This window comes from Leucoraja erinacea, chromosome 17, assembly GCF_028641065.1.
Source record: "Leucoraja erinacea ecotype New England chromosome 17, Leri_hhj_1, whole genome shotgun sequence".
NCBI lineage: Eukaryota > Metazoa > Chordata > Chondrichthyes > Rajiformes > Rajidae > Leucoraja > Leucoraja erinaceus.
The window spans coordinates 2,571,757-2,622,279 of NC_073393.1; the positions used below are offsets into that span (position 1 = coordinate 2,571,757).

At 45.9% G+C, this 50,523-nt stretch overlaps 1 protein-coding gene across 2 annotated transcripts; it reads right to left on the minus strand.

Annotated features, from left to right (window-relative positions):
• Positions 1–19,920: 19,920 nt before the first annotated feature.
• Positions 19,921–37,671, minus strand: c17h16orf87 (chromosome 17 C16orf87 homolog). Of its 2 annotated transcripts, XM_055648378.1 has the most exons (4): positions 37,423–37,671; positions 36,184–36,283; positions 23,736–23,918; positions 19,921–20,726 (listed from the first exon to the last, which is right to left on the minus strand). In XM_055648378.1, exons 1-4 carry the CDS (start codon positions 37,489–37,491, stop codon positions 20,608–20,610), a joined length of 471 nt encoding a protein of 156 aa, XP_055504353.1. In that variant the 5' UTR covers positions 37,492–37,671; the 3' UTR covers positions 19,921–20,607. The 2 variants fall into 2 exon arrangements, with proteins under 2 accessions (XP_055504353.1, XP_055504354.1); XM_055648379.1 differs by lacking the exon at positions 23,736–23,918.
• Between the last annotated feature and the right edge of the window lie 12,852 nt (positions 37,672–50,523).

Below are 50,523 nucleotides of genomic sequence, written 5' to 3' on the forward strand. Positions count from 1 at the left end.
GGTGGTAATCCGTGGGAGGACCAGTCTGGGGTCCGTGGGAGGACTAGTCTGGGGTCCGTGGGAGGACCAGTCTGGGGTCCGTGGGAGGACCAGTCTGGGATCCGTGGGAGGACCAGTCTGGGATCCATGGGAGGACCAGTCTGGGATCCATGGGAGGACCAGTCTGGGGTCCATGGGAGGACCAGTCTGGGGTCCATGGGAGGACCAGTCTGGGGTCCATGGGAGGACCAGTCTGTGGTCCGTGGGAGGACCAGTCTGGGGTCCGTGGGAGGACCAGTGTGGGGTCCATGGGAGGACCAGTCTGGGGTCCGTGGGAGGACCAGTCTGTGGTCCGTGGTCCGTGGGAGGACCAGTGTGGGGTCCGTGGGAGGACCAGTCTGGGGTCCGTGGGAGGACCAGTCTGGGGTCCATGGGAGGACCAGTCTGGGGGAAGATCTGAGAATTGCAAATTTCATAAAGTGCTCTTTGACAATAGACAATAGACAACAGGTGCAGGAGTAGGCCATTCTGCCCTTCGAGCCAGCACCGCCATTCAATGTGATCATGGCTGATCATCCCCAATCAGTACCCCGTTCCTGCCTTCTCCCCAAAACCCCTGACTCCACCATCTTTAAGAGCCCTATCTAGCTCTCTCTTTAAAGTATCCAGAGAACCTGCCTCCACTGAGGTAGAGAATTCCACAGACTTGGTTGGTTGGAGGGTACTAATGTTAATATTTAAAATCAATGGTGAGTTTCCTTAAGACCCATTTAATATTGAGTCTGGTAAACATAGAAACAATAGTTGAAGGAGTAGAGGCCATTCGGCACTTCGGGCCAGTACCGCCATTCAATATGGTCATGGCTGATCATCCTAAACCAACACCCTGCTTTCTCCCCATATCCCTTGATTCCATTAGCCCAAAGAACTAAATCTAACTCTCTCTTGAAAATATCTCAAGATGTTTTGATCAGACCCGGGTTTCGATCTAAACATACAAATCATGCCCTCCCAAGTAAATATGTAACTTAGTCATAGAGTATTAAAGACATACAGCACATAAACAGGCCCTTCAGCCCACCAAGCCAAGATGTACCATCAAAGCTTGCCCTATTTGCCCGCATTTGGCCCATATCCCTCTACACCTGACCGATCCATGTACCTGTCCAAGGTAGACATAAAAAGCTTGTTGAAATTCAGCCGTTGAGGCAGCATCTTTGGAGAGAAGGAATAGGCGACGTTTCAGGTTGAGACCCTTCTTCAGAAGATGCTGCCTCACCCGCTGAGTTTCTCCAGCATTTTTGTCCACCTTCGATTTTTCCAGCATCTGCAGTTCTTTCTTAAACGTGTATCTGTCCAAGTATCTTTTAGACATTGTGATAGTACCTGCCTTTAACTACCTCCCCTGGCAGCTCGTTCCATACACCCACCACCCTCTATGAATGAGTTTATTGCGATTTACTTCAAGTTTCATTGACTGAAGGCAAACAAATGCTTGATTTTGCATTTTTGTTCATTTGTACTGAAGTCAAAACAGTGACATCACGTTATTGACGATGGAAGCGTGGCCCAGTGCCACAGATAATCCTCAATCAACCCTTCACATTACAAAGCAGACGGTCTCATAATAAAACATAAAACAATAAATGTTTAACAAATCTTGCAATTATCTTGCTCTAAGACTACTATCTTGAACTAGTAGCGACCTCATTGGGGACCCTCCGACTATCCTTGATCGGACTTTGCTGGCTTTACCTTGCACTAAACGTTATTCCCTTATCATGTATCTGTACACTGTAAATGGCTCGATTGTAATCATGTACTGTCTTTCCGCTGACTGGTTAGCGCGCAACAAAAGCTTTTCATTGTACCTCGATAAACATAGAAACATAGACAATAGGTGCAGGAGGAGGCCATTCGGCCCTTCGAGCCAGCACCGCCATTCATTGTGATCATGGGTGATCGTCCCTGATCAATTACTCGTGCCTGCCTTCTCCCCACTCCACTAGCCCCTAGAGCTCTATCTAACTCTGTTTTAAATCCATCCAGTGACTTGGCCACCACTGCTGTCTGTGGCAGGGAATTCCACAAATTCACAACTCTCTGGGGGGAAATGTGTTTTCTCAACTCAGTCTTAAATGACCTCCCCTTTATTCTAAGACTGTGGCCCCTGGTTCTGGACTCGCCCAACATTGGGAACATTTTCCCTACATCTAGCTTGTCCAGTCCTTTTATAATTTTATATGTTTCTATAAGATACCCCCTCATCCTTCTAAACTCCAGTGAATACAAGCCTAGTCTTTTCAATCAAGATTCAAGATTCAATTTAATTGTCATTTGGACCCCTTGAGGTCCAAACGAAATGCCGTTTCTGCAGCCATACATTACAAACAAATAGACCCAAGACACAACATAATTTACATTTTACATAAACATCCATCACATCGCTGTGATGGAAGGCCAAAAAAAAACTTATCTCTCCACTGCACTCTCCCCCCCCCCCCCGATTTCAGAGTCAAAGTCAAAGCCCCCGGCTGGCGATGGCGATTGTCCCGCGACCAATCTCTCCTCATATGACAGTCCCGCCATCGTTGTGAACCTACGCTGCACTGCCTCAATCACAAGGGTGGCCTTCCTCAAATTAGGAGACCAAAACTGTACACAATACCCCAGATGTGGTCTCACCAGAGCCCTATACAACTGCAGAAGAAACACGTAACAATAAACTAAACTGAACTAAATGATGTGAATATATCGCAAAAATACCAAATTATCTTAAGCAAGCAAATTCTGTTATGCTTCCTTCTCTAAACAAGTGTAAACTTGGAGCACCTTACCGCAAATCTCTTTATATAGTCGGACACGTTGAACCCTCCGGTGCTGAGGCGGAGAGACCTGTGCAAGTGCGATTCTTTGTACAGCATTTCCATTATTCCCCTTGTAATCATAAATCTCTGTGGAAACAAAGGGCTCGTGACAATAACGTTGGTGGCGGCGAGCAAGCGAGCTCATGATGGATGTTTGCTTGATAGGTGGTGATGTGAAGTGCCAACTATTTCTTCTTATCAGCCACTTGTTTCAGCATTTCAAATATTCCACTTCCATATCAGGGGTGGGGGGAGGGGGGGGTTTAAGTGAGCCGACCTGCATCTTCAGCTCTGATATTTCCTTCCTGCGAGAGTGATATCTTCGGAAGGCACATTGGGAAATATAAACACTAGATAATATACGTGGGTTTATTTGCGACATTTCAATGATTCTCTCTCTCTCTCTCTCACTGATCAGAATGGAGAGATTAACGTATAATGAGTAGTGTATGATTACACAATGTTATTAAGCAGGGTCCTGCTAAGAATAGGCCCTTGCTATTTGATGGATATAATGGCAATGGAGATGTATTATAGTCGCCCCAGCTTGCTGGTGAAGAGACGAAAAATCGTTTTGTTGTTTATCAAAGGGGCGGCACGGTGGCGCAGCGGTAGAGTTGCTGCCTTACAGCGCCAGAGACCCAGGTTCGATCCCGACTATGGGTGCTGTCTGTACGGAGTTTGCATGTTCTCCCTGTGACCTGTGTCTGTGTGTGTGTGTCTGTCTGTCTGTCTGTCTGTCTGTCTGTCTGTCTGTCTCTGTCTGTCTCTGTCTGTCTGTCTGTCTGTCTCTGTCTGTCTGTCTCTGTCTGTCTGTCTGTCTGTCTGTCTGTCTGTCTGTCTGTCTCTGTCTGTCTGTCTGTCTTTCTGTGTGTGTGTGATCTCATTGAAACATATAAGATTGTTAAGGGCTTGGACACGCTAGAGGCAGGAAACATGTTCCCGATGTTGGGGGAGTCCAGAACCAGGGGCCAAAGTTTAAGAATAAGGGGTAAGCCATTTAGAACGGAGACGAGGAAACACTTTTTCTCACAGAGAGTGGTGAGTCTGTGGAATTCTCTGCCTCAGAGGACGGTGGAGGCCGGTTTTCTGGATACTTTCAAGAGAGAGCTAGATAGGGCTCTTAAAGATAGCGGAGTCAGGGGATATGGGGAGAAGGCGGGAATGGGGTACTGATTGTGGATGATCAGCCATGATCACATTGAATGACGGTGCTGGCTCGAAGGGCTGAATGGCCTCCTCCTGCACCTATTGTCTATTGTCTATAGTGCCACACTCCAATGGCGTGCAGGTTTGTAGGTTAGTTGGTTCGGTATAAATGTTTTAATAAATTGTTCCTAGTGTAGGATAGTGTTAATGTGCGGGTGATCGCTGGTTGATGCGGACTCGATGGGCTGAAGGGCCTGTTTCTGGGCAGTATCTCTGAACTGGACTAAGACAATACATGATTACAATCGTGCCATCCACAGTGTATAGATACAGGATAAGGGGAATAACGTGTGGTGCAAGATAAAGTCGAGTAAAGTCCGAGGGTCTCCATTTTTCACTGCCACATGTACCCAGGTACAGTCAAATGTTGTTTCACATCCAACCTGGTAAATTCACGCCGCGCCCCTCACCTGGACCGTAGGCACGTGTCACCACCCTGGAGAGGGGGAAAGTAACGGTGACTTAAACATTGACTTCTCTAACTTCTACATTTCCCTTGATCCACATTCCCCTTTTTCCTGTTTTCACACCTTACACTTCCTTATCTATGTATCTCCCTCTCCCCTGACACCCGGAACGTCTCCCATTCCTTCTCTCCACAGATGCTGCCCGTCCCGCTGAGTTACTCCAGCATTTTGCGTCTGTCTTTTTGTGTATTAATAATGTGTGTACAAGGGTTGTCCACGTGAATCTAAGGAGCAGGAAGATAACAAGAGGAGACATTGTGTGCCGTCTATTCATGCTGCGCTCGCTCACTACAGGAGAAATGAAACAGGTGGCCCCTTGACAGAGGAAGAAGGCTGAAAATAGTGGCCTGAAGAATACCATCTGAGGCCTTCCAGACTTCCGTCTGCCGAGATAATTAAAGCCGCAGCAAAGGCAATTAAACTCAAGAGCTGACTGGAGAACATCAAGAGTGGCCCACACAGGCCAAACCCCAGAGCAGAAGATCAGACATTAATATTACAAATCAGACATGAATGATTCCTGCAGCTGCAACTCGAAGCAAGTTTACATATTTACATATTATAGTTCATTGTAAACCGGACAGATAGGTATTGGCAGTAGGACATGAGGTGGAGACTAGGTCACACAGCACCCGTGATCAGGATCGAACCCGGGTCTCTGGCGCTGTCCCACAGGGCAACGACAGGTCATGTGGCCGGATTATCAGCCATGATCATATTGAATGGCGGTGCAGGCTCGAAGGGCCGAATGGCCTCTACTCCTGCACCTAATTTCTATGTTTCTATGTTTCTATTATATGAAAATAAAATGGGCAATAATTAGAAAAAGGAACTGCAGATGTTGATTTACAACACAAAAAAAGGACAGAGTGCTGGAGTAACCCAGGGGGTCAGGCAGCATCTGTGGAGATCATGGATAGGTGACGTTTTGGGTCAGGATCCTTCTTCACGAACTTCTTCAAAGTCGGCATTACCCGACCCGAAACATCACCTATCCATGTTCTCCACAAATGCTGCCTGACCCACTGAGTTACTCCAGCACTCTGTGAAACGTCACCTATCCATGTTCTCCACAGATGCTGCCTGACCCGCTGAGTTACTCCAGCACTCGGTGTCTTTTTAAAGCAACACTTAATGTTGGGACACAGTGTGGAAACAGGCCCTTCGGCCCATCGATCCATGCTGGCCATTACCTGTTCACATGAGTGCCACGTTATCCCACTTTGTCACCCACTCCCTCCACACTAGGGACAATTTACGGAAAACCAATTAACCCACAACCCCGCACGTCCTTGGGATGTGTGATGAAACCGGAGCACCTGGAGAAAACCCACGCAGGTCCTTCTGCAGTTGCACAGGGCCCTAGTGAGACCACACCTGGAGTATTTTGTGCAGTTTTGGTCCCCTAATTTGAGGAAGGACATTCTTGCTATTGAGGGAGTGCAGCGTAGGTTCACCAGGTTAATTCCCGAGATGGCGGGACTGTTATATGCTGAGAGAATGGAGCTGCTGGGCTTGTACACTGTGGAGTTTAGAAGAATGAGAGGGGATCTTATTGAAACATATAAGATTCTTAAGGGTTTGGACACGCTAGAGGCAGGAAATATGTTCCCAATGTTGGGGGAGTCCAGAACCAGGGGCCACAGTTTAAGAATAAGGGGTAAGCCATTTAGAATGGAGACGAGGAAACACTTTTTCTTACAGAGAGTTGTGAGTCTATGGAATTGTCTGCCTCAGAGGGCGGTGGAGGCCGACTCTCTGGATGCTTTCAAGAGAGAGCTAGATAGGCCTCTTAAAGATAGCGGAGTCAGGGGATATGGGGGAGAAGGCAGGAACGGGGTACTGATTGGGGATGATCAGCCATGATCACATTGAATGGCGGTGCTGGCTCGAAGGGCCGAATGGCCTCTACTCCTGCACCTATTGTCTATTGTCACAGGGAGAACGTACGAACTATGTACAGACAGAACAGACAGATAATCAGCGTTGAACCCGGGTCTATGTGGCCGTGAGGCAGCAACTCTACTGCTGCTCCACCTTGCCACCCTGTGCAAACTATATTCCCGTTATATAATGCAACCCAGGCCCATTGATCAGTCCTGTGCCTAGTCTGCTGTGCCGGTGTATAGGCAATTGGTTCAGTGTGAAGTGGCATCTTCTAAAGTACCAGCAGATTTATCTACATTCACACAACTTATTTATAAATGCTCCTTTCGTGATTTACCCTGTTGGAAACGTCAGCGACAACCTTTTGCTTTATTTTCCAACACAGCATCTTAAAATAGACAGAATGGAATATGTCCTTAATACTTGACCTTAAATACAGTGCTTCGCCACTGCACAATGTCAGTTCAAACCATCTGGTGCGTGCCCAGTGGATGATCTGAACAACATTACTGCCTTAAATCACAATGAAGGCAAACCATCGAATGATAAGTAACTGTGCAAAGATTTCAATGTGGCCCGCTTGCTGCTTTACACACAAGGTTTAGGCTCATTATTCAAGTCAAGTCAAGTTTATTTGTCACATACACATACGAGATGTGCAGTGAAATGAAAGTGGCAATGCTCGCGGACTTTTGTGCAAAAGACAAACAACAAAACAACCAAACAAATTATAAACACAATCATAACACACATATTCTTTTTCATAATAAATAATGGAAAGAAAAACGTTCTGTAGAGTTAGTCCCTGGTGAGATAGGCGTTTACAGTCCGAATTGCCTCTGGGAAGAAACTCCTTCTCAACCTCTCCGTTCTCACCGCATGGCAACGGAGGCGTTTGCCTGACCGTAGCAGCTGGAACAGTCCGTTGCAGGGGTGGAAGGGGTCTCCCATGATTTTATTTGCTCTGGAGTTGCACCTCCTGTTGTATAGTTCCTGCAGGGGGGTGAGTGAAGTTCCCATAGTGCGTTCGGCCGAACGCACTACTCTCTGCAGAGCCTTCTTGTCCTTGGCAGAGCAATTCCCAAACCAGATGGTAATGTTCCCGGACAAGATGCTTTCCACCGCCGCTGCGTAGAAGCACTGGAGGATCCTCGGAGACACTCTGAATTTCCTCAATTGCCTGAGGTGGTACTTGTCACCTGTACAGAGGTACAGTGAAAAGCTTTGCTTTTGCAGGCCATCCAATCAGTTCAGATAATACTACACCTACATACAAAACAAGAGGGGAAGATTTAATAGGAATCTGAGGGGTAACTTTTTCACACAAAGGGCGCTGGGTGTTCGGAATGAGCTGCCGGAGGAGGTAGTTGAGGCAGGTACCATCGCAACGTTTAAGAAACAGACAGACAGGTACTAGGATAGGACAGGTTTGGAGGGATATGGCCAAACTTACAAAATTCTTAAGGGGTTGGACAGGCTAGATGCAGGAAGATTGCTCCCGATGTTGGGGAAGTCCAGGTCAAGGGGTCACAGCTTAAGGATAAGGGGGAAATCCTTTAAAACTGAGATGAGAAGAACTTTTTTCACACAGAGAGTGGTGAATCTCTGGAACTCTCTGCCACAGAGGGTAGTCGAGGCCAGTTCATTGGCTATATTTAAGAGGGAGTTAGATGTGGCCCTTGTGGCTAAGGGGATCAGAGGGTATGGAGAGAAGGCAGGTACGGCAGATCATATTGAATGGCGGTGCAGGCTCGAAGGGCCGAATGGCCTACTCCTGCACCTAATTTCTATGTTTCTAAACGCAGGCAGGTGGGACATGTTGGACGGTGTGGGCAAGTTCCTCTTTAACATGAACATTTGACGGGCGGACAAAGTGATGGACGTGGAGATGTCGCCGTTTCAGCACCAGCGTTCCGCACGCCACTAGCCCCTCTTTGCAAACAATTGGAATCTAAAATATCAATTTGGAAAAAAAATATTCATAGCAACAGTGATTAGAACATAGAACCGTACAGTACAGCAACAGGCCATTCGGCCCACAGTGTGCGTGCCAAACATGATGCCAAGTTATCTGTACACTGTGGATGTTTAAGGAAGGAACTGCAGATGCTGGAAAAATCGAAGGTAGACAAAAATGCTGGAGAAACTCAGCGGGTGAGGCAGCATCTATGGAGAGAAGGAATAGGTGGCGTTTCGGGTCGAGACCCTTCTTCAGACTGATGAAGGGATAGGTGACGTTTCGGGTCGAGACCCGGAAGGGTCTCGACCCGAAACGTCACCTATTCCTTCTCTCCATAGATGCTGCCTCACCCGCTGAGTTTCTCCAGCATTTTTGTCTACCTTTTGTGTTACTGAATGATCCGAAACGTCACCTATTCCTTCGCTCCATAGATGCTGGAGAAACTCAGCGGGTGAGGCAGCATCTATGGAGTGAAGGAATAGGTGACGTTTCGGGTCGAGACCCTTCGTCAGAGTGAATCTCTCCAGAGATGCTGTCAGTCCTGCTGAATTACTCCAGCATTTTGTGTCTATCAAAGTGAAACTTCTCTCGACTGCCTGCCGAAAGGTCAGCCATTCCTTCTCTCCAGAGATGCTGCCTGTCAATAGACAATAGGTGCAGGAGTAGAGGCCATTCGGCCCTTCGAGCCAGCACCGCCATTCAATGTGATCATGGCTGATCATCTCCAATCAGTACCCCGTTCCTGCCTTCTCCCCATATCCCCTGACTCCGTTATCTTTAAGAGCCCAATCTAACTCTCTCTTGAAAGCATCCAGAGAACCGGCCTCCACTGCCCTCTGAGGCAGAGAATTCCACAGACTCACCACTCTCTGTGAGAAAAAGTGTTTCCTCGTCTCCGTTTTAAATGGCTTACTCCTTATTCTTAAACTGTGTGGCCCCTGGTTCTGGACTCTCCCAACATCCCCAATCTCCAAATTTAAAAATCGTAAATTAACACAAACATAAATATTTCTTTGAAAATACAGTTTACGTTTTAACGTTCTTCCTCAGAGCGGTTAAATCTAAACTGTTTACTGTATAAATATAAATAGATGCATAGTTTTAAAGTCAGAGGGACAAAGTTGTGCAGGACAAGTGTTGTTTACACAGAGGGTGGCGGGTGCCTGGAACGCACTGCCAGGGGTGGGGGTGGAGGCAGATACGATAGTGGTGTTTAAGAGGCTTTTGGACGGGCACGTGGATATGCGGGGAATGGAGGGATATGGATCACGTGCAGGCATGTAAGAGTTGGTCTTGGCATCATGCTCTGCACAGACATTGTGGGCCGAATGGCCTGGTCCTGTGCTGTACTGTTCTATGTTCTATGAGATAGAAACATAGAAATTAGGTGCAGGAGTAGGCCATTCGGCCCTTCGAGCCTGCACCGCCATTCAATATGATCATGGCTGATCATCCAACTCAGTATCCCGTACCTGCCTTCTCTCCATACCCCCTGATCCCCTTAGCCACAAGGGCCACATCTAACTCCCTCTTAAATATAGCCAATGAACTGGCCTCAACATATATGATGATCCAGCAACATTGTACTTTGGAAAGTGGTTCCTTGCAGTTGGCAGCTTGGGATGGCTCGAAGCCAATTAAGGAACTAAGCAAATGGAAGTCGTACATTTAATTTGGTGTTACGTTCCTGTTTCATGGTAAAATCCTGACAAACATTTCTCAGAATTAGTTCACCAGAGTCGGAGAATTCCTTTTGACTGATTTCCACAACTGAACACAAATCACCCAGCCATGTTCCACAGCATTGTGTCTTAAACGTTCAGCTTTAAAAACGGAATAGGGAGAGAGAGAGAGAGAGAGAGAGAGAGACAAGCGGAGAGAGCGCGAGAGAGGAGGAGAAGAGGGAGAGGGAGGGAGGGCGGGAGAGAGGGAGAGGGAGGAGGGGAGAGGTGAGAGAGGGAGGGAGAGAGAGAGGGAGAGAGAGAGAGAGAGAGAGAGAGAGAGAGAGAGAGAGAGAGAGAGAGAGAGAGAGAGGGAGAGAGAGGGAGAGAGAGAGAGGGGGAAGGGGAGAGAGACAGAGAGAGAGAGTGAGAGAGAGAGAGAGAGCGAGGAGAGGGAGGGGAGGGAGAGAGAGAGAGACACAAGAGATTCCGGCAACTGAGAGGAGACAGAAGAGAGAGAGCGAGAGAGAGAGAGAGAGGAGAGGAGAGGGGAGGGAGAGAGGGAGAGAGAGCGAGAGAGAGAGAGGGAGAGGGAGAGGGGGAGAGAGGGAGAGGGAGAGGGAGAGGGAGAGAGGGAGAGAGGGAGAGAGAGAGGCCTTGGAAGGGGAATGTGGAAGAGAAGCATGAATATATGTACCATGCCTTATAGTCTGAAGCTTGTGTCTCTGACGTAAAAAAATAATCAAAGATCAATTTAGATTGCAACATGCGTTTATGAAGAAATCTTAACCCAACTCTGCTCTTTTCCCAGCCTCCTCCAAGTAAAGATGAATATGAGCCACAATGCTTTTTATTAAATCTGGTATGCTACGGAAACTAGCCGAGAATAATGTGTAGGAAGGAACTGCAGATGCCGGTAAAACTGAAGATAGACACAAAATGCTGGAGTAACTCAGCGGGACAGGCAGCATCTCTGGAGTGAAGGGATGGGTGACGTTTTGGATCTAGATAAAGGGTCTCGACCAGAAACGTCATCTATCCATGTTCTCCACAGATGCTGCCTGACCCACCGAGTTATGGTGCAGCAGCATCTATGGAGCTAAGGAAATAGGCAACGTTTCGGGCCGAAATCCTTCTGGAAATAGGCAATGTTTCGGGTCGAAACCCTTACGGGTTTCGGCCCGAAACGTTGCCTATTTCCTTACCTCCATAGATGCTGCCTGACCCGCTGAGTTACTCCAGCACTCTGTGAAACGTCACCTATCCATGTTCTCCACAGATGCTGCCTGACCCGCTGAGTTACTCCAGCACTCTGTGTATATCTCATGAATAATAGTTGGTGTTTTAAAAAGGCGAAATGAGAAAATGAGAAATTATGTTTTATTATTCCTCATTATACTTGTCAGAGCGGCACAGTGAATTCTGTAAACATTGCCCCTAGCTAAGAAAATGGGAAAACATCGAACTGGAGTGGACAGGTGATCGATGGGCTGAAGGGCCTGTTTCAATGCTGGATATTTCAATTGCTTTCATAGAAACATAGAAACATAGAAATTAGGTGCAGGAGTAGGCCATTCGGCCCTTCGAGCCTGCACCGCCATTTAATATGATCATGGCTGATCATCCAACTCAGTATCCCGTACCTGCCTTCTCTCCATACCCTCTGATCCCCTTAGCCACAAGGGCCACATCTAACTCCCTCTTAAATATAGCCAATGAACTGGCCTCGACTACCCTCTGTGGCAGAGAGTTCCAGATATTCACCACTCTCTGTGTGAAAAAAGTTCTTCTCATCTCGGTTTTAAAGGATTTCCCCCTTATCCTTAAGCTGTGACCCCTTGTCCTGGACTTCCCCAACATCGGGAACAATCTTCCTGCATCTAGCCTGTCCAACCCCTTAAGAATTTTGTAAGTTTCAAAACCTTCCAGCAGCTTTTTCCATTGAATTTGTGATTTCCAGAACCAATTGCTGTTTTTGTTTTTGCTCCAGTTTGCCTGAGTTTATCGGCTATTTTGCAGAAGCCGGCACATTGGAAAGTGAAATAGATGTTCACAGCCCTGAGGTATTTGTCATGGCAGCATTACCACTGTCTCAGCTCTGCCCCCTGCTGGGGGACCTGCAGACTGCTCATCCTCAAACTCAGATTAACATGTCAGCACGGTGGCACAGCGGTACAGTTGCTGCCTCTCAGCGCTGAACCTGGTTCGATCCCGACCACGGGCGCTGTCTGTACGGAGTTTGTACGTTCTCCCCGTGACCTGCGTGGGTTTTCTTTGAGATCTTCGGTTTCCTCCCGCACTTCAAAGACGTGCAGGTTTGTGGGTTAATTGGCCTGTGTGCTGTGGGGAGGGGCTCCAGAGAGGCTGTGAAGCCCCTACCCACTCCCCACCATCCCACCCTATTAATTTCCTTCTCTGCGCTTTAGTTGTCCACCGCATAGAACCACTTATTTGAGGCCTTTGCCAAATTCATCTAACTCCCCGAGCTTCGTCCCACAGCCCACAGCCACCTCAGTATGGTCATGACTGTTCTTCAAAGGGCAGCAATCTCTGGACTTGTGTCACCCAGGTAACACCTTCATAATAAAATGTAACATGCACAAAACTGCACATGCCGATTTATACCAAAGATAGACAGACACAAAGTGCTGGAGAAACTCAGCGGGTCAGGCAGCATCTGTGGAGAACATGGATAGGTGACGTTTTGGGTCTGGAACCATCTTCAGACAGAAAACTTAGTTTAGTTTTGTTTAATTTAGTTCTAGGAGCAGAATGAGGCCATTCAGCCCGTCAAGTCTACTCCACCATTCAATCACGGCTGATCTATCTCTCCCTCTCAACCCCATTCTCCTGCCTTCTCCCCATAACCCATGACACCCGTACTGACAATTTAGTTTAGTTTAATTCAGTTTAGTTTAGAGAAACAACATGGAAACAGCCCACTGAGTCCACGTCGACCATCGATCACCCGTACACCAGCTCTATGTCCTCTATATATTTTACAGAAGGCAATTAACCTATAAATCCACACAACTTTGTTAAACTAGTTCATATCTTCACTTTAAAGTGTAGGAAGGAACTGCAGATGCTGGTTTAAATTGAAGATAAGACACAAAATGCTGGAGTAACTCAGCGGGTCGGGCAGCATCTGTGGAGAACATGGACAGGTGACGTTTCACAGAGTGCTGGAGTAACTCAGCGGGTGCAGCAGCATCTATGGAGCTAAGGAAATAGGCAACGTTTTGGGCCGAAACCCGGAAAGGTTTCGGCCCGAAACGTTGCCTATTTCCAGAAGGATTTTGGCCCGAAACGTTGCCTATTTCCTTCGCTCCATAGATGCTGCTGCACCATAACTCAGCGGGTCAGGCAGCATCTGTGGAGAACATGGATAGGTGACGTTTCCGTCTGAAGAAGGGTCTCAACCCGAAACATCACCCATTCCTTCTCTCCAGAGATGCTGCCTGTCCCGCTGAGTTACTCCAGCATTTTGTGTCTGTCTTCAGTGTGTTCCAATCCGACATGGTTTTAATTCTTTACCATTTTTTACATGTGGGATTTTTTAAGGCATCAGTGTTATAATGCTTTGCAACTCGCTGTCTGGTTTCAAGTTCGTGATGTGTCGAGGCCTGCAACAAGTTCGCTGTTTATATATGTGCTGATTGGTGCTACCATAATTGCAACGTCACTAAATCTCATTCCCAGGCAGGCCGGCAACGTGGTTGTTCACAGGTCCACGCTTGCAGCCTGCGAGACATTTCACACTCATCCTCCAGTTAATGCACTTTGCTTAAACAAAAAAACAGATGAGGACCCAGGTCCAAGTTCCCATTTTATTTCTCTGCAGCCGAATTAATCTTTGATACATTTGCTGCAAACGTCTGGAGTTGTGAGCTGAAACGATGCTCGCAATCATGGACAAAAACTAGAAACATTTCAATATGTTGTACACACTGACTGTTGTAGCAGCCAGTCCCTTTTTATTACATTTTGTCTGCTCCAATACAGATCTGAAGAAGGGTTCCAACATATCCGCGTTCTCCACAGATGCTGCCTGACCCGCTGAGTCACTCCAGCACTCTGTGAAACGTCACCTATCCATGTTCCCCACAGATGCTGCCTGACCCGCTGAGTTACTCCAGCACTCTGTGAAACGTCACCTATCCATGTTCTCCACAGATGCTGCCTGACCCGCTGAGTTACTCCAGCACTCTGAGAAACGTCACTTATCCATGTTCTCCACAGATGCTGCCTGACCCGCTGAGTTACTCCAGCACTCTGTGAAACGTCACCTATCCATGTTCTCCACAGATGCTGCCTGACCCACTGAGTTATGGTGCAGCAGCATCTATGGAGCATATGGAGCGAAGGAAATAGGCAACGTTTCGGGCCGAAATCCTTCTGGAAATAGGCAACGTTTCGGGCCGAAACCCTTCCGGGTTTCGGCCCAAAACGTTGCCTATTTCCTTAGCTCCATAGATGCTGCTGCACCCGCTGAGTTACTCCAGCACGCTGTGAAACGTCACCTATCCATGTTCTCCACAGATGCTGCCTGTCCCGCTGAGTTACTCCAGCACTCTGTGAAACGTCACCTATCCATGTTCTCCACAGATGCTGCCTGACCCGCTGAGTTACTCCAGCACTCTGTGTCATTATTTTCTTCCCCCTTGGTTAATGACCAGTATGCAAATATTTTAATTGCTATCAAAAATGTATAAATATTGGTTGCGTGGAAACATATTCAAATCTGGAGCCATATCACTATAGATCGAGCAGACTATTTAAATAGTTAAATGTGGGTAAAAGGAACTGCAGATGCTGGTATTACAACAAAAAAAGACACAGTGCTGGAGTAACTCGGCAGGTCAGGCAGCATGGATAGCAAATTGGCTCTATGGAAGGAAGCAGAGGGACCCTTTCGAACCCGGGTCTCTGGCGCTGTGAGGCAGCAACTCTACCACTGTGCCACTGTGGTATAAGCTATTAGGTGAGAGGGACAAGGTATAATGGAGATGTGTGGAGATGTGTTTACACAATTGGTGGTGGAGGAAGATATGATGGTGGCGGTTAAGAGTATTTTAGACGGGCATGTGGATATGCAGGGAATGGAGGGATACACAAACAGTGTGTAGGATAGTGTTAATGTGCAGGGATCGCTGGTCATCGCTGGACCTAAGGGCCTGTTTGTACGCTGTGTCTCTGAACTAAACTAAACTTATTTCCTCAACTTTATAGGGACATGCATTCATTTTTTTGCAGCAAAAACAAGCAGTTAGAATGATTAAAATTCCAACACTTTACAGATGACTTTGAATAAAAGCCTGCTTATTTTCACTCTCCCCAAAAACAAACTGAATGCCTGCTGCTTCTCTCCTGCTTGCGTTTAATATACATCTCCCTGCTGCGTGAAACTTTCCAATGAACATTTCCAAATATACAGTGAATGTTGCAGGAGCCCAGCCTGTGGAATGAATACACTGGAGTTCTTTGTTAACTTGCTACAGGTTTATAACAACCACAGCAACAGTATAGCATGCTGCAAGAGACATTGTTCATCGGTTTTCAAGAATTAGGCCCCTATTCTGAGGCCTGTAATTTTAATGCAAGATTCCCCTTCTTCCCAGAGGTGGAACCCTATCTCACCGAGCACATATTTGTTACTTGGTTTCATCCCTTATAAAACACTCTGGCATGAAATGATTTCCACTTTTGTAAATGAAATAAACATAATTATAAACCAGATGATAATGTTACATTGTGCAGTTGTGGCAACAATCCCCGGCTGAATTAGAATCTGTTCCAACCTGTTTATCAGCGATAATGTTTTGTTTCATTCAGAGATACAGGATGGAAACAGGCCCTTCAGCCCACCGAGTCCATGCCGACCATCGATCACAGTAGTTCTATGTCAGCCCACTTTATCATCGACTCTACAAACACGAGAGGCAATTTGCAGTTGGCCAATTAACCTGCAAACCCGCACGTCATGAAGTCAAGTGATAGGGATAGAAATTAGGCCATTCGGCCCATCTATTCTACGCCATTCAATCATGGCTGATCTATCTCTCCCTCCAAACCCCACTCTCCTACCTTCCCCCCATAACCTCTGACACCCGCACTAATCAAACATCTGAGGAAGTCTCCGGGATGGACGATTAAATCACAGCACCCGGAGGAAACCCACGCGGTCACTGGAAGAGCGTGCAAACTCCACACAGACAGCACCCGAGGTCAGGTGCCGTGAGGAAGCGGCTCTACCCGATGCGGTGAATCATTATTTTCTGCGACATTCCCTTCAACAATTCTAACAAATATTCAATCTGGCAAGTGATGTAGTGGTTGGCCATTCCCTGCAGATGCCGTCAAACAACAGCTTGAGTGTTGGGGGGGAAGTTCTCAGGTAGTTTATGCCAATAAGACCCATGTCTGTGAGTGGATGGCGGGCCACATCTATCGCCATAAGTGTGACACTTGGTGCTATTTTTCGCATTTGTATTCACGTGTTTTTCAATTAGTTTTCTGCAATTCCCAGGTCCCTCTCCTGTCAAGTCGAGTTTATTTGTCACATACACATACGAGATGTGCAGTGAAATGAAAGTGGCAATGCTCGCGGAACAACAAAACACCCAAACAAATTATAAACACAATCATAACACACATATTATTTTACATAATAAATAATAGAAGGAAAGACGTTCTGTAGAGTTAGTCCCTGGTGAGAAAGGCGTTTACAGTCCGAATTGCCTCTGGGAAGAAACTCCTTCTCAACCTCTCCGTTCTCACCGCATGGCAACGGAGGCGTTTGCCTGACCGTAGCGGCTGGAACAGTCCGTTGCTGGGGTGGAAGAGGTCTCCCCATGATTTTGTTTGCTCTGGAGTTGCACCCCCTGTTGTATAGTTCCTGCAGGGGGGTGAGTGAAGTTCCCATAGTGCGTTCGGCCGAACGCACTACTCTCTGCAGAGCCTTCTTGTCCTTGGCAGAGCAATTCCCGAACCAGATGGTAATGTTCCCGGACAAGATGCTTTCCACCGCCGCTGCGTAGAAGCACTGGAGGATCCTCGGAGACACTCTGAATTTCCTCAATTGGCTGAGGTGGTAAAGGCGCTGCCTTGCCTTACTCACGAGTGCTGAGGCGTGTGATGACCGTGTCATATCCTCAGAGATGTGGACTCCCAGATATTTAAAACAGTTCACCCTATCCACAGGATCCCCATTTATACTCAATGGAGTGTACGTCCTCGGATGATGTGCCCTCCTAAAGTCCATGATCAGCTCCTTCGTTTTTTTGATGTTCAAGAGGAGGCTGTTCTCCTGGCACCAGAGTGCTAGATCAGCCACCTCCTCCCGGTAGGCCTTCTCATCATTGTCTGAGATCAGGCCCACCACCACAGTGTCATCAGCAAACTTAATTATTGAGTTGGAGCTGAACCTAACCACACAGTCATGTGTGTACAGGGAGTACAATAGGGGGCTGAGGACGCAACCCTGGGGCGATCCTGTGTTCAGGGTGAGGGACTTCGATGTATTCCCTCCCATCTTGACTACCTGGGGCCTGGCGGTGAGAAAGTCCAGGACCCAGGCACACAGGGAGGTGTTGAGCCCCGGGACTAGCTGCAGTTCCCAGGCCCCTCGCCTGTCCCGGGACTAGGTCGTGAGAACTAATTGAAAAGAAATACGCCTGCGGGCCGGATGATTCCGGGTTACCGGGCGGATCCGGCCCGTGTCCGTAGGTTCCCGACCCCTGATCTAAATGAACATGAAACCACGAGATTGTCATGAAAAATGTTCCTAGCACTTAAAGCCCTGTCCCACGGTACAAGTTCATTCCAAGAGCTCTCCCGAGTTTGCCCCGATTCAAAAACTCGTAGATTTACGGTAATGGCCACTCGTCGGTACTCGGGGCTCTCGTGGACAGTTTTCAACATGTTGAAAAATCTTCATGAGTCTTCCCGTGCTTACCTGCCGTTAGCGAGTCTTCCCGAGTACCTGCCGTTAGCGTTACGAGCCGCTAAGTGAAGTCCCCGAGCTCCGATGTACCCGCCACGTTCATTCTCCGTGCTTACCACGGGTTTGATGTTTTTTTAAACTCGGGAGAGCTCTTGCAATGAACTCGTACAGTGGGACAGGGCTTTAATCATCTTCAAGAAGCACAAGTGTATCAGATCACGAGAGGGATAGATTGAGCAAACGTACTGTTTTTTTTATCCAGAACCAGAAGCCACAGGTTTAGTGCGAGGGGAAATATTTGATAGGGATCAGAGGGGCAAGTTATTTTACACAAAGGTGTTTGGTTTATAGTTTTTCAGTCAGTGAAAAGCTTTTTGCTGCGTGCTAACCAGTCAGCAGAAAGACTATACATCATTACGATCGAGCAGTCCATTGTGTACAGATACATGTTTAGTGCAAGAATGAGAATTCTAAACATTAGAGAATACTTTTAGTGCAAGATAAAGTCCAGTGAAGGGTGGTAGGCACTGTATGTGGAATGTGTTGAGGCAGGTACTATCACAATGTTTAAAAAATGGAGAGAATAGGTTTAGAGGGATAAGGACCGAGCTGGGATTAGTGTGGATGGCAAGTTGGGTCGAAGGGCCCGTCTCCATGACTATGACTGAGAGAATGGAGCGGCTGGGCTTGTATACGATGGAGTTTAGAAGGATGAGAGGGGATCTTATTGAAACATATAAGATTACTAAGGGTTTGGACACGCTAGAGGCAGGAAATATATTCCCGATGTTGGAGGAGTCCAGAACCAGGGGCCACACTTTAAGAATAAAGGGCAAGCCATTTAGAACGGAGATGAGGAAACACTTTTTCCACAGTTGCCCATTCGATCCATTCTTTCATCATGTGTCAATGAATTGGATGAGGCAGCAGGGTGGAGCGGCAGGTAGAGCTGCTGCCTCACAGGGCCAGCACAGGAGGGAGAGCAGTTATATAGATGAGTACAAAAACACGAGGGGAATAAACAGGGCGAATGTACAGACTTTTATACAGAGTAGAGGAATCCAGAACCAGAGAACACAGGTTTAAGATGAGAGGGGAAAAGATTTCATAAAAACCTGAAGGGCAACTTTTCACACAGAGGGAACCATTCCATATAGGAACGAGCTGCCAGAGGGGGGAGCCAAGATAACAACATTAAAAAGACAGAAGGCTGAAGAAGGTTCCCGACCCAAATTATTGCCTATCCCTGTTCTCCACAGATGCTGCCTGACCCGCTGAGTTACTCCAGCACTCTGTGAAACGTCACCTATCCATGTTCTCCACAGATGCTGCCTAAGGAAATAGGCAACATTTCGGGCCGAACCTTCTGGAAATAGGCAATGTTTCGGGCCGAAACCCTTCCGGGTTTCGGCCCGAAACGTTGCCTATTTCCTTAGCTCCATAGATGCTGCCTGACCCGCTGAGTTACTCCAGCACTCTGTGAAACGTCACCTATCCATGTTCTCCACAGATGCTGCCTGACCCGCTGAGTTACTCCAGCACTCTGCGAAACGTGAAACGTCACCTATCCATGTTCTCCACACAGATGCTGCCTGACCCGCTGAGTTACTCCAGCACTCTGTGAAACGTCACCTATCCATGTTCTCCACAGATGCTGCCTGACCCGCTGAGTTACTCCAGCACTCTGTGTCTTTATTTTGTAAACCAACACCTGCAGTTCCTTGTGCCAACATTTAAAAGACATTTGGACAGGTACATGGGACAGGTAAGGTTCAGAGGGATATGGGCCAAACACAGCCAGGTGGGACGAGTGTAGACGGGCCATCTTGGTAGGCATGGGCAAGTTGGGCCGAAGGGCCAGTTTCCGTTCAGACTGACGCAAGGTTGCAAGTGGAGCGTCTTACTTCAAGACTTTACGCTCTGCGTTCATTTACACCACACATCATTGTATATAAATGTATTTATTACAGACAAAAAAATCATCAGACCTCCAAACATTGTCAGACCATGTGCAAGATATCCCTGGGATAGATTTATGCTAATGTCATACTACAATAGTTGAAAATGAATCACAAGATGTATGAAACGTAAGCCTGTTTATGATAGTATTTTATGATTATTTGCAGTGTTTAGACTAATTACACCAACATCATAAATAAGGTAACATACAGAAAGAACGTGCATCTGAAACAAGAAGTCATCATTTCTCCATCTCTTCCAAATATACAAGAGGAACAAGGTAGGTTCCCTTTCTTTGTTCGACCCCAAAGTCACCTGCTGAAGTTAGTGGAGGAAGAACCTAATTCCTATGCTTCACCCGTTTCATAGTCAATGCATCGACCAACGTTACTCTTCCAAAGTTCAACGCTGCATTACTCTTGTACAAAATTGGGGTTGGAATTCAAAGCATTTGTCTGCTTCAGGTTTGGTGTACAAGTTGAAGTGACCGCATGCCCACATCCATGGCGTCTGGAAGCTTTGCCGTTACAAACAGTCGTCCAGCAGTGAGCAAGTGTTGGCTTCCCACCGCATTGCTGGAAATGGCTGGGTACAAAGTCCGCCTTGGTGGAATACACCGAGCTAGAGTCTGAATCCTGAGTTGTAGTTAGTTTTCCCACTTGTCCACGCTTTGTCAAAGAATTAATTTTTGATTGATAATTTTTCTGTTTATTTCTGCCAGTGCCACAGAGAATACAAAGGCTCTCTCGTCCGAGAGGCTGGCGTAGACGTCGATCTCTTTCTCTTGCCTTTCTGGAAAACAAACGGTGAAAAGTCGGGCATAGAAGATGGAACGGTACAGGGACAGGCCCATCGGCCCACAAGCTGGAGTTACGCAGCGGGTCAGGCAGCATCTCTGGAGAAAAGGAATGGATGACGTTTCGACTCTATATACCTTTTCGTATCTCTCGTTCCCCTCTTCCCTGACTCTCAGTCTGAAGAAGGGTCTCGACCCGAAACGTCACTTATTCCTTCTCTCCAGAACTCCAGGCCCACAATGCCCATGCTGAACATGACATTGTTAAATTAATCTCATCTGCCTCCACATGATCCATATCGCTCCATATCCATGTGTCCGTCCAAAAGCATCTTAAACACCACTATCGTATCTGCCTCCACCACCACCCCTGGCAGCGCGTTCCAGGCACCCACCGTGTAATAAAACTTGCCCCACACATCTCCTTTACACTTCCCCCCTCTCAACTTTAAAGCCACACCCAGAGAGTTGTGAATTTGTGGAATTCCCTGCCACAGAGGGCAGTGGAGGCCAAGTCACTGGATGGATTTAAGAGAGAGTTAGATAGAGCTCTAGGGGGCTAGTGGAGTCAAGGGATATGCTGAGAAGGCAGGCACGTGTTATTGATATGGGGACGATCAGCCATGATCACAATGAATGGCGGTGCAGGCTCGAAGGGCCGAATGGCCTCCTCCTGCACCTATTTTCTATGTTTCTATGTCTTTGATATTTCCACCAGGTGAGAATGGTTGTGACTGTCTACCCAGTCTATGCCTCTCATCATTTGATACGAAGATTTCATTGTCCTATCAGGGACACATGACAATAAACTCACTTGAACTTGAAATCAAAAACAATTGCAATCTTCCCAAGGTGTGAAACTTACACAACGACAGCGACATCATTTAACCCCACACGCTCCACAGAAATGGTTCAGAGTCACATTGTAAATGACCAGACTGCCAGAGTTACGAGAATGTTGCCAAGACTAGAGGGTGTGAGCTAGGGAGTATGAGCTGGGTCTCTATTCCTTGGAGGATTTTGAGGGGAGATCTTATAGAGGTGTACAAAATCATGAGAGGAATAAATGCACAGAGTCTCTTGCCCAGAGTAGTGGAATAGAGGACCAGATGACATAGGTTTAAGGTGAAGGGGGAAAAGATTTAATAGGAATCTGAGCAGCAATTTTTTCACACAAAGGGTGGTGGTGGGTGGGTGTATGGAACAAGCTGCCAGAAGAGGTCGGGACTATCCCAACATTTATGAAGCAGTTAGACAGGTGCATAGGACAGGCTTGGAGGGATATGGACCAAACGCTGGCAGGTGGGACTAGTGTAGCTGGGACATGTGGTCTGTTTCCAGACAGTATATCTCTATGACACTAGTTCATTCCTGTACCTTTGAAAACGACTGTGAGAGGAAAGACGGCTAATGGGGAATTCATACAGGGGAAACTGTTAAATAAATACTCTTGGAATTGCAGATGCTGTTTTACAACAAAAAAAGTGCTGGAGTAACTCAGCAGGTCATGCAACATCTCTAGAAAACATGGATAGGTGACGTTTCGGGTCTGGACCCTTCTTCAGATGAGATTATTCTTCTGTGCAAAAGGATCTGCAAATTTACTGAAAGGACATTTTTCAAAAATATTTCATGACCTACATGTGGTTAGATTTGTGCATTTTTTGTGGTGGAGTTCAAGGAAAAATGATGCATATTGAAGCATTATACAACATGCCAGGGTTTAGATGTAATGTCGTTTAGTTTAGAGATACAGGAAGCATTTAGAATAGAAAGCATGTGCTTGCATTACCATGCATTACCCATTCCCTGCTGATTGCTGGCTACATTCAGAGAGCTTTATACTACAGCGTAATGATACACTACTAGAAGCCCAGAGTTCCACTGGGCGGCACGCTGGCACAGCGGGTAGAGCTGCTGTCTCGCTGCACTCGTGACCCGGGCTCGATCTTGACCTCAGGTGCTGTCTGTGTGGAGTTTACACGTTCTCCCTGTGACCGCGTGGGTTTCCTCCCACACCCCACAGAACGTGCGGGTTTGTAAATTAATCGGCCCTCTGTAAATTGCCCCTAGTGTGTAGGGAGTGGATGAGAAAGCGGGATAACATAGAACTAGTGTGAACGGGTGATCGATGGTCGGCACAGACTCGATGGGCTGAAGGGCCTGTTTCCGTGCTGCAATTTCCAGTTTCAATCAATCAATGAATCAACTGCTTGAGGAACGAAGGATAGCTAAGCAAAAAACAAATTGATTAAACTATTGACGAAAGGCAGCGATACCGATGGTAACAAAAAGATAATTAATTAAAATTCCAAGATCAACTCAATTCCTTTGTTGGCTGCTGGCCCACGAAAGACAAATGGAACTAGCTTAGAAGGGCACCATGGTCATTGGTCAGGCTGAAGGGTTTGATTCTGTGCGGTATGACTATAGAAACTAATGTTTCTAAAAAATCATCAAAGTCTCTAATTCCTACACTGTATAATAGGAAAGATGAAGTGGGATATGGGCAAATGGGATTAGTTTTGGTCAGCATGGGCGAGTTTGCCTGAAAGACCTACTTCTGTTCCATACGACTTATCCTCCATAATCAAGGCCTGGAAGGAGTGGATGTGGAGAGGATGTTTCCACTAGTGGGAGAGTCTAGGACCAGAGGCCACTGCCTCAGAATAAAAAGTCGTTCCTCCAGGAAAGAGATGGGGAGGAATTTCTTTAGTCAGAGGGAGGTGAATCTGTGGAATTCTTTGGAGGCTAAGTCAATTGAGATTTTTAAGGCAGAGATTCCTGATTAGTACGGGTGTCAGGGGTTATGGGGTGAAGGCAGGAGAATGGGGTTAGGAGGGAGAGATATATCAGCCATGATCGAATGGCGGAGTAGACTTGATGGGCCGAATGGCCTATTTCTGCGCCTACACTTATGAACTTATAAGCAATGAGTCTATCTAAGAACGCTGGAATGTTGAGTGCCAGTGATCGCCACCATGTCAGGACCGTGACCATATTACCTTTATCATCATCGTGCTTTTTGCTGGGGCCCGTTTTGGGCCGGCCTCGTCTCCGCCGAATTTGTTCGGAGTGGCTCTCCGATCGAGACCGCTTTCGGTTTTCCAGATCTTTGGTGAGAGGAGAATTGGCTTTCTCCCGACGCGCTCTGTCTGTCCTCCTCCTCTTAGCCACTGACTTGTTGTCTGTCCACAAAATGCGAGCTAGTTATTTCAAATCACAACAAGCGTTCTGGCAAATTACATTCCATAGAAACGACGGGAGGCGTTAACCATCCATCATAGATCACAGGTCAATGTCACAGAGCTCTACAGCACGGAAACAGGCCCTTCAAGAAAAATCAACCAACATGCCCCATCTACATTAGTCCCACCTGCCCGCACTAGGCCCAAATCCCTCTAAACCATTCCCTTAAATCTAAAATATCCAATTCTGAAGAAGGGTTTCGGCCCGAAACGTCGCCTATTTCCTTCGCTCCATAGATGCTGCTGCACCCGCTGAGTTTCTCCAGCAATTTTGTGTACCTTCCCTTAAATCCAATTCTGGGTTGGGTGAGGTGGGACGGGGGGGGGGGGGGGGGGGGGGGGGGGGGGGACGAGGGAGGGCAGGTTTATCTCCATTTTTTTTTTTTCTTTTGTTTTTTTTTCTTCTTTCTCTCTTATATCTTTATTCACTTTTTGGCCACACTACTTTAGTAGTCTAGGGGTCTTTTCCATGTGCTTTTTCCAGCTATCTTTTCACTTCTCACTTTTTCCCTTCTCTTCTTCTCTCTCGTTTTCAGGTTAAAAGGTTAAAATTGAAGTTGTACAATTTTAGATGCCGAATGTTTTATCCCTTGTACAATTGCTTCGAATAAAATAAATAATTAATAAATAAATAAATAATCACGTTCCCATCCATGCACCTGCCCAAGTGCCTTTTAAATCTTGCTATTGTAGCTGCCTTAACAACCCCCCTCTGGCAGCTCGTTCCATTCAACCACCCTCTGTGTGAATAAGTTTCCTCTCAGATTCCCATTAACATAGAAACTAGGTACAGGAGTAGGCTGGACAGCCCTTCGAGTCAATATGATCATGGGTGATTAAATCTTACCTCCCTCACCTCAACCTCTGGTTGATTCCCAAATCCTGGATACAAGATTCAGTGCATTCACCTTATCTATTCCCCTTATGGTTTTATACACCTCTATAAGATCACCCCAAGGAATAATGTCTTAGCCTGCCCAACCTGCCCCAATAGCTCAGGCCCTTCAAGTCCTGGCAACATCCTCAATAATGTTCTTTCAACAGCAAAGCTGCCCAGTTTATGTCAAACTGGAAGCTGTATCCAAATGAGATCGTTTATTCAGAGAGATAGCATGGAAACAGGCCCTTCGGCCCACGCTGACCAGCAATCGCTAGCATTATCCTAAACAATGGGGACAATTTACAGAAGGCAATTAACCTACAAACCCGCACGTCTTTGGAGTGTGGGAGGAAACCGGAGCACCCGGAGAAAACCCACGCGGTCACAGTGAAGAACGTACAAACTCCATACAGCCAGCACCCACAGTCAGAATCGAACCCGGGTCTCTGGCGCTGTAAGGCAGCAACTCTACCGCTGCGCCACCGTGCAGCACTGTGCTTGGTTTCATGTTCAGCATAGACTTTGTGGGCCGAAGGGCCCATGTTCCTGTGCTGTCCTATTTAGAATTCTATGTTTGAAAATTCCTTCAAGAGTTCAAATTCATATTTCAAAAACTGTAACAGAAATTAACTCACTACAATCTAGTAAAACAGGGTCGTAAAAGAGAAAATTTGCGAATACCAAAATGTATGCTTATTTCAAGCTTGTTATTTTTGGTACACGTCCCTAGTGTCAAATTTAAAGTGAACATTATCATTTGTGCAGATTTTTCATTACAATCATTTAAAAAAACATGATCTGTATAAATTAAAATATATATATTCAATTCCTTTTAAGGAAAGCAATGGTTACTTGAAGTTAGAGAAGGCAATGTTAAGTAACCCTTGCTCTCTATCCCTCCCCTTCCCAGGTCTCCGACCAGTCTTACTGACTCCAACTACATTTTATCTCTGGTTACACAAAAAAAAGCTGGAGAAACTCAGCGGGTGCAGCAGCATCTATGGAGCGAAGGAAATAGGCAACGTTTCGGCCCGAAACGTTGCCTATTTCCTTCGCTCCATAGATGCTGCTGCACCCGCTGAGTTTCTCCAGCTTTTTTGTGTAACCTACATTTTATCTCTGTTTGCTTTGTTGTTACCGGCTCCCAACTAACAATGATCTATTCTCCATATTCCTTGATCTCCATCTCCTTTGTTCTATTTTCACACCTTACACTTCCTTATCCATATATCTCCCACTCCCCTGACATCAGTCTGAAGAAGGGTCTCGACCAGAAACATCACCCATTCCTTCTTTTAACGCCTCCGTTGCCATGCGGTGAGAACGGAGAGGTTGAGAAGGAGTTTCTTCCCAGAGGCAATTCGGACTGTAAACGCCTTTCTCACCAGGGACTAACTGTACAGAACGTTTTTCCTTCTATTATTTGTTATGTAAAATAATATGTATGTTATGATTGTGTTTATAATTTGTTTGGATGTTTTGTTGTTCCGCGAGCATTGCCACTTTCATTTCACTGCACATCTCGTATGTGTATGTGACAAATAAACTTGACTTGACTTGACTTGACTAAGACATGCTGCCTGTCCCGCTGAGTTACTCCAGCATTTTGTGCCTATCTTCAGTTTAAACCAGAATCTGCAGTTCCTTCTTACACCTTTATAAACCTGTAAGTTTAATTTAGCAACAGCATAGAAACAGGACCTTACGGTCCAATGAGGCCGTGGCAACCATCGATCGCCCGCTCACATTAGTTCTACATTATCCCACTTTCTCATCCACTCCCTGCACACGTGGGGCAATTTACAGAAGCCAATTAACCTACAAACCTGAACGGCTTTGGGATGTGACGACAGGAACGGTAAATGCTGGTTTCTACTGAAAATAGACACAAAATGCTGGTGTAACTTTTCTAAACATTGAGTGGTGGAAACAACAAATTATCCAGCACACTCCAGCATCTTGCTTGGTAATAGAAAAACATAGAAAATAGGTGCCGGAGGAGGCCATTCGGCCCTTCGAGCCAGCACCGCCATTCATTGTGATCATGGTTGATCGTCCCCTATCAATAACCCGTGCCTGCCTTCTCCCCATATCCCTTGACTCCACTCGCCCCTAGAGCTCTATCTAACTCTCTCTTAAATCCATCCAGTGACTTGGCCTCCACTGCCCTCTGTGGCAGGGAATTCCACAAATTCACAACTCTCTGGGTGAGAAAGTTTTTTCTCACCTCAGTCTTAAATGACCTCCCCTTTATTCTAAGACTGTGGCCCCTGGGTCTGCATACTTTACCATTAACAAGGTTACATATCAAACAGTCTGTAGAAGAGTCCCAACCCAGAACTTTGTCTGTCCATTCCCACCACAGATGCTGCCTGACCAGCTAAATTGTTCCAACATTTGTGTTTCACTCAAGATTCCAGCATCTGCAGTTCCCTCCTGTCTACATCTCAAAGATCACCTGCTGATTTCCAATACAGAAAAAAATAACTGGATGTCATGCTACAGAGTTATAGATTTGCAGAGCATAGAAATAGGCCTGGCGACTGGCCTTGTGGGTGGCGCAGCGGTAGAGTTGCTGCCTCGCAGCGCCACGGACCCAAGTTCCATCCTGACCACGGGTGCCGTCTGTACAGAGTTTGTACGTTCTCCCTGCGACCTGCGTGGGTTTTCTCCGGGTGCTCCGGTATCCTCCCACACTCCAAAGACATGTAGGCTAATTGGCTTCTGTAAATTGTCCCTAGTGTGTAGGATAGTGCTGGGTGACTATTGCAGGGGTGACTATTTGACACGGACTATTGTGGGACAAAGGGCCTGTTTCTGTGCTGTATCTCTGTAGTCTAGTCTAAAAGTGCCCATGTGACCACTCTTGACAATCTCTATGTTCTCTTATATTCCCGATGTTGGGGGAGTCCAGAACCAGGGGCCACACAGTTTAAGAATAAGGAGTAAGCCATTTAGAACAGAGACGAGGAAACACTTTTCCTCACAGAGAGTGGTGAGTCTGTGGAATTCTCTGCCTCAGAGGGCGGTGGGGACAGGATGCTTTCAAGACAGAGCTAGATAGGGCTCTTAAAAATAGCAGTCAGGGGATATGGCGAGAAGGCAGGAACGGGGTACTGATTGTGGATGATCAGCCGTGATCACATTGAATGACGGTGCTGGCTCGAAGGGCCGAATGGCCTACTCCTGCACCTATTGTCTACTAATCCCACTTGCCCGTGGCAGCTCATATAACTCAAACCCTCCAATCAGAGGTCACCAAATTAAAGCACATTAATTGTCCAAATAATGACGATTTGAAACTATCAGATCTCAACGTAATCTGCAATTATTTTGTGAGATTAAACATCAACTGCATAACCTCTGCCCTAGCATGGCTGAAATCCTCCATCACATATAGATTACTCAGGAGGGATTTCCCCCTCTTTCTTTCACCATGAATTATAAAAGTCAAGATGAAAGTCTGACTAAAGAGAGCCCTCACGCAGAAACTTACTTGTGTCGAAGTAAACACGAGAATACAGGCCAAAGCTGCTGCTGCACAGTTGTTAGATTCGCCCGCAACTAATGATAAACCAGGTTTCAACACTTTCCACAGATGGTGTTCATTAAATTTAAACAATATATTTTGTTTTCCTTCTTCAGCCCAAGGCTCCAGCATCTGCAGTTCCTTGTGTTTCAACATCCACCCTCTCGTGCGTTACACCGGCCACATCTCCTCCACAACTACCTGGTCAACTCATCCCTTCCCACCAAAACCAACCCCATCCCAGGTACCTTCCCCTGCAACAGCAGGAGATGCAACACTTGCCCCTTTACCTCCCCCCTCGACTCTGTCGTGGGATCCCAGTCTTTTTAGGTGAGGCAGAGGTTCACTTGCACCTCCTCCAACCTCATCTACTGTATCCGCTGTTCCAGGTGTGGACTCCGATACATCGGTGAGACCAAGCGCAGGCTCAGCGATCATTTCGTTGAACACCTCCGCTCAGTCCGCCTGAACCTACCCGATCTCCCGGTCGCTCAACACTTTAACTCCCCCTCCCATTCCCACACTGACCTTTCTGTCCTGGGCCTCCTCCATTGTCAGAGTGAGACCCAGCGCTAATTGGAGGAGCAGCACCTCATATTTCGCTTGGGCTGCTTACACCCCAGCAGTATGAACATTGACTTCTCTAACTTCAAGTAGCCCTTGCTTTCCCTCTCTCTCCATCCCCTCCCCCACCCCAGTTACACGACCAGTCTGACTGTCTCCGACTACATTTGATCTCAGTTTACTTTGTTGCCACCTTCTCCCAGCTAACAATGATCTATTCTACATTGTCCGTAATCTCCATCCCCTTTAAAGTCACGTTCTCACACCTTCAAACTTCCTTGTCTCTGTATCTCCCACTCCCCTGACATGCTGCCTGGCCCGCTTGCAATAAGGACCATCAGTCAGTTGGCCAGCTCCTTGCTGCATGTACGAAGATGTTACCAGGACTTGAGGGTCTGAGCTAAAGGGAGAGGTTGGGCAGTCTCCTTCCTTCGTACTCCATGCTACACTTCACTCCTTAGAACGCAGGAGGATGAGGGGAGATCTTATAGACATGAATAAAATGACGAGGGAAACAGATAGGGTGAATGCACAGAGTATTTTACCAGAGTAGGGGAATCAAGAAGCAGAGGACATAGGTTTAAGGTGAGGGGGGAAAGATTTCAAAGGAAGCCAGGGCAACCTTTTCACACAGAGAGTGGTGGGTGTATGGAACGAGCAGCCAGAGGAGGTAGCTGAGGCAAGCACTAATAGCAGTATTTCAAATACACTTGAACAAGTATATGGATAGGACAGATTTGGAGGGATATTGACCAAATGTAGGCAGGTGGGACTAGCGTAGATGGGGCATGTTGTCGGCATGGAAGAGTTGGGCTGAAGGGCCTGTTTCCGTGCTGAATGACTCTATGACTAATTGTGTGCGACTCAAACACAATAGCTCTGTGCAACCATTTGCAGTCTCGCTAACATGGCCCCTGTGTATAAGCAAGGAAGGATGAAAGGAACAGGTACAATGATTTTGTTTACCTTTTTCTATTTCCTTGCATTAAGGTATGGCAATGCAGTCATCATAGTAACTCAAAGGTGATTCATTTAAACAACGACATGCACAGGATCCTGACCCGAAACGTCACCTATCCACATTCTCCAAAGACCCGCTGAGTTACTCCAGCACTCTGTGAAATGTCACTTATCCATGTTCTCCACAGATGCTGCCTGACCCGCTGAGTTACTCCAGCACTCTGTGAAACGTCACCTATCCATGTTCTCCACAGATGCTGCCTGACCCGCTGAGTTACTCCAGCACTCTGTGAAGCAGCATCTATGGAGCTAAGGACATAGGCAACGTTTCGGGCCGAAATCCTTCTGGAAATAGGCAACGTTTCGGGCCGAAACCCTTCCGGGTTTCGGCCCGAAACGTTGCCTATTTCCTTAGCTCCATAGATGCTCTCGACCCGCTGAGTTACTCCAGCACTCTGTGAAACGTCACCTATCCATGTTCTCCACAGATGCTGCCTGACCCTCTGAGTTACTCCAGCACTCTGTGAAATGTCACCTATCCATGTTCTCCACAGATGCTGCCTGACCCGCTGAGTTACTCCAGCACTCTGTGTCCTTTTTTTGCTATCTAAAAGCTCTCTCAAAAGCCACTGGGGCATCTGCCTCCACCACCACTCTCTCTGTGGAAACACAAACTGGCCCACAATCTCTCGCCATCTCCCTCCAGTCTTTAGACATTTGAAAAAAGGAAAATAGCTGATTACTGCATCCTAGATTAACAAAAGGAGGAAGATTGTCTGAACTTTATTGCCTTCCATCACAGTGATCACTGCAGTGGATGTTTATGTTCAGTTCTATCGTTCTTTTAATAGTATGGCTGCATGGTAACTCAAATATCACTGGACTTTAAATTGGTGCACGCGACAATAAATGTGAATCTGAATCCGAACTAAAACTTACCAGAAATTATTAGCAAAGTTCAATCATTAAGCGACAGCATTCTGACTGTATTAATTGTAAAACATTAAAAATTGGGTTTAAAATAAGTCAGCCAATAGACAATAGGTGCAGGAGTAGGCCATTCGGCCCTTCGAGCCAGCACCGCCATTCAATGTGATAATGGCTGATCATCCCCAATCAGTACCCCGTTCCTGCCTTCTCCCCATATCCCCTGACTCCGCTATTTTTGAGAGCCCTATCTAGCTCTCTCTTGAAAGCATCCAGAGAACCTGCCTCCACCGCCCTCTGAGGCAGAGAATTCCACACTCACCGCTCTCTGTGAGAAAAAGTGTTTCCTCGTCTCCGTTCTAAATGGCTTACTCCTTATTCTTAAACTGTGGCCCCTGGTTCTGGACTCCCCCAACATCGAGAACATGTTTCCTGCCTCTAGCGTGTCCAAGCCCTTAACAATCTTGTATGTTTCAATGAGATGCCCTCTCATCCTTCTAAACTCCAGAGTGTACAAGCCCAGCTGCTCCATTCTCTCAGCATATGACAGTCCCGCCATCCCGGGAATTAACCTTGTAAACCTCTGCTGCGCTCCCTCAATAGCAAGAATGTCCTTCCTCAAATTAGGGGACCAAAACTGCACACAATACTCCAGGTGTGGTCTCACTAGGGCTCTGTACAACTGCAGAAGGAACATTATTTCAAGTTGGCAGAAGAATAACTGTTCATATAGGGCACTACTCTATTTACTTACTTACTTACTTACTTACTTACTACCCCATACAGAGAGTGGTGAATCTGTGGAATTCTCTGCCACAGAAGGCAGTTGAGTCCAGTTCATTGGCTATATTTAAGAGAGTTAGATTCAGATTCAGATTCAATTTTAATTGTCATTGTCAGTGTACAGTACAGAGACAATGAAATGCATTTAGCATCTCCCTGGAAGAGCGACATAGCAAACGATTTGAATAAATAATAAGTGTCTGGGGGGGGGGGGTGGTGATTGGCAGTCACCGAGGTACGTTGTTGAGTAGAGTGACAGCCGCCGGAAAGAAGCTGTTCCTCGACCTGCTGGTTCAGCAACGGAGAGACCTGTAGCGCCTCCCGGATGGTAGGAGGGTAAACAGTCCATGGTTGGGGTGAGAGCAGTCCTTGGCGATGCTGAGCGCCCTCCGCAGACAGCGCTTGCTGTGATGTGGCCCTTGTGGCTAAAGGGATCAGTGGGTATGGAGAGAAGGCAGGTGCAGGATACGGAGTTGGATGATCAGCCATGATCATATTGAATGGCGGTGCAGGCTCGAAGGGCCGAATGGCCTACTCCTGCACCTATTGTCTATGTTTCTATTCTGCCTCCTGGCATGTAGGGGCAGCATTGAAGGTCCTCCACTCAGAAGTGTTGATTCCTTCAGTTGCTGTTTCTGTAACATATTTGTTAGCCCTGTGCTCAACCTCCAACCTGGAGGACCAGTAGATCGCTCTTCGTCTCGCCTCGACCCTTTGACCTGTCCAGCATAGGAGACCCTAACAGGAGACGAATCTCCCGCTGGCATAGCTTTGGGGGTCACTGAGACACACAAGCTCCCCGACCACGACACGGTTGCAATCCATATAACCATATAACATATAACAATTACAGCACGGAAACAGGCCATCTCGACCCTTCTAGTCCGTGCCGAACACATATTCTCCCCTAGTCCCATACACCTGCGTTCAGACCATAACCCTCCATTCCCTTCCCATCCATATAACTATCCAATTTCTTTTTAAATGATAAAAACGAACCTGCCTCCACCACCTTCACTGGAAGCTCATTCCACACAGCTACCACTCTCTGAGTAAAGAAGTTCCCCCTCATGTTACCCCTAAACTTCAGTCCCTTAATTATCATGTCATGTCCCCTTGTTTGAATGTTCCCTACTCTCAGTGGGAAAAGCTTTTCCACGTCAACTCTGTCTATCCCTCTCATCATTTTAAAGACCTCTATCAAGTCCCCCCTTAACCTTCTGCGCTCCAAAGAATAAAGCCCTAACTTGTTCAACCTTTCTCTGTAACCAATAGAGTAGCCTCCAACAGGGAGGCTACTCTATTTACCATGAGCTATTCAGAGAGAGCCATTATCATTTTTTTTTAATTTTTTATAAAGGCTACGCTGTGTCCTCATGGCCCAGATTACAATTATGTTTTAATTATATCAATGGGCTTTCAAAAGAAAACAGAAACTTGCTATTTAGCACACATACACTGACCTGAAACTGAAACTCAGGAAATGTTCAGAGGCAAATGATTTACCGAAAATCTCTAAGAAGGAACTGCAGATGCTGGAAAAATCAAAGGTAGATAAAAAATGCTGGAGAAACTCAGCGGGCGAGGCAGCATCTGTGGAGCGAAGGAATAGGTGACGTTTCGGGTCGAGATCCGAAAGGGTCTCGACCCGAAACGTCACCTATTCCTTCATCAGTCTGAAGAAGGGTCTCGACCCGAAACGTCACCTATTCCTTCGCTCCATAGATGCTGCCTCACCCGCTGAGTTTCTCCAGCATTTTTATCTACCTAAAATCTTTAATTTAATATAACGTCTAAGGTTTCACTTTACTGAAGTGTACGGTATTGTGAGGGGCATGGTTAAAGTGAACACTCACAGTATTTTTCCCAGGATAGAGGATTCTAAAACTAGAGGGCATAGGCTTAAGGTGAAAGGGGGAGAGATTCAAATAGGGACCTCTGACAACTGGGGTGGCGCAGCGGTAGAGTTGCCGCCTTACAACGCTTGCAGCGCCGGAGACCGTGGTTCGATCCCAACCACGGGTGCTGTCTGTACGCAGTTTGTACGCTCTCCCCGTGACCCCACGTGGGTTTTCTCCGAGATCTTCGGTTTCTTCCCACACTCCAAAGACGTGCAGGTTTGTAGGCAACTTAACTTGGTGCCTGTGGAAATTGTCCCTAGTGTGTGTAGGATAGTGTTAATATGCGGGGATCGCTGGTCAGCACGGACTCGGTGGGCCGAAAGGCCGGTATCCATGCTGTATCTCTAAACTAAATTAAACTCAACTTTTTTCCAGTTAGTATCTGGAAAGAGCTGCCAGAGAAAGTTAGAGAAGCAGATACAATAGTGACTTTTAAAAGCCATTTGGACAGATATATGGATGGGAATGGGTGCCCAAATGCGGGCAAATGAGACTGGGCCAATGGGCAAATTGGCCGGCATGGGCAAGGTGGGCCGAAGGGCCTGTTCCCATCTGTACAGCTCTTAGAATTGGAGGTGCTGCATAGAAGGATAATTGGATGAAAACGGATATGTTGCCTAAAGTGAGATTACATATGGTGACTAAAGACTTGGTGATGCAGAGAAGTTGGAAAGGAAATTCTTAAAGAGAGGCAGCAAGATTTGGGGGAGTTCCCTTATGTGGAGCTTCAGTGGCCAAGGGTGGCAGTCCAATTCAATACAAAATGAAACAAGAAGTACACAGAATGTGAGAGTCCACCTGGCAAATAGGCTTCTATTACAAGCATGGACAGAAGGTACAGAAGCTTGAAAGCGTGCACCACCAGACTCAGGAACAGCTTTTCCCCCTCTGTTATCAGGCTTCTGAACGATCCTTCCATAAGCCAGGGTACTGTCTGATTCACCTCTACCCCATTGCGGACATTGGACTTTGTCTCTGGAACTGGGCTACAATGCTGAGAACTATATTCTGCACTCTGTATCTTTCCCCTTTGCTCCACCTGTTGGACTGGAGTTTGACTTGATTGTATTTATGTATTGGATATCTGATCTGATTGGAATCAATGCAAAACAAAGCTTTTCCCTGTACCTCGCTGCACATGAACCAGAGGGCACAGGTTTAAGGTGAAGGGGGAAAGATTTAATAGGAATCTGAGGGGTAACTTTTTCATGCAATGGGTGGTGGGTGTATGGAACGAGCTGCCAGAGGAGGCAGGGAGTATTGCAATGTTTAAGAAGCAAACAGCAAGTACATGGGTAGGACAGGCTTGGAGGGATATGGGCCCAACACAGGCAGGTGGGACTAGTGTAGATGGGACATGTTGGTCAGTGTGGGCAAGTTGGGATGAAGAGCCTGTTTCCACCCTGTGACATGACAATCATAAACCCCAACCTACGTGGAACTGGTTAAAGGTCCAGGATGGAGATAGTTGGCAGGGGGAGGGAGACCAGTGTTAGAGTAGGAGTTGCTCAAAATTAGAGAATTCAACGATCATGCCTCTGGGTTGTAATCTACCCAAGTGAAATATGAGGTGCTGTTCCTCCAATTTGCATGTGGCCTTATTCCGGCAATGGAGGAGGCCCAGGACAGAAAGGTCAGTGTGGAATTGGGAAGGGGAGTCAAGATGGTTGGCAACCGGGAGGTCCCCATGGCAACCGGGAGGTCCCCATGGCAAGTGCTCAGCAAAACGCTGGCCACGTCTACGTTTGGTCTCGCCGATGTACAGGAACACAAAATGCATTTTGTTAAGGGCTTGGACACGCTAGAGGCAGGAAACATCTTCCCGATGTTGGGGGAGTCCAGAACCAGGGGCCACAGTTTAAGAATATGGAGTAAGCCATTTAGAACGGAGACGAGGAAACACTTTTTCTCACAGAGAGTGGTGAGTCTGTGGAATTCTCTGCCTCAGAGGGCAGTGGAGGCCGGTTCTCTGGATGCTTTCAAGAGAGAGCTAGATCAGGCTCTTAAAGATAGCGTAGTCAGGGGATATGGGTAGAAGGCAGGAATGGGGTACTGATTGGGGATGATCAGCCATGATCACATTGAAGGGCAGTGCTGGCTCGAAGGGCCGAATGGCCTACTCCTGCACCTATTGTCTATTTCCCACCAAAGGGTTTGATATTGTTCAGGAAGTGCGTGTGGAATAGGTGGTAATTGGACAATGCTTTATCCAACTTTAATGCATTTACAGATGCTTTTACAGGTTATGATATGCCAGCCATTACAAACAATACAATGCCCGGGATACAAGCAGCACGGGATCAATTAAACAAAATATTGCTGCTTTTAACATAAAAGGAAAATCAAAATGCCTTTCAAATCAAGAACTCATTTTAACTTTTTGCTAAAAATTCTCATAAATGGTCCAATGTGCAAAATGACCAAAACAATGTGAATAATGACTTCATTCAACTATGAATGAAAAAGTGAATAAAAACATGTTTATTAAAAAAAAAACCCTGCTCAAGATGTCCAATCTGAAACCAACGTCTCAGCTCCAGTAATACAGCTACCGATTTGTAATCTAAAAATGGATGATTAATTTTTTGTTGCTTACTCATTTTATCCCCCCCCAAATCATTCATTTTTCTCTGCAATCTGACAGGTTTCATCAGCATTTACCTAAATTAGGTGGCGGTGATTTCTCAGTCTGTTTAGCATTCAGCAGCCTCCTACTTATGAAAACGAATCCACAAGGGCAGGACTTACAGGCAACTGGAATCTGAAAAATTAAACATTTGAAATTGGAATGACGTTGCTTTCAGTCCTGCGTCTAGGCAAACAATTTAATCACTCGGGAGGATATGATTACGTCCACATATGCAGAGGGTTGTACTACATAAAATATATTTAAATTATAAACACACAAGCCCACACAGACCAGTGGAAATAATTATACGTTCTGGGTCGTTTAAAAAAAAATATATATCTTACACTCACGGATGGAATTACACTGGCGTCGGTTGGATTAAAAATATTTCGTAATTTCCATCGTTTGAACGACTACCCATAAAGACAAGGCAGTCGGCCAAGATTGCAGCATTTTGCTTTTTTTTCCTCTTCACAACGTGAGATGACATTTCTTGTGCAGATGGGGTTTTTTTTAAGGACTGGGAGAAAATACTCTGTCTGTACAAACGGCTGCATAATGAAACTGCCCAAATAACACCGTGGAAACCCAGAGGCAACGGAGCATAAATGGCTGCGTTGGTTTGCAGTGCGAACTCAGCGCTTAACAAAAAAAACCCCAAAAATGTATATTTGAACAGCCCAGGCTGCCTTGTTGTGATTAAAGCCTCTCCCAACTCGTCAACCCTTCCCCACTATTCGTGTTTGTTAGATCTGCCCGCATTGCCTTTACCACATGACGGCTTAAATCCTGCATGCGAAAAAAAAATAGCTGAAAGTGTCTTAATTCCCCCCCACACTAAAAGTTTATTCGCCCCTTTGTGGAATAGGATAGTTCAAATCAATGTTTGAGAGAGATATGACATTTTACAAATGTATGCTATTCGACTGACGCCAACGCAGTATAATCACTTTCAGATGAAATAAAGACCATTAATTCAAGGGCTGTGTATACCACAGTCATTAACAGCCAAAATACTAACTATTATTCCCTTTCATTGTCTAACATACCCATATCGCGTAGGTAACCAGAAGCAAGAGAGATTTGATATCGTGCAATATCACTGCAGTTTCAAAATGAAATATCTAGTTAAAAAAAAAAATCAGTCCCAAGGTCATAGGAATATCCAATGGGGAACTAACAGGGTAAAGTTTGTGAACAATATCTCGTCTGTCAGCCACAAGGCACATAAAGGCTCGGCGTTAAAGCTGAAATACTCTGAGATTCCCCACCTGTTGGTCACAGTCCGGACATGCTTTCGTGGCCATTTTTGTAACTTTCTTCGCCTTATTCGCAGCCATCTTCCCGGCTTGGCCGCTGCCGCTGCGTCCGATCCACACGGGCTGTGGCTGCTGGAAAACTTCATGAGTGGAACTTCATTACAACTTCGGAGTAACAATGTATCCTGCTGCTGCTGCTACTGCTGCTGCTGCTACCGCCTGCGCGCCCCCGCGCCCCCCGCGGGCACGAGCGCGCAACCCCGCCCCGCGTGCACGAGCCCCCTCCCCTCTCTCTCCTATGCGCGTCCACGCTCCATCTCCAGCACACACACACACACACAGTCCAGGAAGCATGTGTGTAAAGATGGAACTGCAGATGCTGGTTTAGACCGAAGATAGACACAACACTGCTGGAGTAACTCAGCATTAACAGGCAGCATCCCTGGAGAGAAGGAATCGGGATGTCTCGACACGAAACGTCACTCCCATCTCTCCAGAGATGCTGCCTGTCCCCTGCTGGGACTCCTCCAGCATGTTTGTGTCTATCTGCAATCCAGGAAGTAGCTGGTTTTGGAAACAATAAAAATGGGGTGCTGATTTTAGATGATCAGACATGATCACAGTGAATGGCGGTACTGCCTCGAAGGGCCGAATGGCCAACTCCTGCACCTCTTGTCTCTTGTCTATTGCCTATTGTTTATTGTAGTAATATATTTGAAGGAGGCTGACAAGGGAATGTAAACAAGGGAATAATGATGTGTTAAAGAAGGAACTGCAGATGCTGGAGAATCGAAGGTACACAAAAAAGCTGGAGAAACTCAGCGGGTGCAGCAGCGTCTATGGAGCGAAGGAAATAGGCAACGTTTCGGGCCGAAACCCTTGGGTTTCGGCCCGAAACGTTGCCTATTTCCTTCGCTCCATAGATGCTGCTGCACCAGCTGAGTATCTCCAACTTTTTTGTGTACCAAGGGAATAATGATGGTGTGCTGAGAAGTCTGGAAGAGAACAGTCAATGTCTATCAGTCCCAAAGATTGCACGTAGCGAGATAAGGTAATACTTTATTTTATTGACTAAAGTATCAGGAAGTCATGATACAGCTTTGTAGGACTTTAATTAGTCCGCATTTCTTTTAAAAGTAAGTTTATTTATAGGTACAAAATGACAATGAAAATGCAATTCGAAGGAGACAGGTAAGGAAGGAATATACTTTAGACATACAGTGCAGAAACAGGCCCTTCAGCTCACCAAGACCGTGCCAACTAGGGATCACCCCCATACACTAGCACTGTTCTACACACTAGGGACAATTTACAATTTTTACCAAAACCAATTTTTAGTTTAGTTTATTGTCATGTGTAACGAGGTACCATGAAAAACTTTCATTGGATGACATTAACCTACAAACCTGTACGACTTTGGAGTGTGGGAGGAAACTGGGGTACCTGTAGAAAACCCACGTAGACACAGGGAGAACGTACAAACTCCGTACAGACAGCACCCGTAGTCAGGATTGAACCCGGGTCTACGGCGCTGTGAGGCAGCAACTCTACCGCTGCGCCACCGTGCCACCCATTTAAATAGTAACAAACCAAAACATTGTTACTTTTATCAATGAAGCAGTCAAGATCCTGCAGTTCCCAGAGGATTCAGAAAATGGCCAAGGTGCAGAGGAGGTTTACCAAAGGGCGGTCACGGTGGCGCAGTGGTACAGTTGCTGTCTTACAGCACTTGCAGCGCCGGAGACCCGGGTTCGATCCCGACTACGGGCGCTGTCTGTATGGAGTTTGTACGTTCTCCCTGTGACCTGTGTGGGTTTTCTCCAGGATCTTCGGTTTCCTCCCACACTCCAAAGACGTACAGATTTGTAGGTTAATTGACTTTGTGTGTGTGTGTAAATTGTCCCTAGTGTAGGATAGTGCTAGCGTGCGGGGATCACTGGTCGGCGCGAATTCAGTGGGCCAAAGGGCATCTGTATCTCTAAACTAAACTGCCTGGGGTTGGGGACACTAGCCTTTGACTGTATGAGAGGTCTCATTTTCTCTCTCAGCAACAACTGCCAAATCCTGTAAATATTTTGTGTATACAATAGGACAGGGAAGTGAACCTTGAACTCCTGTGTCATTTTAGTCCTCAATAAGGGAAAGTTGATCATTATCACATTGCTATTTGTGTGAGCTTGCCGTTGGCTGGTACTTTTCTTGCATTACAGCAGTACAGGAACAAAGAGTACTTGGCTGCTAAACATATTGGAACAAACTGAGCTAGCAAAGTCACTTTCTTTGTATCTTCAAATCAGTCATGAGTTCTGGAAGTATTCATCTGATATGAACAAACAACAGTGATGTTAATGAAGACACAAGAGACTGCAAATGCTGAGATGTTGAGCCAAACATAGGATGCTGGAGGAACTCAGCGGGTCAGGCAGCAGCTGTGGAGAGAATCGACAGGCGACGTTTCGGGTCAGGACCCTTCTTCAGACTCTTTAGTCGAAAGAATCTCGACCAGAAACGTCATCCATTCCTTCTCTCCAGGGATGCTGCCTGTCCTGCTGAGTTACTCCAGCATTTGGTGTCTATCTTCGGTGTAAACCAGCACCTGCAGTTCCTTCCTACACAAGTGATAGGTGGAGACAGGTGATGGGGGGTTGATTTGGGAGGCAGGTGGGGTAAGTGACAAAGGCTAGAGGTAACAAGTATCGATTTGGGTAATTTTCACTTTCAACTATTTGTGAATGTTTTAATATATTGAAAATTGTACATTTATATTCATTATTACGTCCTGATATAATGGATTATTTGTGTGGACATTAAGAATCTTTGAACGGGTTCTATGACAAGCGGCAATAATGTAAAATTTAACTGGTGTTGTGCTGTTTTAACTGAGTTCATTAAAGACTTGGCAACATTGTCGACGGCCTTATCGAGATGACATGGTTTTTAGGGTATACATTTGTTAATTTGGGATTTCCAACAGCGATAGTAACATTTATTTTGCTTTAATGCTGGCATAAACCTTTGTAGGTTTATTCACGTATCTCAGTAGTAATAACAGGTCCATACCTAACATAGAAACATAGAAACATAGAAATTAGGTGCAGGAGTAGGCCATTCGGCCCTTGGAGCCTGTACCGCCATTCAATATGATCATGGCTGATTATCCAACTCAGTATCCCGTACCTGCCTTCTCTCCATACCCCCTGATCCCCTTAGCCACAAGGGCCACATCTAACTCCCTCTTAAATATAGCCATTGAACTGGCCTCAACTACCCTCTGTGGCAGAGAGTTCCAGAGATTCACCACTCTCTGTGTGAAAGACTCTAACAAGAGTCAAGAGTGTTTTATTGTCATACTAGACCAAGTGCAGACCCGCTGGGTCTGTTCCCCCAACGCGAAGTTGCCGGGGGGGGCTCACACACACACACTAACCACCCCCCACACACACACGGGGGGGGGGGGGGGGGGGTGGGGGCGGGGGGGGGGGGGGGGGGGGGGAGGCGCAGGGGGGAGACCGCTGGGTCCCGTTCCCTCAACGTGCGGTTGCGGTGGGAGGGGGGGGCTACGGCCTCACACGTTCCAAAACAGAATATTGAAACTCTTACTTTGCAGAACGTGCTCAATAGTACTCTGTAAAAAAACAAAAATAAACAACAAAAGTTCAGAATATATGTTTAAAAATTATATAAAAATTATATTAAAAAACAGATAAATAAGTAGCGAATAATAGTGCAAAAGTAATGTCCCTAGGTCCATATAGTTTGGAGCCTATTTGGATGTTGTCGTGTTTAATACCCTCATGGTTGTAGGGAAGATACCAGCATGTGTAGTTCCTTGTGTATCCATCTTAAAGCAGTTTATTTTACAGCACAGATGCTGCAGCACTAACAGCTAATATTATTCATGTCCAGTGTTGCAATGGTGGTGATGACAGAAATGTCATCGTTACTTCTCACTTTTGATATTGCTGGTAGACCTCTCCCACTGTCTCGCAAGCTGCCCAGCTAACTTGACAGAAAGATTCAAAGGATAACAATAAACAATAGACGATAGGTGCAGGAGTAGGCCATTCGGCCCTTCGAGCCAGCACCGTCATTCAATGTGATCATGGCTAATCATCCCCAATCAGTACCCCATTCCTGCCTTCTCCCCATATCCCCTGACTCCGCTATTTTTAAGAGCCCTATCTAGCTCTCTCTTGAAAGCATCCAGAGAACCTGCCTCCACCGTCCTCTGAGGCAGAGAATTCCACAGACTCACCACTCTCTGTGAGAAAAAGTGTTTCCTCGTCTCCGTTCTAAATGGCTTACTCCTTATTCTTAAACTGTGGGCCCTGGTTCCGGACTCCCCCAACATCGGGAACATGTTTCCTGCCTCTAGCGTGTCCAAGCCCTTAACAAGTCCAATGTCCGCAATGGGGTAGAGGTGAATCGGACAGTACCCTAGCTTATGGAAGGACCATTCAGAAGCCTGATAGCAGGGGCGAGAAGCAGTTCCTGAGTCTGGTGGTACATCTTTTGAAGCTTCCACATCTTCTGCCGTCAGCAGTGAACCCAAGTTCCTGGCTTTGTCATAAGATCATGTGATAGGAGCAGATGTGGGCCATTCAGCCCATCAAGACTAATCTGCCATTCAATTATGGCTGATCTATCTTTCCCTCTCAACCCCGCTCCCCTGCCTTTTCCCATAACCTGATACCCGTACTAATCAAGAAACTGGTGTGCCTGGTGTGAGGCAGCAGCACTACCCGCTGCATCAGTGTGCTGCCCGACACACTGAAGACCATAATTTTTCCCTCCAACAATGGATAAAAACAGAAAATGTTGTAAATAGGTTAATTATTGTCAGGTGTGCCGAGGTACAGTGAAAAGCTTTGTTTTGCGTGCTATCTGACCAGATCAGATAATGAACACAATCACGTCACACCCAAGCACAATAGGTAGAGCAAAGGAGAAGATACAGAGTGCAGAATAAAGTTCTCAGCATTGTAGCGTAAAACAGTTCCACAGACAAAGTCCAACATTGCAGCAGTAACGTGCTGAGATTACTCGTGATCAGCTGTGGTGGTGATGACAGAAAAGCCACTCATTACTTCTTATTTTTAATAGCACTAGTGGTTCAACTCAACCTGCCTAGACCAATTAACAAAAGATAGAAAGCTTATATGTTATCAACTGAAACAATGTCAGTTTTTATAACCACATACATTTGTGATGTTACTGTACCCTGTCTCAACTGCTTCCTCTGGCAGTTTGTTCTATCTACCCACCACATCCTGTGTGGAAAAAGATGCACTTTAAGGGCTTGTCCCACTTAAGCGATTTTATTCGGCGACTTGCCGGCACCCTTCATAGTCGCCGAAAGTTTTCAATGTGTTGAAAATCTAGTGGCGAACAGAAAAAGGTACAACCCTTTGGGCGACTACTCACGACCATACAGGCGTCACACGCGACATCGCTACGACGGGTGCCGGCAGTCGCCGAAAAAATCGCGTAAGTGGACAGGCCCTTTAATCCCATGTCCTTGTGGTCTTGACTCCTCTGCTCTGGGTAAAAGACTGAGCATTTACCCTCTCTATCTCCACATGATTCTACACACCGCTGATCACCCCCCTGCTTCCTGCACTCTGAAAAATGACAAATCACTTTTACAAGAGTAAGGCAAACTCTTTTTTTAGCTTTTAATTATCTTATTAATCTGAAGCAGTACCTGGTATCAAGCAATAGAACGGAGAAGTAGAATTGCTGAACACTTTTGGGGATTTATATTTAGTTAAGCAATGTAATATTAATTTTTTTTAAAAGTGTTCCCATGTAAATAAAATTCTTCTTGAATTTTTATACAAATGCATTACCAATGACGTTTTACTCTGGAATCAAGTTTTTGTAAAATAATGTTCTTTCCACTGATACGAACTACAAGAGTTTGTCTCCATAACAACAGCACTGACATTAATAATTCATTGGTTCTGAAACACTTTGAAATATTTCCCTGCAGTAACACAGTATGAAACATGTTATTAATTTAATTTCAATAGCAGATCACAGTAAGCATAGATGCGTATTTGGCAAAACCCTAGAAAAAACAAATTAATAATTCTCTGGGTAAGTTTCTCTGGAGAAATAGATTTCACTTCTGTTTTCAAACAGAATGGGGGATAAATGTTTTTATTTTTGCAGTAACAAGAATATGTATCAGGAATTCAGTTGCTGATGTCATCAAGCCTAATCTATGTTCACTTGGTTTCCCTGTTATTAATTTTAATGGATGAAAACCAGGATTACAATCATACAAATTTATATCACAGCAGGAAACCATTATGTAGAAACAAAGAACTGCAGATTCTGGATTACACAAAAGAACTGACAGAGACACACGAGACTGCTGATGCTGGAATGCTAAGCAAAACACAAAGTGCTGGAGTAACTCAGTAGGTCAAGCAGCATCTCCGGAGAGCATGGTTTAGGTGATGTTCTGGGTCAAGTCTGAAGAAGGGTCCCGACCCGAAACGTCACCTATCCATGTTCTCCAAAGATGCTTCCTGACCCTCTGAGTTACATGATACAGTTATATGGTCTATAAATAGAAAAATATCTCCTCCAAAAGTTAAAAACAAAACATGGCACTGTTAATAAGGCTCTCAGAATTGTGTTTTTTTTAGTGCAACAACATTCATGTAGAAATAATAATAATAATAATAATAATAATAATAATAATAATATCTTTTATTGTCAGTGCAACGAGATTTAGTATGCAGCTCCAACCGATGAAAAAGAAAAGTAAAATAAATAAATAAGCTGTGTGTCGTGACCATCCGAGGGAGACAGTCCAGGGGGGGTGGGGGGCACTCAGCAGGGCCGGTTCAGAGCCGCTATAGCTCTTGGAATAAAGCTGTTTCTGAGTCTGGAGGTTCGGGCGTAGAAGGCCTTGTAACGTCTGCCGGAGGGAAGTAGTTCAAACAGTCCGTTACAGGGGTGTGATGAGTCTTTATGGATGCTGACGGCCTTCCTGAGGCACCGTGTGTGGTAGATGCCCTCCAAGGCTGGTAGCTCTGTCCCAATGATCCTCTGCGCTCTGTGGATGACGCGCTGAAGAGCTCTCCTCTCCGCCTCCGTTAGAAATTGCAATTTGAGAAGAAGTGAATCAAAAGCACGAGTATACCTTTCTGAGGGAAAACCCAAATGGACATTTAACCTAAGGTAACCACAAAATGCTGGAGAAACTCAGCGGGTGAGGCAGCATCTACGGAGAGAAGGAATTGGTGATGTTTTGGGTTGAGACACCATGCTGCCAATATGTTATTGGCAATGTCTCAGTGTCTACCAGTAATAATGGATCGCGAATCAAATGCTTTCCTTTTCATGGATTAGAAACCATTTGAAATTTTTGAATGGTTAATTTTAAATAGAATTATATTATTTTCCCTTTGGAGACTGAGATGGATGTCTGTGGTGTTATTAACAGCCATCAATTCACAAGATGAGAACACATCAAAACAATTATGTTCTTTCTTAGAATTCTTTCTTTCTAGATTTTAAGCGTCTTTTTAAAAGCTTTGGTTTTATCTGCCATTTCAAACATATTATTGTGATTTGCTACACAATGAACTAGGAGATATGATGGTTCTGACAGCCCTTCATTTGTCATTTTTGTAGGATATAGTGGTTGATGTTTCATCTCCATTTTCATGGAAACATTTCACTGGTTTTGCTGTTACATATGTGGTCTCAAGGTGATGAATCACTTTGAAAGCTTTCATATTATTAAAGTTAAAAATCACACCATATATCGGATAAAAATGAGTCCTTTGCCCAGAGTAGGGGAATTGAGAACCAGAGGACATAGGTTTTGAGTAGGGAAAGATTTAATAGGAACCTAATGGGGTTTTTTTTTCACACAGAATGTGGTGGGTCTATGGAACGAGCTGCCAAAGGAAATAGTTGAGGCAGGTACAATGACAATGTACATGGATTGGAAAGGATTAAAGGGATATGGGCCAAACATGTGCAGGTGGGACTAGTGTAAATGGGGCATCTTAGACAGCATGGGCATGTTGATATGGCTCTATGATTACATGAGCAAAGTAGTAGCAAGTTAAACAAGGAATTTAATTTGCTCCGAGAGTATTTCTCCTCTCACCTTAAGCCACTTTGGATGCTTTCACCGTTATAGTTAAGGATTACACTGGAGACACAAGGAACTGCAGATGCTGTTTAGTAAAAAAGGACACAGAGTGCTGGAATAACTCAGTGGGTCAGGCAACATCTCTGGGAACATTTCGGGTTGGGATTTTGGCGCGTCTGAAAAATGGTCCCGACCCGAAACATAAGCTGTCCATGTTCTCCAGAGGTGCTGCCTGGCACGCTGAGTTACTCCAACACTTTGCATCTAATATTGTATACTTGTTCGCTGTATTGTTATGCTGACTGCAAGCAATAGAGGGCACTAACCAGAAAATAACTAAAAACTCCTCTGCATCCCAAACATCTGTTCAGTGGAGCCACAAGCAACGGCAGATGCTGGAATGTTGAGCAAGGGTCCAAACCCGAAACATCACCCTATCCACATTCCCCAGAGATGCTGCCTGACCCACTGAGTTACTCCAGCACTGTGTGAAACATCACCTATCCATGTTCCCCAGAGATGCTGCCTGACCCGCTGAGTTACTCCAGCACTGTAACGTCCGTTGTTACAGGCTGGAAGGTGGGCAGATCACAACAGCCTCGTGGGAGCCATATTGATCAGAAATTCCAATGAAGATATCTTTATCTGGCTGCAAATTGAAATATATATATACCACTGAAAGGTTTCACCAGGTGATCAGCCCCAGAATATGCATATTTAACCAATTTCATAACACATTCAATCTTCATATGTGGCACTGATAGGTCAGTACATTGACTTTGCCTCTTGGCTTCTCATATTATTTGATTTTGGAACTAAATTCAGCAGCACAAAATAATCTGATGGTATAATATTTCCAATAACCTGGGATGGTAGAAGGTGCGCTAGCACCCATTATAAAACACATTACTGCAGTCAGAGTTAACCATTATGTCTGGAGCTGTGATGAGCCAAATGTAGCAGAATATTTGGCTGCTAGTGAGAACAGTAATCGAGCTGTAACGTGGACTATAACAAGATTTATGGGGCAATTAATAATTTTAGTTACACAAAAATGCTGGAGAAACTCAGCGGGTGCAGCAGCATCTATGGAGCGAAGGAAATAGGCAACGTATATTGCTGTATATTGATTTTAGAAAAAACGCTACCATATGTCGCTATGATTTTTGGCCATCTTACTCACAGTCCTCCTCCGCTGAGGCAGCCCCGAGGATCTTTCCGACCGATGAAAAATAAAAAAGTTATGAGTGTTTAAAAAATCTTGAGATCAGCTGATTGGTCCTCTCGCCTGTCCATCACCACGATGAAGGTAATGCCCCTTCCGGGGAGGGGGGGGGGGGGGGGGGGTGCAGGACTATAAAACCCCGGATGCCTGGACGCGAGTCATTCACTCTGGAAGATCGCACAACTGTGATTCTAAGCTGTGAATCTGTGCGTCTGCAATGTACTTGCAATAAATGATTTGTTAGCCCTGAATGACAATGCAATGTGTTGTTTGGCAATTTGGTGGCCTGCACTCTGCTAGACATGCTATGAATCTGAATGTGGTGGCCTGCACTCTGCTAGACATGCTATGAAACTGAATGTGGTGTCCTGCACTCTGCTTGAAATGGAATTTCAAGGAATAGCCCTGAGTGAACTGCCAGCCCACTAGCCCTGAGTGACCGATCAGCCAGCCCACCAGCCCTGAGTGACTGAACTGCCAGCCCACCAGGCCTGAGTGACTGATCTGCCAGTCCAAGAATCCATTCCGCCCACAATGTCCATACTAGCCCTCTGGAAACCAGTCCCTTCGGCCCACAACACCTATCCCAGCGCTTCAGAATGCCCCCCCCCCCACTGGCTACCAAGACTGGAATTGGTGGAGAGGTTGAATATTGCATTGGGGGACCAGCCCTCCTGTGTGAACATGGGACCCAACAGGTCCCACTTAGTCTAGTTCTGTATATTCCCCTGTGCTATACCTGTTGCATACGTTTAACTCAATTATATTTATGTATAGTGAATGTCATCTACACATATTCTCCAGAGAAGGTGCCTGCCCCGCTGAGTTACTCCAGCATTTTGTGACTTTCTTTGGTAAATCAGCATCTGCAGTTCCTTGTCATGATGCATTATCTGATCTGTTGGGATACTGTACTTTTACTGTACCTTGTTGCACGTGACAATAATAAACTTAAATAAAAACTAAATAGCAGTATTGGTCTGCAAATAAATATGATGCTTTGCCTACACCATTTCAGCTGAAGATTGAGTCTTTATCTTCAGACATGATATATTGATATAACTTTATCTTCAAATATTTATATTTAATACATGCTTTCATGAATTTTTATCCCATATTTGTATTCTAAAAACATTTTTAAACGCCCAATTTTTCTCCCCAGATTTTCTACTGCATTCATTACAAGTGAAATCAATTCACTTGCACTTTTATTTGAGTGGCCTTTCTTCATTTCTGAACTGGGGTAAAACTTGTCTTTGGACTATTTGGCTAAAGAAGGCAGAGTAGCTAAACGTAATCGTTAACCTTGTTGATGGGCCAGAGGGCCTGTTTCCATGCTGTATATTTATACCAAACTAAACCACGTTTGACAAACCTCTCCTTTTGGCTAAAACCCTCCTATCAGCCAGCATCCAACCTCATCTATTGCATCTGCTGCTCTAGATGTCAGCTGATCTACATCGGTGAGACCAAGCGTAGGCTTGGCGAACACCTCCGCTCTGTCCGCAATAACCAACCTGATCTCCCAGTGGCTCAGCACTTCAACTCCCCCTCCCATTCCAAATTCGACCTCTCTGTCCTGGGCCTCCTCCATGGCCAGAGTGAGCACCACCAGAAATTGGAGGAGCAACACGTCATATTCCGCTTGGGCAGTCTGCACCCTAGTGGCATAAACATTGAATTCACCAATTTCCAGTAGACCTTGCTGTCTCCTCCCCTTCTCAGCTCTCCCTCAGCCCTCTGGCTCCTCCTCTTCCTTTTTCCTTTCTTCTCCCCATCCTCTCCCCCCCCCCCATCCTACATCAGTCTGAAGAAGGGTTTCGGCCCGAAATGTTACCTATTTCTTTCGCTCCATAGATGCTGCTGCACCCAGCTGAGTTTCTCCAGCATATTTGTCAGCATTCTGGTAAACCTCTTATGCACCCTCTCCAAAGCCTCCACACCCTTCTTGTTCTTATTTAGTCCACATGCAAGATTAGAAGTTGTTCAGCCAAAGCAGAACACACTTCTCGGCATCTGCATACAATTGGTGTCTGTCTTGTCTCTTCTTGTGCGTGATGTTGGAAAGATTGGTGGAAACAGGGCCACGACGTGAATGCTCTTTCCCCTTCTTGTAATAACACTAGAACTGCACACACAATACTCCAAATGTGGCGCAACCAAATGCCATGCCAAACTAACCAAAGTCCTATAAAGATGCATCATGAATTCCTGACTCTTATACTCAATGGAAGATAGACATAAAATGCTGGAGTAACTCATCAGGACAGGCAGCATCTCTGGAGAGAAGGAATGGGTGATGTTTCAGGTCGAGACCCTTCCTTAGGCTTTTTGTATCGATCTTCGGTTTAAACTGGCATCTGCAGTTCCTTATACAATGCCACGACTGATGAAAGCCTTCCTTTCCACTCGATCTACTTGTGTTGCCACTTTTGGGGAGTTTTGGACCTGGACCTCATGATCCAACAATCCAAGTTTGTCCAACCTCTCCTCATAGCTAATACTCTCTGACCAGCTTAGTATTTCCAGCAGATAGACACAAAATGCTGGAGTAACTCAGCGGGTCAGGCAGCATCTCTGGAGAAAAATGGCAAGTGACTTTAGGAGTCGGGACTCTTCTTCAGACTCTTTCTGAAGTTCTTCTGGAGTCTGTAAAAGTGTCCTGCCCCGGAGATGCTGCCTGACTCGCTGAGTTACTCCAGCACTTTGTGTCTATCTTTGGTATAAACCAGCATCCGCAGTTCTTTGTTTCTACATTCTAGTATTTCCTGGGGGTGGGAGATTGTAACCTTCACGTGGTCCGCCCTGTTTCGACAAATGCAATCAACACAGCGTACACAATCAAATTAGATCAAATAGAACAAGTTGTCCGACAACTTTAGGCTGTGCGCGCCATATGCAAGAAGAAGTATTTCCTGCATCACCAGCATGCTTTTTAGGAGATTGAGGGGGGATCTTATAGAAACGTACAAAATTCTTAAGGGATTGGACAGGCTAGATGCAGGAAGATTGTTCCCGATGTTGGGGAAGTCCAGGACAAGGGGTGACAGCTTAAGAATAGAGGGGAAATCCTTTAGAACCGAGATGAGAAGACCATTTTTCACACAGAGAGTGGTGAATCTCTGGAATTCTCCGCCACAGAAGGTAGTTGAGGCCAGTTCATTGGCTATATTTAAGAGGGAGTTAGATGTGGCCCTTGTGGCTAAAGGAATCAGGGGGTATGGAGAGAAGGCAGGTACAGGATACCGAGTTGGATGATCAGCCATGATCATATTGAATGGCGGTGCAGGATCGAAGGGCTGAATGGCCTACTCCTGCACCTATTTTCTATGTTTCTATGTATAAACCAGCATCCGCAGTTCTGTGTTTGTACATTCTAGATTTCCTGCATCACTTAGAAACTTAGAAATTAGGTGCAGGAGTAGGCCATTCGGCCCTTCGAGCCTGCACCGCCATTCAATATGGTCATGGCTGATCATCCAACTCAGTATCCCGTACCTGCCTTCTCTCCATACCCCCTGATCCCTTTAGCCACAAGGGCCACATCTAACTCCCTCTTAAATATAGCCAATATCCTTCTGGAAATAGGCAATGTTTTGGGCCGAAACCCTTACGGGTTTCGGCCCGAAACGTTGCCTATTTCCTTAGCTCCATAGATGCTGCCTGACCCGCTGAGTTACTCCAGCATTCTGTGTCTATCTATGGCCTGTCTCCCACCCCCAGCATGCTGTAGTTACTTCGGCATTCTGTGTCTACTTCCAGCATCTAT

Excerpts from the sequence above, each read along its gene's own strand:
- c17h16orf87 (XM_055648378.1), bottom strand. The coding sequence starts at position 37,491 with ATGGCTGCGAATAAGGCGAAGAAAGTTACAAAAATGGCCACGAAAGCA. Across the intron at positions 36,284-37,422 it reads GTCCGGACTGTGACCAACAG|ATTCCAGTTGCCTGTAAGTC; the intron begins GTGGGGAATCTC and ends TTAATTTTTCAG. Across the intron at positions 23,919-36,183 it reads ATCACCGCCACCTAATTTAG|ACAACAAGTCAGTGGCTAAG; the intron begins GTAAATGCTGAT and ends TTTTGTGGACAG.